The sequence below is a fragment of the Hydractinia symbiolongicarpus genome, chromosome 2 (genome assembly GCF_029227915.1).
Source record: "Hydractinia symbiolongicarpus strain clone_291-10 chromosome 2, HSymV2.1, whole genome shotgun sequence".
Lineage (NCBI taxonomy): Eukaryota > Metazoa > Cnidaria > Hydrozoa > Anthoathecata > Hydractiniidae > Hydractinia > Hydractinia symbiolongicarpus.
Window position 1 is genome coordinate 13,958,052 of NC_079876.1, and position 56,143 is coordinate 14,014,194.

The following is a 56,143-nucleotide window of genomic DNA, read 5'->3' on the forward strand; positions in this document are numbered from 1 at the left end:
TAACAAAAGTTGATAACAAAATGTTGAACCACAAACTCCAATCATTTATATCTCTTATCCAAAAATCTACTTACCCTAAAGGTATAAATTTTAGCGGGTATTTAATTTCGCCCTTTGGAAAATTTCATGTTAATATGATTATTAGATCAGAATTTTAACACTTTACTTTTTGAACGTTGGTGGCTTTGAGCAGTCTTGTGGCATTTGACATCATTAGCAGGTGAAGTCAAAATTTTGGAAAAATTACGTAAGAAAATTAATAGTCACAAAGTTTTGTAACATTGAGCAAGTAATTCAGAAAATATTAAAATGTATTCTAGTAGGACAAACTTGTTCATGACATGTAATATTTATAATTCTTCAATGACAATGACTGAACAGATAAGTGGTAATATTTTTTAAGATAAAAACTCTACTAAAGGCGCTAAGCTTTACCCTTTAAAACATATCCTGTTCCGTTAAGTTTTCACATTTTGTTTCAAAATTAACGTTCAGGACACGAATCAAAAGTCATACAATACTGTTTTCTGTAAGTTTTATCCCATTGAGCGGAAAATATACATAATTAGATAAATATTTCACAATTAAACTTATCTAAACTAAAACATTGGATAACATTTAAAATATAAAATAATTTGTGTAATATAGACGAGAATTTAAAAGTATATTAAAAGGTTGACAACAGTTGATTCGTCACATGATTTTTCATTTATGGTATATTAAAAGGTTGACAACAGTTGATTCGTCACATGATTTTTCATTTATGGTATATTAAAAGGTTGACAACAGTTGATACGTCACATGATTTTTCATTTATGGAGTAAAAGCAAAACAAACTTCAGAAATTCTAAAGAATAAAATCACAACATGGAAATATGAAGTTTATTTTTATATGTTATTTTTTATGTAATCCGTTAGTGTTTGATCGGGTGGTTTCATATCCTCACTTGGTAATTCGATTTCCACCAGCACGGTATCTTGTAGCTTGATGGCTGTAAAATCAAGACAGCATAAGATTTATTTTAATAAACTCGACTACGTTACATTTGTCATGGAAACACCCTTGGTGAACAAAAGTCATAACTTACTATTCCATGACAATTTCATGTATTGACAGAGCGCATATACAAGCATACGATCATACCTGAAGATAAGGATAGATAGAATGTTAAGCCTAGTTAACTAACCTTTCTTCGATGATATCAAAGTTGGTTTCTCTCAAATGAAAGCTCAAATTTCAAAGGAAATCCCTAAAATTCGAATCCACCCTAAAGCAAACCCCGAATTAAAATCAACCAATAAGCACAATGTAGGCGTGGTCACATCTTACCCTTTGAAATAATACAAGAATTAATTATATTTTTCGGGTGAGTGTGGTCATTCACGCTTAAAAGAAAAGATTTCTCGATATTGACCACGTGAGCAAAGAACAATAAGGTTAACCAATCAAAAAGTATTCTGACTGCAGAAAAATCGTTTGCGACTTAGCGTAATTTTTCCCACCACCAACTATTCTGATTTCGGTGTAGAACACAGAGTTACAAGATATTTAGAAAGGATCAAAACTACAATATATGTAAGTATAGGACCAAATATAAGCCCATGTAAAGTGTCCAGAATAACGAAATACTTAGTGGGTAAAAAAAATCCATAGTTTTATTCCGTCTTACATATGTCAAACTGAGATATTTCGTGCATCGTAGCACAAGGTAGGAAATTGTTTACCATTTTCAATTTGATACGAGAGACTTACGCTGTTTCCAATTCCAATACAACAATGGATGGAAACCAGTCTTCCATGCATGAAATGACGTCATCTTCATAGTATTTTAGCAACCCCTGTTAATATAGTAACACGAAACTGAACTAGACAAATAAAAGCAGTTACTCAAATGTGAGTATTAATAAGATTTTCAGGAAATTTTTTTAAGATTTTAGTGATCTGAATAGACCTGAAACAGAAATATTAGGATTAATTTCTTATTTTAAAGGAGGCTGATAAAAGGTTGACAAACATGAAAGTCAACCCGATAATCATTGAAATTGACTGATTCATATATATATTTTTCATTGTCCTTTTGTTGTTTTTATTGAAAGAAGCACAACATTTAAAATACATTTAAAACTTGTATAAACTTAAAAATATTAAATATAAGGAATCCAAATAGAATTAAAGAGAGCTTTAAAATGGACCCTAGTCAGTTTTAACATTATATCGCTATATTTTGACTGGGTGAGGGGGGTAATAAAAACAAACAGACGAAAGCAGAAGACAGACAGACATCATCAGAAGGCAGACCACAGCAGAAGACAGACCACAGTAGAAGACAGACAACAGCAAAAGACAGACCACAGCGGAAGACAGACAGACACAGCAGAAGACAGACAGACACAGCAGAAGACAGACAGACACAGCAGAAGACAAAGAACAAAGCAGAAGACAGAGAACAAACAGAAGACAGAGAAGACAGAGAACAAAGCAGACAGGCGGACAGATAGTACTAGACTAATATAATATACATGGTAGAAACATAACACTCCTTTTTTACATTTGACTTTAAGCTTGCTTGACCATAATGGATGTTAACAGCAGGAAATTAAAACTTCTTGCTTACATGTTGTTGATTTTCTCTGGTTGCACCACCATTATGAGTCTGTCTTTACAACCTGGGTATAATCCTGAGTTCTTAGTACCCAATGAGCAGAGCTATTTCCTAATTGATATTTTTCTTGAACTTTCAAATTCATTAGATAAGCTACCTATATATTTGCTGCAAAATATCGGACTTTTAACCCATTTAATACAAGTTATAAAGAAATAAGATTTCACTAATATTTCAAACCACCTTCATTAACAATTTAACGTCTTCTATTCTAGATTACTGGAAAACACCTTGACATTTTGTAGTGCCCAAACTTCCTCTTATAAAAGTCAGCTTTGACAGATTTCTTGTTTTAACAACAGATTGGGAAAGTCTCCAAAGGACAAGACAGAAGAATGGACAGGTGTTAAACTGAAAAAAATACTTACATCATATGCTAACTTTTTGCTTCTCAGCATGTCTCGAATTTTTTTGTCAATCAGGAGGTAATTGATTTCATCTTTTTCTACATCATCATTGCAAGTGTCCTCTAGTAAATTTGTTTAAATTAAATGCATGTAAGTCGTTAAAAATAAAATTCAAAAAGTAATGTTATTTGTACATAATGCTGTATATTCACTTTAAACAAATGAAGCTAATAGGGCAAATTCAAGGGAGAATTTAGAAATAATAATTTTTCACATGTAGTGTAATATTGCAATATCTTGATATTTCGAGTATACTATTTCGAGTAAGCACGTTAATTCGTACCGTATAATATTATGATATGACATTTGCTCTTGTGACCCCATTCTTTTCTTCGTTTTGGCATACCAGATTTAAAAAAAGGACTATGGAATCAACTTTGCCCTTGTTCCCTAAAAGGCAGTATGCCTTTCCAATCATGTCTTTTGGTAAAAAAGTCATCATTGTTTTTTTCTTTAATCATTTGCTGCATATTTTATTTCAAACGGAATTAGTTTAAAAATCTCGATTTTAGACGTACAATTTTCTGTGCAATAACATCAATAGAATTATATATCTTAAATGTGGTTATAAATGTATGTGAATCAATTCATGTTAACACTTCCTTGATTTAACTAAATCTACCATATTTGAGGTTGGAAGGGAATTGAGTAAATTCCACCACCAATTCACTTTTTTCATTACCACAACCAAAGTGTGATTTCAGTAGGGCCATAACTTGGCCATAAATTTTGCATTTTTTCAATTATAAAGGAAAATTACGTAATGCAAACAAAATTCACTAATAAACCAAAGTAATCCACTCATCAAAGGTCAGCAGTAAACACACAGACGTTAACATTTTTTATGCAAATTATTCTTTCTTTTTAATGCTATATCATATTCCCACCAATTTTCATCATCAGAGCTGAAACCAATAAAAAGTTATTTGAGGTGTTTATATCCATCCTATTCCCTGCACTCCGAAAATTTGATGGCCAAAAATAAATACATTTTAGTCAATAAATAAATAAAAAAATTGATGTATATACCTGGGGTTGTTTGCACAAGTAGTTTCTTGTTATGAAAACTGGCTAAATAATCTTCTTGTCTGTCTTCTGGTAAGTTAATAAAACATTCCCATACCTAATCAAAATTAAAAGTTAAAATTAAAGTTGTTGAAAAAAATTCAATAAAAACCTTCCCATACCTAAGAAAAATTCAAGTTGTTGCAATGTGTAAGAAAATTAATTCTTTGCAGAAGAAAAAAATTGAAGAATCTGATAAGTTTACACATAGAACTCCAATAATCATGCAAAATGACAATGGGTACATATGTTTTTGATTGGGTGTCCCTACTCTCCAGTGGAGGATTCGTATCGTATCTAGAGAAAGGATGTTGTGTGGGTAAAGGGATGACCTAAAAAAACAAGGGCTTCATCAGACACACAGGCCTTGTTTGTTATACCACTTTCTGCTTGAGTAGTGAAATTGATCCATGATAGAATCAAAGCCACCTGACCTGGAATTGTGGAATATAAGGTGCCAATAAGTATTCTAAAGAAGGGTCTAAAATGTGCACAACCTTGTGTGTAAAGTAAAGTAGTAAAGTAAAATGAAAATAAAAAGGGTGCAAATATTGATTTTTGGATAAAAAGAGAAAGAATTTAAGATTGTGAACAGAAAGCAAATTTACAAATATTAATTCCATATTTCTTTCTTATGCATTAATTATTTTGCTTAAATTATACATAATATTAAAATGTTCTGTCTTTTAAACTACCTTCATTTTTCCTTCATCAATAAAAAGCTCTGCAAAAGCGGTCATGTGATCATCAGATAGCCAATCATCAGTATTGAAATGTTCTTCTTCATTTACCATTTGTAGCAATTCACAAACTGAATCACAAAATAATTAGCATGTAATAATGCATCAATATAAATATTAGTATTGTTTGAACAGAGTTTGTAACAAAATTAAAAAACACAGGGTTTAAAAATATATACTATATATATATATATATACTTTTCACCTAACTTTTTTAAAAACATGTTTTTTTTACAAACAAAATAGTTTAAAGCCTTCTTGCAGACCTTCAAAGCCATGGATATTTCAAAGTTCCTTTCACACATTTTGTTGCTGCAACCACTAATTTGGGATGCAGTAAATATGTGATATGTGATTTTTTACAGGGCTTACAGTTTTGCTTTCTTCTTTGATGCTTTGATCCTCGTCTTCTTGCATCTAATCCAAACTCCCGAAAATCATAGCATCTGGGTTTTAATCTTTTTCTTTTGCATCTTGCTTGATGCTGAACAGCAGTATTTCCCACATCATCATAGTGGTTTAATTGGTTTTCATCTTGAGTTTCAAGTGACCTATATATAATTATAAAAATTAGAGTAAACTGGCTGCTCTTAGGTAGATTTATCTCTGTAACTCCCATCTTTTAAATTTCTAAGATGAAGCATTTTAACTTGAACACTGGAGGAAGAGTTGCTAAAAAATCCTTCCATTTGAAATCAGGGCAAAAAGAGAAAATTCTAGTAAAGGTTTACTCCAGGCTTTTTCATTTGTTAATATTCATGGCCAGCCTTTCTGCATGACTAGCTGTCTTAAAAAAGAAAAACCATCAAAAAGTATAATAATGCAACAACCAAGTCGAACTTGTCCTTGAAAACAACACAAGAGGTCTTTCGAGCTAGCTAGCTAGAAAAATTACCTACAAAATGTCAAAATTAACATCATCTGCATTTCCTAAATGCCCAGAGTAATCAATCACTCCCATCGTTACATTCAACGGTTCACTAGCACAAATTATACTGTCACTAACCACCAACACTTTTATCCTTTTATCAAAATATAATTTTTTTTGCAAAAAAAATTTATTTTACGGCTGCCATTTTGCAACGAACTGATGTAATTTTGCTTCGACCCTCCACCCAACTCCACGCCCCTCAACGGTATTGAATTCCTAAAATATATGTCACTGTCAGAGCCCCCGCCGTACGGCACATTGTGGGTGAACTACAGGTTTGTGGAACATTGGGACCAGAATTTCTTTACATTTCCCAAAAAGCGAAAACGTTAAGGGCTACAGGATTTTTATCATCGCAGTTTAAAAAACATTGCAACTTATCTGTTTACTTAATTTTGATCCTCTAAATACCAGCTTTAATCAAAGATGATTTCGATTATTTCCTACCGGGCTGCCAAAAACATTTGTAGAACAACTGATATCGCAAACTAAAAATAAGGCGTATTGATGGAGTCGTCTCAAGCAGGCATCAAGGGCAATCTTTTCAAGCAGCAATGCTTGATACATGAGGAAGGCTTTGGAAGAAGCAGTCGTCGACAAGCGCATATAAATGAAAAGGAAATCTTCATCAGCTAACTTTTGCAAAATTATCAACAAAATCTTTGAATGAGTACAGAAAAAAGACTTAGAATCCGTCAACAGGGGAACAAATTAGCTTCTGAGGACAGCATAGAAAAGCTAAAAATCTCTATGTTTGAAGACAGGGCAAACAATCATTACCATCAATCTTAAGCAGAAGATGCATTCCTCGTACTCGTAAAACTGCAAAATTCGTTTCTTGCGATGCCAGCTACAGCGGATATGGGGAATATGTTCTCCATTGAGTAAGTAATGTTTTACACCTGAAGAAAAATACACGAATGCTCTAGCATTCAAATTCGTTTTGAAATCTGTAGGCTCTCATCTTGATATAAAACGTTCTAATCGTTTCAGATAATGCCAACGTGCCGAAAGTATGTAGTAGGAGACCTCATTTGCAATTAAAATATTTTAAATTTGTTTAAACTTTAACACGTTACGACCCTGCAAGACAGCAAAATAAAACAGCTGATTTATTGTCGAACTTGTCAACTGAAGCGTTGATAATAAAACTTTGAAGTACATTAAGCTAAAAAAAATTGGTAATTTAACAATTGATCAATTCTCTAATGATTTGAATAAGAAAGTACCATAGCTAAGTGGATGACATGATACGCTACTAGCCACGCCCTTTCTATCTTTAGAGAGATAATTAGTCATGCTTGCCAAGTTACAGGAATGTTATTTGTCTGCATGTGGACTTTTATTTTATTTTTGGCCTTTGTTGTGTTAGAGACATTTTATTGTTAGGGGCTTATCTTTTCAGCTACAGCTCATGTAAATGTGTTTTTCCAGGGCTTCGCGTTACTGATAGATTATTGTGAAGACATAACTGAACACAACTCGTGTCTTTTTATTACTTTAGTCACAATTTTTTTATTTTATCATTTGTTCTACAAGCCTAAAGAAATACTTTTTTTCTAGTTTTTTTTTGCCATACAGGCATGAAAAAATTTATTCGCTGCACTGGTATAAAAGGTTGTTGAATGTACGGGCGTTACTTTGCCGTAAAATACCTGGCGCAATACGAGTTTTTCATGTGTCATATTGTGAAAAAGCGTCGTTTACGGTTTACGATGTTAACAGAGGAGTCGGAGACATAGTATCTATTAAAATTTTGCACCACAGTAAAGTCGGATTGTCAATTATACGCATACGTTCTGCCGAAAAATTAATACACAGTAAAAGTAACTTTAATATTTTTTGTCATGACTACCGCAATAACGACAGCGCAACGAATGTTGAAGAATGGTTTAAAAGATATTTAAAAGATGTCGATCATATGTTTGAAGAAGACAATATCGTTTATAATCTATCAGTTCCAATAGTCAAAAATGGACACTCTTTTTTTAGCTCGGAAGAGTGAGAGTTGTAAACCAGGGGGGTGGATAGAGCAGTCCGTGTATGCAATGCAAAATCCGGTAAAATATTAATTTCATTAACAAATATATCTTCGTGCTACAATTTTAAAAAGTTTTTAAAAAAATTACGCCACATTCACACGGTTTCTTTTAATTGCATATCGTTGCATCATATCCATAATGCATCTCGTTGCATCATACCCATAATGCATCTCGTTGCATCATACCCATAATGCATCTCGTTGCATCATACCCATAATGCAACGTTTGCATGGGTTTTATCTTTTTGAAACAGAAGTCGGGGATCACATAAAACATAAAAAGTCTGGAAACAAAGTTGTCAACTCAACCTTTTCTACTGCATAGTTTTGACGGTTTCTAAACTCAACATCGGATTCTTTGACAAAATAGTCAAAAAGACAAAAAAATCAAAAGATTATGCAAATATATAATGTATTTTTCACATTTTGTGTAACTAAACTTACATCGGTTGCATATAATATGACAAAACGATTTTTATTTAACATGTAATAATTGTAGCTTAAGTGCACAAATTTTTGATGTTCTAGATGTTCTGACCCAAATGTTTTTGTTTATGACATTTCGTGTTATTTAAAAAAAGTTTAAACTTTTTTGAGGAAGTAATATATGCATATTAACACCGAAAAAAGAGGAAAAGAATGAAAGAATGAATATATAGTGATAAACATGATATATATAGAAATAAATAGTTTTTGACCCAACTGAATTTTTGCACTCACATTCTTATGCAACCCATCTAAAATTGCTAGTCGCCTAAATTTTTACGCAAAAGTGTTAGTGCTTTTACCAAAAAGATGTATTAGTCGTGATGTATAAAATAACTATGGAAGTAAATATCAAACCCAATTGAACAACGCCCCACCCCGTGCTTCCCCCACAAAGACTAAGGAATGTTTAGCAGAAACAGTGGGGTGATTGCCACCAGAGGGGAGGGTGGCAGTGCTAATTGCTATTTTGTAAAAAAAAAAAACACCAGTTACGCTGTAGTATTTTATTAAACGCGACAGTACAAAAATACATTTGGCAAGTTTTTATTTTAAATATCATGTCCGCTGGTGGACATACTGATAAATTCCGACTAATAACAGAACTTTTAAAAATTTATTCCTACACAAAGAAGTAATTTAACGGGCAGAAAATTTCGCGATTTTGGACTGTTTTCGTGAAAGTTTATGTTTGGGAACATTCTAAATAAAAAAATAAAAAATCTAAATAAATCTAAAATAAAAAATCAATCTTACGAAGTTCATTGAATACCTGCGGCCTTCTCTCTCCTGAATGCTATGGGAACGCAACCTATTCTAAGTCACAGAATGGCGTTGGGTCTTATTTTCTAGATTTATATAATAGGGAATGTTTTTTTAACGTGAAAATAAAGAAATATGTTCGTTCGCAAAGGAATATTCCACGAAATATGGGCAAAATATGACCTCTAAGTTTATGTCCTAAAAATCGCAAAATACACCTTTCCCGAATTAGTTTTCTTTAACGTACCACTGCTATTTCTCGAGTTTTTTCAACAAAGTGTTTTTTGAAATTCTCACCTGAAACTTTATAAAATGTGAAATCTTCGGAATATGACCTTTAAGTCGAAACATTTATTTATAAAATTATAAGAACACGTTATTCAGAAAACGTGTATTTTGCGGGGGTTTCCAACCTCGTTCCCAGGGCATTTTGCCTTGTTGATGAAGTTGATCCCCTAATAACGGCTCAGGGCTACAAGACCCTGGGGACAAGGTTGTTTTTTTTTCGTCACCGCATATTTTGGCTGCGAAAGTATCTGTCTGCAACAATAGATGTAAGACAGTAGGGTATTATGCTATCTCTCCATTTTTTACAAACTGCTTCACTAAAGGACGAATACTACTGACATTGTCAAACGCTTTTAGCAATAGTACAGCTATTTTTATAAATCAGAATTTTGAATTTTGAAACGTTACGATATAAATCATAATACAAAAATCTAATGTTGAAAATCTAAATACAAGCGTCACTGTTTGTTTACATAGAAATGCAATTGTCAGCATCTCCTTTTTTTCATCTGTCGCCTCCAAAATGGGTTTTCCGGTCATCATAATCATCAAAGATTGTTGTTTTGTTCAAAAGAAGTTTCAATTCTATCCAATCCTTCGAATTTTTTTTCTGTCCTTGAAATTTGTTACTGGATTATCTTCTACCAATCACAGGAGATGGGGATCTTCGACCCAATCCCAATAATGATTGTTTCTACAAAAATATTACAAAAGCACTTTTTAAATGTGAATAACAATAAAAACGTTTATTGAATCTACATTATACTTATATCTTTTCACCCGAATCTTTATTTCTTTTAATTTTAGATTAAAAGGTCCATATAGTCACATGGCTTAAATAAAGTGACACCGCTTTGTATAGTTAAAAAAAATTTCAGAACGTAAACTTTAAACGAGTTTACGCACTTTAGCTTACGTAAAGCTGTGGGCTAATATTTTAGGAAAACGCAGGAAACCAAAAGTGTGGTAAAAAAAGTAACCCTACTTGAAGTTCATACTTGCTTAAACGTTCGAGCCGTTTAGCTGCTATTATACCCTGTATCCTGGCTTCTACCCGGCCCTGTAACTAAAAGACTCAGGGTTCCATTAAACGTAGCCCTGTTTCCAAAATATCTAGGGATCAATGATACGTGGTCCTGCATCTAAGAGACAAAGGGCTTTATAATACACGGCCCTGTATCCATGAGACGCATGGTTTGATAATATGTCACCCTGTATCTAGGAGACATAGGGTTTCAGAATACGGGGCCCTGTTTCCAAGAGAGGTAGGGTTTAATAATACGCGATACGTGCCTGCATCTTTTACTTTTGTTATAAATTTTGTTATAAATTTGAAAAAAATAATCAAAAGAAAAAACAGTGAAAGCATAAATTTTAGTTTGTTTTTTATCAAAAGATAATTTGAAAAATTTAGTCTCCCGGAATTGTACTAATTTATACTAGTAAGTTCAATTTTTCTTACCGATGGACTCAACTTAATTCTTCCACGAGCATCGAAATTAAGACTTCCATAAATCAGTAGGGCCAAATCTTTTCGGCGTGCGTCCATAGCTATGCTTAACGCTGTACTACCCTCCTAAAACAAAATATAAATTTGACAATTAATCTCTAAAACGACATAAATAGCTCTTATCATTCTTAGTTACACTTACATTGTCTTCTATAGTTGCATCACAACCAGGATGCGCCAACAACGCTTTTACAATGTTTATGTTTCCGTGTTCACACGAGCACATCAATGCAGTAGAACCTTCCTGTAAGTAAAATAAATTTTGAACGCAACAACTTAAACCAGTAGTATTATCAGGACTGAAGAACAGTCTATTATAGTATTTAGGGCCAACTAAAAAACTATCTGTTGAAATATAAAATAATACTAAGCTTGCACAGAACATATAAGCACTGTTTATTGGTAAGTATCTCCATTCTTTGCTGACAAACTACAGAGAAATATGTGAAAATCTTACGTCATCGATAGCATTGACATCACAACCAGCATCTAACAAAAGATCGACTGTACCAAGATTACCTCTGGAAACAGCCAACATAAGAGGTGTTTGTCCAGTCTAAAAAAAGATTATACAAAATTTGCAATCATAAACGTTTTTCTTCTATTCCGCGCGGTCTTTAAATTAGACAATACTCCTTAAATAAGTTTTTCACGGTCTGTTAAATAGTAACATTGTTCTGCGCAGACTGTAACATAGTAAATACTGTTTTGTGCGGTCTGTGAAATAGTAAATATAATTCTGCGTGGTCTGCAAAATAGCAAATATTGTTCTGCGCAGAATGTAAAATAATATTTTGCGTGGTCTGCAACATAGTAAACACTGATTTAAGCGCTATATCAAATAACAAATATAGTTTTGCGCTCTTTGTAAAATAATAAACATAGCTTTGCAAACTCTTTAAATTAATAATAAATACTGATTTCAGTGGTCTGTAAAATAATAGTTATTGTTTTGGGCAGTCTGTGATATTTGTATCAGCTGGTGATCAGCTACACTGACCAAAAACTTCACTAAACCGAGCGTATTTATCCGAAAGCGTGATAACTAAAAATGCGAAAAAATAAAGAAATAATAAAAACGCCTACGTCAGCAGATTCTTTGTTGATGTCACCCATACGAAGTAGCCGCTGCATGACGTATTTATCGTTCTTTTTCTCAAAACCAGCTAACGCAGCAAGCATAATGGGCGAATAGCCAGCCTGTTTAAAAGGATTATAAAAACATTATTATTAAACAATATTATTAAAAATATTGCAATTATTTCAGCCAATATAGCCTCTTCAGTTCCTATTGGTACCGCTGTCAACAAGGGTCGTGCAAAGGGAATCCTGGTGTATTTAAAGTTTCCAGTTGAGATACCAAGGTTGTGCAAGCACAGCAATCGCTTAACTAGCCAACCACCTCAATTCTTTTCTAACATTTTTTAGTCTCTAGCACGACTCAGTCAGAATTTGAACACCTTTATCGTACACTCTATCGTTAGGTTATTCATTAAGGATAAGTTTAGACAAAACTCGGATATAATGTTTATCGGATTTATTTCATACATTTTATCAGAAGCCTGAGTTACAGCTAGAGAAAATATTAAGAAGGATTTCATTTTGGCAATCTTACACATTTTTGGACATGTAAAACATAGCTTAAAGTGACGCTTCCGGGACGTTGCATAATCTTAAATATATACAGCTTTCTCTATGTGAATACCATAATAGTAAAAAAAATCGAAACAGTGTCGTAACGATAGTTGTTACCTGATTCACAAGATCAACTGCGCATTCACCAGAATCCAATAATATGCTGACCACAGCATAATTTTTGTACGTCAACGCGTAGTGAAGAGCAGTATTGCCCTAAAATAATATTAATTTTCATAATCCTCGTAACATATTATTTGCGAATTTCCGCGCAAAAAAGTTTTTGCGTGAAATGTCACATATTATATCGAGGGGATTTTTTCAAAACGTGTAGTATCAGAGATTTTTTGTCATATATATATGGAAAGAGAATTCCAAGCATGCCACCGACCCATAAATAACATTTTTGTTTGGATAACATTACGTCAAGTTCAATAGCTGACAAACATGCTGTTCCCTTTTTTTTTACTGAAAATATTTTGATATAAAAACCACAAAACTGCGCAACCACAACACAACAGCATTTTGTTTTATAACGTTTTATAACGTTTGTCTGTGAAAACAATATAAAGACTTCTCGTTTCCTGTTTGATGTAAACAAAAAAATCACTGGCAAAACAAATGATCACTTGAAATAGCAATATCATATAGTTTGTTTTACCGAGAAAGAAAGATTCAGGACACGTTGCAAAATCGTAGGTTTTTTACACAATCAAAGATTTCCTTGCAAAATCTTGTTTCTGGAGAAACAAGTTTTACTTTGAAGGAATATTAAAAGTAAAAAGCAGTAATAAAAAGAGTTTATATGTTGCTACGAAATAAACCCCTAAACAAAACGTTTATGATACAGAAGTTTCAGGACACACTATTTTTATACTACTAATTATATAGTCACATACCAAGGTTAGTCCTAAAAGAACAAAAACACAGCTACCTACCTCATCATCAGTAAGATTAATGATGGTTTCCATCAGCTCAGGAATTCTTTGATGAAACAGATCAATGTAACTTTTCACCACTGAAGCATTTGCTCTTCGTCTTTTTACTGTTTTGAACCATAATGTCTGGATGATACCCATGTATTTCAACTAAAGAGAAGATGGTTAATTTCTTATTACCACATTAAAACTTGCAATTAACAATAAAAACTGGCAATCCAATGTAGTAATGACTGGAAATAATCTTAAGGTTTCATATATATTACTTCCAACGCAAAAGTGTTTTTTCATTCCCTAGAATCAATATTGTAGAGAATGGAAAAACACTTTCTTGTCTGATGAAATAAAAAATTGTCACAAAACTTGAATGACAAGGCTCTAACAGAAGGGAGGGGGAGGGGTGTAGGGGTGAGGTCCAAAAATTTTTGCTAAAGTAAAAGTTCTGTTTGTTCATACATTGACGAAAAAAGCTGAGAAAGCCATTTTTCAGGAAGCTAGAGAAAATTTAAAATACGTCAAGGCGTCAAGAATTGTACCGCCTCATGCAGATAATAGAAGCATAAGGAATTTTTTAATTTTTCCTCTGAATTCGGAAGTGTCGGAACACTAAATATGCAAGCCAAGATATATAATATATTTATGCATCCGTTGAAAGATTGTTTTAATTTTCTTGGAGAAAAAATAATATTCGCAAGACAAAATTTTGCCAATTTACAGAAAATTATATTGTATCAGAAAATCCCTGCAATTAATAATAACTATTTTTTTCGTCGTTTGCAGTGACATCCATCATATTGAATTCACACTGTTGTTTGCAACATCTGCTTTGGCTTAACATTCAGGCGATTTTTAAAAGTGTCCACACTCATAGCAATGATGCAAACAAGAAACTGACCAAACGTACTCACCATTTGTTGTTGCTTCAAAGGTTTCTCACCACTGAAATGCTGATGTAACATCTGACAAGCTTCAATGACATCATTACGGCCACTAAAAACAGTAAACTACAAACATCATTTTTCTCTTCACTCAGTACCTTACTTATTTGCTAATTCCATTTACTGACCTTCCACTTGTATCTTCATCATCATCTGAGACAACAGCATGATATTCATCACTTATCGGGCTATCCAAGCTACTATCTTTGTGCGAGTATATTCCAGAATCCTCAGTATCAAGATCAAAGTGTAAATTTTTGGATGCTGTGGAACGCTTCATACCACAAGAGACGCTTTGCATGCTTTCTCTCATTGCTTGTAAACTTTCCTCTAAGTTTGAATCATTCAAGTCCACTTTGTTTCCACAATAATGACACAAAACTGCTTGTTGTTGCACTTGCGGCTTTTGGTTTAAAATATTTAAATCAAAGTTAAACATGGTTTCATTCTTTGACTCTTTACAGTTTTCGCATGACGCATCGTTAACGTCTTCATCACCACAGCCAACTGAAACAGCATTATTTATCAAAAAATCTCCAACGCTTTTGTCAAGCAAGTCACCTTTGTTTGTGCATGTGTCACAAAGTAAATCATCTACTCTAGAATCACCACTGGCAACATCCACTATTTTTAGGTGCATACATTTGTCACACAAAAGATCATCGATCTTATGGTCACTCACACCAACTGATACCTGCTTTAAATTCTCACATTTATCACAACAGACATCTAAAATAGAATGTTCACCTACACCTATGGAATTACATTGTGGTTTGATACAGTTACAAAGTTTGTCAGAGACACAACATGGCTCGTTGTTTTCATATAAACCAACTCCAACAGAACGAACTTGTTTGTTTACACATTTATCACAAAGTACGTCATATATGCTCTTATCACCAACTCCAATTGATATAGTTTCGTTTACAATGTAGCACGAAGTACCAATGTCAGCAGTTGTAATAGGTTCAGTATCTGTTGAAACGTCTTGAACAATAGGAACATTATTTATTGATTTGTCAGAAGTTATACACTCTGCATTATTCTCCCCACATGCAAAATCGCAATAAATTGGAGCACATTGAACTGTGCGTGATTTCATACGAGACAATGAACAACCAGCCGAAGTTGATTCATCAGAGTATTCTAGCAACACTTGTGTATCTTTTTCTAATGTTTCCTTTACAGTAATTTGTGTTTCTTGGTCTGAACATTTCACTTCCACCATGTTATCACCTACACCAGTGTCTACAACATCTTTATATGCAATCCCAACCATTACCTCTTGTGAAAACATGTCCGGCTGCATAGATTGAGTGGAACTGGAAACTTGAGTTGGTGAAAACTGTGTAAATGCAGTCATTGAAACCACATCAGCAATACTATCTCCAGTTGCAGCATCAAGATATCTTGGTGTATAAGTTTCAGTGGAGCAGTCTCTGCGAGGATACTGTATATCGTACTGACATGAAAATTCACTGCTTTTTACTGCATCTTGTGTGGCGCATTCAACATGCTTTAAATGAGCAATTCCATCACCAACACCTATGGATCTTTGCTTCATGACATTTGTTGATGTTCCTTGATGAACTATTTCGGTGAAAATTTCCAGATGCTTCTGCACACTCGCGTCTTTCATCTTTTTATTGGAGCAAGTTTCTCCAGCTTCATAAGATTTATAAATATTGTTATCAGGTGGAGCAGATTGAACCACTATTATCTCTTCTGCATTACATATCTCATCGCTTATTTGTGTTGAATTAATTTTTTGTTCTGAAATTAAACATTCATTTGTGTGACGCTTTTGTTCCAACATGGCAGCCAATTGACGTTTTTCTTCCTGGAGAACAGCAAGTTTTACATGCAAAGACGACATCCTCTTTGAATCTTCTTCTACCTGTTTCAACTTATGCAGCAAAGGAGATATCTTCATGTGAAGTTCATTTATAATGTTCTCAGAATTTGTTGATAGAATAGGTTGAAGGAACTGACTTGTAGGTGAATCAGGTCTTCTATCACAAAGCTTTTGTATATCAGAAGATCTAATTTCAATTCCATTTGGGGGTGTTTTAGTTGACTCTCTTAGTGTTTCTTCGAATTCATGTAAAGGACTATCGTACCCAGGTGAACAGTTTAAATCTGATAAAACAGCTTGTGCAATTACATCTTCAGGTATGTGGAGAAAACTACCATCGCTTGTTATGCTACCATCGATGTCACTATTTAGGGATGAAAGACTCTCCGTTCGACGAATTTCTAAATAATCTTTATAATGGCGATGATCTGATATTTTTATTTCTGGTCGTTTTGGACGTTTTTTTACACAAGGCGTACTCCGTCCTGATGATGCAGAAGACGTGTTTACTGGTGTACTATCTGTTGATGAATATGCAATATTAGATGGCAAAGTTATACTATCAAATGAACTCTGACTTTGAGATACTCCATCTTCACTGGTGCTGTCGTTTCCCAAGTGACTATCATTCTCCTTAAAAAAGAATTAAGAAATTTGTAGCAACTAATTAGAGATTTGGACAAACATGTCACAATTAGAAATGTGTCCATATTTTGTTGCAAAATACTTCGGGAAGTTTCAATTAAATTTCAACTTGCCATAGTGCATTTTTTACAGCAGTGACAGTTATGCCCCAAATCAAGATGGCAGCAAGGTGAGTGGACATGTTGTTTATCGTATATTTATATGGCTTCTCAAGTTTTACGGTTAGAAAAAAGTGGCGTATGTTACATCAGATGGATTTAGCATTACCCTTTAAAAAACGAAATGGCAAAGGCAAGTTGTTTATACATCCAAGTTTTCATCCATTTTTACAAACCAAAAGTGTTACATGAGATTGTTGAAGAAAAGTTTGTTACTGTTGTTATTGTTAGCTAGTGGTGATATTGAGACATGTCCCAGATGGCAAAAATTGGCTAACTTAATGCGAGAAAGAGGTTTTGGAGGTTTGTTTCACAACATAGCAAATTTTACAACTCTGTTTTTAGGAAGAATCTACAGCGAACTCCTCATTGAACTTCGTCAAACTGAACACATAGTTCTCCTTCAGGTAGTTAGTAACTGATTATTTTAAATTGTGATTTTTGTGTAATTGTTAACTTGTGGTTAACAGGACACATGTTACTGAAGGTTTTATCCTGTGTAAAATTTGTAATAATAATAATAATAATTATTGAAATATCCATGATAGTTTTTTTAAAAATGCTGCATAGTGATCACCAAAAAAATCTTTAAAAATTCTATGATCTCAGATGCCTAGAAACAGGTCTCCCAATGTTCATTTATCATAGCATCGATGACAGATTTTGACTCAATATTACTGTTTTTTAAACTCACCTACGTGTGAGCATACCTAATCTTCTTAATTCTATTAACATATGCTTTATTGTTGCATGCTTGACAAATAAAATAAAAAATACATACGCAATGAATCAATTTTAACCTGATTTTGTCTGGTAAGTTTCAAGAAATGAATATAACAGCTAGATAAGGGATAATTAAAAAGTCATAAAAAATCAATGCTTTATTGGAAAGTCAACCTGTGTTAATAATTGGGAGTTGTTTGTCCAAAATAAAATAAAAAAAGTGATGTGCCTTGGATGTGCCTAAGAACATCATATTTTGGGGTTCAAAATTATGTTTATTGTGTGCTTATATCATCATAATCAATGCATCATAATCAACTAGGAAAGACAACTAGATAGTATGTTCATTGAAAATTGTCTGTTGGGTCCGAAATTAAGTTTACGATGCTACAAATATAACACAAACATTCAGAATTTTTTTTAATGTAGATTTTTATTTCCCACAAAGGATAATGGCTTTTTGCCATAGTTAAAATTTAAAATTTATCCCCGCAATATTGAATTTTTCAATATATACAATAAAACTATAGAATTAAACGTGATGTGTCAAAATGCCAAAGTTTAAAGATTCCAAAGTACTTGAGTATATATATATACTTTTTAGTATATATACTTCTACTTAATTCTTATTTTTTTTATGAAAGTAAAGATTTAAAAATATTTAATATAAAGATATAACAAACCTTGTGGTTTCCATCAACATTTATGTGATCATAGCTTACATAAAATAGTTTGGATTTTCTGTTTTTTTTCTTACGCTCTCGTACAGCTTTTTCTGAATTTTGATCAACATTTATATTCAAAGGATCAGAATGAACGTTGAGTACATATCCACTTTGAATGGAACCATCATCATTGTTAACATCCAAGTAATCACAACTGACGTAAAATAATTTGGATTTTCGATTTAATTTTTTACGTTCAGAATTTTCTCTTCTTTTGACAACATGTGAAGTACTCATTGCAGAATACTCTGACGAAATGTTAAAGTCTTTTTTCTACTTAATAAAATATGTAATTGAATGTAATAGCTAATTAATTTTTAAAATGATATCTTTAAAAATTGACAATAAAGTTAATTAACTAATTACAACACCATACTTTTTTTTTACAATCCAAATATTTTATTAAGTCAATTTGTCCTTGGATACAGCACTTATATAATTAAATAAATCTGTATTTTCATTATGTTTTCGCCATAAATGAACAACAAACTTACGGCCAATATATCATTCTCATTTTTATCTTTGACTTTAATAAAACATAGCTAAGAATATCTTTGTGAGTCACAACGTTAAGAAAACATTAATTCATTTTTCTTCTGTACGAGAAAAATGACAATCCCTCTTTTTATCCTTTATATGTGATAAAAAAATGAGAATATTAAGGAGTTACAAAGCTAAACAAAAAACTGTGAAAGACGGTGTTATTTATTTCCTAGTTATTGACATTAGAAAGGCTTACAGTCTCTGTAAATTGTTTACAAGAAAAACAAATCTTTAAAAGAAGTGTTTGTTAAGCTATGTAACAGGAGAACACCTAGATTCTTTAAGCTTCTCTGTTAGTGACAATAACAAAAAAAAAACATAAACAAACAGAGACAAGTCAGAACAATTATTGTTTAATTCTTTTTTATATATAGGTCGCTTTCTACAAGATTGAAGCCACTACTACGCAGGAACTATATGGCAAAAAAATGAAATTAATTGTACATATTAACCAATCTTGTAAACTACGACGAAGTGTTTATATTTATAACTAAACTAGCAAGCAACAGTAAGAAGTGTATGAGTAGACGAGAACGGAGCCATTTTATTTTGGCTATATAGCTACCTACTACCATACAAGATCCAACATGCATCAAAAATTTTACATGGCAAATGTTTACCTGCAACTGTTGCGATCTTGTTGAAGTTATTAATATTGAATATCAAAACAAAAGATGACACTGATAAACACACGTGGATATCTCGTCAGCCATATTTGTTTACATTTTGCCCAGCCTTTAATTTCGGAAACTTTTAATCCGAAGGGAGGAAAGGTGCGCCTTAAGTTAACGACTGCGTACCCAGATTTCCCTGTCTGATCGGGACAGACGCAAACAAAAGGTGCCTGGTGTTTAGTTGCACCAAAAAAAAATTTAATAATCTCTTAAATTACACAAGACAAGAAACATCAGACAGGCATCTTCACCTTCGCTTGCGAAATTATAAGCTATGAAAGGAACAAATCACCCTCGTCTCCAGGGTTTTTTATCAAAGTCAAAAACCCTGGGGACGAGGGTGGATACAAATCTACTTATTACTAACCGTCAAAGAGTAAAAGCCCTAGGATTAAAGTTGCGTGATAATATAATTGAAATTGAAACCTTATTCATTAACACAAGAAAGCTATAATCAAGGTCGTTGAAGAAAAAAAGCGACAGTCACTACCTTTATATTTTTATCTTTATTTTGAAGGAACCCTCGACGATGGGCGTTCCTTAGAAGATAAATTGCTTCCAATAAACTTCCATCAAGTTGACCAGCTTTCTCTAGATCTCGTAAACTTTGCTCCCAGTCCTCTTGAAGCGTATCATTATCGGCTTGCTTGCGTAACTCATAGCAACCTTCTGATAAATTATTCTCTGAATAAACCTTCTGCTGTTGATTGTAGCGTTTTAATTTTGCCTGTATAAGTTCATACAAGTTTTCGTAGGTTCCTGTTTTTGATTCGTTTTTAGATTTTAATTTCTCAGAAAATACAGCTTTCAAATTTTGCGCCGACGATGAACGTGGCTGGCTGTTATACTGTAACCGTTTCTTATTGTGACGCTGATTCATATTCGACGACGACATGCTCGTTAAAGTCGAGGAATTGTATCGCCGACATTGCGACGGTGTGTAATAGGTGTCCAACTCGGTTTGTTCTGTGTTGGGGATGGTCGGCTGACTATGTGTACGTCTTAGCTTTTTCTGATCCCTGTTCTCATACTGAATGCTAAATAATTTGCTTGCAGAAATTTTTCTGACATGTTGCACTTTCGACGTGTCGTCACTTTCTGACGGTTTTCGAAGGTTTGTAAAATCTTGGACTCGACCAGCGCTCAAAACATTCATATTAATTTCACAACTTCGTCAGAACATCTAGAAAAATAGTAAGAATTGCTCACTAAATACATGTACTCATTTTCTTCTTCAATTACACTAGAAAGAACTGAAGTGTGTTAACATCGCCCTTCCACACAAAGTTACAACTAAGACATATGCGCTTGTTCCAGTAAGAAAAAAATTAACCCGTGAAGGAGTGTGCAGTTTTTTTTGTCAACTCTTTTTATTTGTTTCTTCACAAGAAAGAGAATAAAGTTATGTTTACATTAAAAAATCGTTGTGTAAACTAGCCCTTATTTTTTCATACAAAATAATCAACACAAAAACACCATAGTTTGTTTTCAAAAAACTTAAAATCTCGTTACTTTCTTCTGCAAAGCCTGTATCAACCTGATTTTGTGGCCACTCGCTGATCCACCAACGTTGGTAGAAGTGGAAAGATAATTTTATTCTTGTTTGTATGCCTATTTAAATCCTCGTCCCAAGGGTCTTTTCAACCCCTCAGCCGTTACGGAGCAGCAAACAATGAAATTGATCAAAAAGGCAAAATGCCCTGCGAAAGAGGTTGGGGTGTCGTGTGATTGATTTCGGTTTTTTCTGATTTTGAAATAAATGTGCATTATTCGAAATTTTTAAATACGAGAATAAGACTTCTCGTCTCAGAGCTCTTTTTAAAATAAACCTGCTCAAAAATAAGTTTATTTTGAGGTTTTATATCTCCGGGGACGAAAATGAAAATGAGACACATACGCAACCTCGTCCCCAGGGCATCTTGTATCTTTTCTGACCGCGGGACGACGATACGAGGTTGACGCATACGATATATATTTAAAACAGCTACAGGACCTGCGTTCGAAGTTGATATCGTGATTCCGGGAAAAAAGTCCTGGGAACGAGATTAGTACTTCGCCGTCTTTGGCAACGGTATGCAGGTATAACGATAACCTTAAAAACGAGGCAGGCGTTGCTAAAAATGTTAAAACCAAACTACTTTAAAAATAGCTTATCCGACAAAATAAAAATTTTGCTCAATGAATAAATTTTGTCCAACGAAAATTTTAATAAGGCAGAAGTTAATAAGGCAAGTCTAATTAAAAATATGATCAAAGAAGAAAAGTAGTTGCAATTCCAGACGCAATACAGAGAGTAAAATTTTAAAATTCGTTCAATAAGCAATTATAGACAGTTACTGCAACCTCGTCCCCAGGGGCTTTTGTCTTTTTGTCATAGCCGTCAAGTAAGCGCTAGGAGCTTTGACATAGGCAACAAACCCTGGGAACGAGGTTGCAGTTTCTGTGAAAGCCATACACCACGAACTTGTTAATAGTCGCAAACAGACTTAGGACTTTGGCTGTTAGAATGTTTGGTTAGTTTAAATTCTTAACCATATCAATTTTTGCTGACATCGGCATGCCCTTTTTTACCATTTTGCGGACCTTAACAAGCCGTCGCATGGATTGTTCCGTATTAAGGACATGAACCAGTAGCGCATTTTCAACGTTTCTTACTTCGCCTATACATCTACAAGCATGCTGTCTTTAGCTTAAAGACAAATTAATTTTTTATTCTGCAGCTGCCACTTTTAGCAAGGCAATTCTGATGGGCTACTTCGATAACTAGCAAAAATTGGCTTTACCATAGATTATGTCCAGAACCCTAGATTGCAGCTTTCACAAAATATATCATTTTCATCTAATTTTTGCATGCAGAAAAGGAAACCGTTTTAAATTTCTAAATTTATTTCGAAATTGATAACTTTAAGAACTAAGGTTGTGGTGCGAAAACTTAAAATTTCAAGAACGATGCACGTATTTGTTGAGATAATACTGTGCACGTTATTTGCTTTTCTTCGACGTAGGGAGGAAATCTAAAATCCTTTAAAACATGAAATTGTTAAGCTAAGAGGCCTGAGTAATTTTTTAACATTTAATTTTTATTAACCAAAGTAAACTAATATTTAATAGCGTAGTTATCGTTTACTCTGCCCCGACCCCCAAGTGCCAGGATTAAGTCATGTTTTGGCTTAGAACCCTAGTGGATGTGGAAGGGGGAGGGGGTAACCGACAAGTACAGTCTAAGAATTTGCAAAATGGATCTAAGAGCACTCAATACACCTAAATTATTGCAAATAAGAGCGATTCATCTATTTTGATCTCACGACACGTAATGGTGGTTTGTATAACCGCCTTACGCGTTCCATCCTCATATCAATAATTGCTATAGGTCCTGGGATCGAGGTTGGAGACTCATAATTTAAGAAATTTTTGGTGCTGGCTCTTTCTGGATTTGGAATAAAAAAATCTGATGTTGCTCGCATTGATATAATACAGATGACGTTTTCCTGATCGGTACTAGTATAGACTTGAAAAAGTTTTAAAAACATAGCAAGAGATATACACATTAAAGCTGCATCTAAAAACTACAACGACTTACAAAATCTACGGCAGCCAACAACATTGTGAAATAAAGTTCTACCAAGCGACTTTATCATTCAGAATTAAAAAAATCATACTCATTCAGATAAAAATCATAACCCACATTTTTTTTATCTTTCTTCATCGCTCTAACATATCCTTCACGGATGTCATTATAACAAAATTTTATCTGTTAACAGTAATTAAAATAAATTACCCCCTGATACATATTAAAACAATTCTAACAAAACAGCTATTAAAAATGATGTAAGGTAGAAGTTGTATTGTTGGTGTTTTTTACAACAGTGTATTCACATGGTTATAACTCTCATGTGTGCAGTTTTATTCTTTGAACGGTTTAAATTTTTTCACACTCGTCTAATATCTTCGAATACAAGGTTACTGTACCTTAGAGTACGGGGGTGCTGTAAATAAAGCTGATAGTACATTCTATTAAATCTTTCTTATTATGTTTTTGAATAGAACATAATTACAATGCTTGACTCTTAATTAATGTTTACTTTAAACCGACCATGCCTAGAGATAATAACACGTACCCATATTGAGAACTTTAGCAAAGACGTCTGTATTGAGAATGAACCATTTTGCGTTTATTACTGCTTGCATCTTCACATTGCAAATATGACATCTGTGAGACAAATCGTCACCCTTTTCGCCGCGTTTCATAAAGGCTCGTTGTCAAAAAAGATCAAAGGGCAATATGTCAACTACATTAAGTCAAAGCGATACCATGTGTCACAACAAAGCTTGTATAAGGATGTCAAATTCGAGAAAAAAATAAAGTAGTTAACCGTAGTTATTAGAATATCGAAATTTTAACCAGGCTAGTTTCTTATTATTATTTCTCTATTGTTTTAAACAATAGATCTATTGTTTAAAACAATAGATCTATTGTTTAAAACAATAGATCTATTGTTTAAAACAAAAGATCTATTGTCTTCAGCCTGAAGTCTCAGCTTGATATTTGTTAGCATAAGACAAAGCGCGAAATGTATTTGACTTTCACTCTGGTCCATCCAACTAATCAAATTTGTGGGTAAGGAAAAATTACGGAGTACTGGAGACAAAGTAGCCACATAGTCTGGTTAACAATTTTAAAAGTAGAGAATTTAAAGCGAAAACGTCTAAGTTAAGGTTCGTTCCTTTTTCTAAATAAATACCGTCTTTCCTGCTTTCTTTACATAAGAAAAGCATTTTTATTTTATGTGACACAACCTCGATTCCAAGGCCCGTTGTCTCTTTTTATATATCTAAGACCTCTGAGGAAGAAATAAGACAGTGAATCGACTTGTCAATAAGCTCAGCGCTGGTAATAGACAAGGAGCATTGGTTACGAGGTTAGTTGCGACATAATCGACCTCATAAATCAAACATTTCAGAGCAGAGGATTAGATTCTACGATCTTTCTGACATGAAGCACGAACACTATTTTACAAAGCAAACAGTCAATTAGGAGGGGGGAAAGAGTAACAGCCGCCACCCCCAAAAAAATCGAACACACAAAAAGGTCCACTTTAGACTAAAAGCGGTTGTTTCATCGACAATTTATTGATGCAATTTCGTCTTTCAATGCAATCTCTTACTAGAGTGCAACATTTGGAGTGAATTTTAGTCAACCTAGAGTGTTTAAATTTCAAAATGTTCCCCTCAGTAGTTAATATGAAAAATGGCTCATAAATTGAAAATCTCATCCTTCCAAATGAAAAACTGGTAGCTGCGCTACTGCTTTAGAAAACAGATGATCCTAGCCTTCATAAACAGGTTAAGAACAAGCAGTACATAGCAAACAATAATGGGTAATGTTTGATGTTAAGAAGTCTCCTCTCAACACTCAATTACAAGTAAAGACAGGATTTGCTTGCGTCAGGAAGACATATTTTTTGAGATTTTTGGTGTCACCATTCTTGAGTAAGACATTAAAAGCTGCATTAAATAGAAAGTGCTAATAGTCGATGTCCTTACTGGGAGTAGAGAATGTTGCAGGATAATATAATGAAAGTGTACATACTGATTTTAAGACCTGGTTATCTAAATTGAAGCGCTTGCGCTGTATGATGAGGTGGAAAGCATTGCACACCATCATTATGACATCATGTTGAGTAAAAACTGTCAAATTTGGTGAATTTTAAGAGCAGTGACTAAATCAAGCAGGAGCGTTCAATCCCAAACAAAATGAGGAAAACGAATAGAAATAATTCTGTCTTTGTTAAAAAGTGATGTGTCGAGAGAAAACAGTGTCATATTGATATGGTCTTTGGGAACAAACTTACAGATGATGTACTTTAAAAGATGTTACTCCCATATGCAGCAAGTTGTGCGTTTTTAGTACACCCCCTGGTGATCAAGACTCTTAGAAAGAGGGGTACAAAATGAAATCCAATATTGTGGCGAGATAAGAAGACCTTTCCATGTTTAACTTAGTTTTGCTTTGTGATACGAAATCAATCTTGTAGAGAAACTCATAAAATAATCGTTAAAAGGGAATTTTTCCTCTTCGATAAATGAATAATAAAGGCTTGGGCGTCACACGATTGGCGACAAGGTTGGCAACAATTGTGATTGATAATCAGTAGTAAGCGACGTGTTAATGGTGATAAACGCTTTTGTGTGTACGTGATGGACACAAAAATTACTTTTTTGCTTCTACAAGCTGTTCGTAACGAAATATTTGCTCAGGTGTTTTATGGCGTTTTAGTGCTTAAAGGGCGTAAAAGGGCGTTGGCTGGACCCGTTGGGGGGCTCACAACGCCCCCCAAACCCCCAGTTGCCTAATTTTTAAATTAACATAATACAAAATAAATAAAGAAATAAATAAAAAAATTTGACTTTAAACTGAATTTTGCCGAGCACAAAAATTACTCATCAATCACTTCCCAAAATATATGCTTCCATTAAAATGTAACGATTAACGTTAGGTCCAAATTTAGGCCCCTGCATTACGACTGTATCTTTTTCTGCGTCTTTTTTATTTAAAAGGGTTGCTCATTAAACGAAAGCAGATTTTATGATAAATCCGGGATAGCGAGACGGGATAGCTTCTCACTGTCCAACAGAGGGCCTAGTAACGAAGAGGGACAAAGAAAGTTTATTCTCACAAAGTTGATAAGCTGATGCCTATAAAATGGGGCGCTAATTGAACAAAAATTACTCTTAGAAGGCTCGTTTTTATTCGAATACATTGTTAAGACAAGAATGATTGTTAAGACGCATATCAATTTTATCAAGTGTTATGGCTTCAACGACACACGAGGGAAGTTACGTAGGGTAATTTTCCCCTCCTTCACGGTACTACACTTGTCCCTATACCTCGGCATAGGGTTTACTAAAGTTGTCTACTTAGCCGAAACGTCTACGGTGGAGTGTTTGAATTCTTCAGTGGCAAATGACATTTAAAAATTCAGTTCTTTGTAAAAACAAATTTGACAAGTGTTAAATAAAATTTATATTTAAGAGACTTCTTTCGAAAGTTTACAAAACAAATTTTTATACAATCTTTTTAAGCCAGAAAAAAGTTAAATATCTTTGTATAAAATAATTTTCTATATATGTTTCGTTCCCAACCTCTGATTGTTAAACTCGTTCCCAGGCTTCCACTATCCATTCACCTATGGTTAGGTTTAGTCGTTCATTGTTGTAAAAATTAGGAAATTCTATTTAAAAATGAAATGAAACCCTTGAAACTGAGATTGATATAATATTCTGTGTTGGGCGTAAGATGTAACAAAACACGATTTAAAAATGGCGGAATTACGTTGATAAAAAAATAATGATATTCAGGTTTTTAAATCCAACTCGTCACTGAAAGGTTTATATCATTAATTGTATTTATTTATTTATTTATCTACAGCGAAGAAAATTCCCATGAAAAAATAAAACAATAAAAAAGTTAAATATTATACAAAAATAACAAGTTTCAAAAAAATATCGTTACGTCTTGTTTCTACGCTAAGAATGGTTTCTACACGCTCACAATGCTTTCCACGTATACTATTTCTTCAAAATTGGAAAAAATACTTCGTAGAAACCACCTCAATATATCAAAAATGAAATTCCATAGGTTGTGTGAACGAATACGAAAACCATATTATGCTGGCTCAAACCATGTAATGTTGGCTTGTGGAGATATGCAATGTTGGTCCAAACCATGTAATCTTGGTTTAAACCATGTAATTTTGGCTCGTGGAGATATGTATGCTTTCGATTTTTTACAATGAGTTTTTTTTAAAAAACTGGTATTTTTTCGACCAGTGACGTCACCACTGCTAGCACGTGACAAAATGGTAGAGTTTACTAGCATTGAGGATCATTCACAAAAGGTTTCGTGTACAGATCAAATGAATCCAGGTAGTCTTTTAATGCTTGATAACAAAATAAATATTGATCCTAAAAAAAAAATGTATGTCTTAATTACGTAAATCAAGCAACCTATATAAAAAACAACTCAATGTATATATAAAACAACAAGTTGCATATATAACAACTTCTAAGCATATATTAAATAACATAATTGACAAGTGAACATTGACAAGTGAACATTGACAAGTGAACAATGACAAATGAACATTGACAAGTGAACAATGAAAGTAAAAAATGACAAGCGAACATTGTCAAATAAACACTGACAAATGAACTTTGTCATGTTCAAGTCGGTCTAGTATGAAAAGACGGTAAATCATTGTTTGTGGGAATGATTTTCGAAATTAAGCATTATTTTTAGAACCGAATTGTACTGCAATGATAAAAAAAGCCGATAACATAGCAAATGAAAAAAGTTCGATCAAAACAGCAGCAAAAGTTCTTACCATGGTCTGCACCATAGCACACCGTTGAAGACGTAATGCACGCGTTGTTTGGAAAATATCAACAACATCTTTCGCTTTCAGTTTCTCAATTGAATTAAAGACAGACATGAAAACCCCTGTTCTACCGACACCACCACTAAAAAAGAATAAAAAACTTTAGTAACAATATGTATCTAGTGCGCTCTGTTAGATAAATACAAAATATACATAAATGTTAAGGTAGCTTTCCACTTGCACGAAAGAGGTCAAGTCGAATCCAAAGTAACGCTGATGGTTTTGACTAATTTCGTTAAGTGTAAACCAGCCTTTACTCGACAACACGATTGTGCTTTAAAAACAACTTTTACAAAAGGGACAGTTAAGAAAGGCTTTCCATGGAAACAAATTAAAGGCTGAGTTGAGATCATAACGGGTATACAGCTAGTCACTTGCATGAATTTACCTGCAGTGCACTAAGATAGGACCAGTGTTTTTTATAGACCGATGAGCAGATTGCACTGAACCTATTAACTGGATGAGCTCGGTACCACTAGACGGGGAGCCATATTCTGGCCAACCCATGTACATGAAATGAGTTATAGCCCAGGAACGTCCAGTCTAAACACAAATAAAAGTCTGTCATCGTCTGTCAAAACTTAGAAAACAATGTCTTTTTTCAACAATCACGCATTCATTTGTGAAACTTTCTACTTTGATAATGCTAATTTAATGACACTGTTAGCAAAAGAAACCACGTGATCTATACGCACCTCCCTGTTTGTTAATCGTAATTCGTGCACGATCAGGTTGTCGTCAGCATTTTGAATATTCACAACTTCAACATGAACAGAACCATACGACACTGTATCAGCTTGTGGCCAATATAAATAACATTTTTCCTGAACAAAGAATGTGAAGAAAATAAGTGAGTAAAATATAAAAATAAGTATAAAAACATGGATAATAAAAACAACAACACACAAATAAATACAAACAGACAGACGGACGGAGATACAGACAAAAAACAGACAGACGGACATACAGACAGATAAAGAAACAGACAGATAGACATACAGACAGATGGAGAAACAAACAGACAGAAAAAAAGACAGACAGACAGACAGAAAAGTAGACAGGCAAACAAACATGCAAACAGACAGACAGATATACAACAAACCTGGCCTCTTTCCTCAAGCTTGGTCAGCATTACAATAATATGCACATTCTGTTCTAAAATCATCCGCCAAAAATCATTGACCGTATTCTCAATCGGAGCCTGCGTCGCAATAAAAGCGTTCTTCTGTTGGAAACCATCAATGATGCTTGCATTAATATAATCTGATTGTCGGCTACCGGCAATTGGTAAAAGCTTTACTCGATTTTTGTCATAGGGAAGAATATTTAGAAATCTGTTTTTTTGTTTATTGTCTGGATGACCGGCATCAATGGATTGATTTTTATCGTTCAATGACACACCACTTTCTAATCGCTATAAAAAATGGAAGCGAAAAGTACTAATACAATTTTATTCCGCATTTTGTGAGAAAATCTTTAAAAAAGTCATTTTATTCTGTACATAAAGGATTGTAACCTTTCCATAAGATTATCTAAACACATAGCACTAAGTTTCAGTAGAGGTTTAAATATACGTTCAAATACGAGAATAAACGAAGCAAAGACTATAGAATATCAATTGGAAATAAAGCAAAGGAAACCATAGATAAAATAGTGATTATGGTTCATTTTAATAAATGTTATTTTTCTTAGTGTCGATAGTAATACTGGATAGAGGTAAAGATTACCCCTGGGCGAAGTTTGGGTTGCGGGAAAAAGTAGGAACGTTGAACTTCAAATAAACACCTTACGATTCATCAACTATTAAAGATAAGCTGTAATATGCATAGATATATTTAAAGGGAACAAAAAAAAGATGTTTCGAGAAAAATCATTTTACCTTGAATTCAGCAGCCAAATTCGTTTCACCTGTTTTCGGATCTTTAGAGTTCAGAAATTGTATTTTAGAAATTAGAGCTGCTGGCTCGACCTCCGTGTTACCACACACAACGTTGTCCAAAAGTGCATCGTATATAAATGTGTATTGTGGCTAAAAACAAATTTAATCGACAAGAAATAATTGACACACCTAAACATAACTCTCACTCTCTTCCCCTTTTGAATTGTGTTTTTTTTACATTCCCAACGAGCGACTGGCCAATCACAAGATTCATTTAGAAGGGAAAACCAAATTTAATGGTAATTTAATATCCCAAATTGTGGCACAAGAATCGAAATAAATAAACAAGCTGATCTCTGGGTTTTAATTACATCAGTTTGTTTGTTAATTTATTCAAAGTACTAAAGTTTGAGGTCTAATTCAAATACAGTAAAATCAGGTGTTTTTACTTCAAACTAGACCGGCATCATTGCTACTCATAAAAAAGATTTTGTGTTCCCTAAAAGTCCACAATTTGCCATAACCACCACAGCCACACCTCACCTTTATGAGGGGGGGATGCCTATGGTAGCTTTAGCAGCAAGTAAAAAATCTCTATATTTGTATTTTGTATAATATATTACCCGACTGCTTGCGTCAGTAGAAATTAACTAAAAGCCTGTGTTATTTACATTTTTTGTTTTAAGGCTAAATACACTGCACATAACAGAAAATGTAAATAACACAGGCTTATAGTTGATCTGAACTGACACGTGAAGTCAGGTAATATTATAGAAAAATTACATGAATATAAAAATGTTTATTTATACCTCCACTTGTACCATGTAATTTCTCTGCATTCGCATACCAAACACGATACCGTACACATCAACTTCGTTCCTAACCTCCATTTGTCTTAAGCATCCTTCAATAGCAATAAATGTTCCCGTACGCCCAACACCAGCACTGAAATTTAAAGTTTTTACATTTCATGACATATGATAATCGAACAGGGAAAAAGAGAAGGTTGGATAACAATGGATAAGAAATACTGTGTAAGAACTGAGCTCGATAACGATGATGATGAAGATGAGAAGGAGGAGGAGGATGATGACGATGTTAATAGTGTACATTTGTTAACAAAAGATGATTCTGCAAACACCCCTTATCGCGCTTGAGTAAAAAGCTTCGTCTTTTTCTCATAATTTAGACAAATTTTTGCTTAAGTGATCTTTGACTATATCTTTTTTGTGTTAAATTCTGCAATTTAAACGGGCGATAGAAATGCAATAAAGAAGATTCACTTACGAGCAATGTACAACATAAGGTCCTTTTTGTTCTGATTTTCCCATAAAACTCATCACATGACGTACAAAGGAGAGAACAGATGATGGATGGGACGGAACTCCATGATCAGGCCAACTCGTGAAATGAAACTGTCGAACTTCACGTTCTTCTGATTTCGGTTGGTTGACCTAAAGTTTGCAAACAGCAGAATTTTAAAGTTATACACCGAGAATGATGATGATGATGATGACAGTCAAGATACATAGGATGAAGCAAGTTGATACGCTAAGAGTTGAAAATATACCTTGTGTAGTTTAAAAACTCTGACTGTGTAATCAGTAAGTTCACTAACAGACTGCACTGTGACAACAATGTCGCCATATTGAAGACCTTTACCTTCTGGCCAATATTGCTCACATTTTACCTAAAATATAACCCAGGGATAAATCATCAGGTTGTAATAGTTGCAAAGAACAACAAAAACTTGTTGCGACAAAAAAAGATATTTTTAGACAAGTTCGGGTTCACTAAACGAGTTTAAAGCTGAACTTTTGAGATTTAAGTATTATATTTAGCAACCTTAAACGTAAACTCAAAATTGTAAGAATACAATTCTTAACACCTAAATAACAATGGTATATAACATTGACCATATGTTATATAACATTGACTATATGGTATATACCATTGACCATATCGTATATAACATTGACCATATGGTATATAACATTGACCATATGGTATATAACAATGACCATATGGTATATACCATTGACCATATGGTATATACCATTGACCATATGGTATATAACATTGACCATATGGTATATAACATTGACCATATGGTATATAACATTGACCATATGGTATATAACATTGACCATATGGTATATAACAATGATACAACCAGATCATCACACACACAAAATTTACTTTCATAAAATCTGTCAGTGAAAGATGTTTTGAATTTACTTACTCTGCTATCTTCAACAAGCTTGGCTAACATTACAATCATTGGACATTGCTGTTCCCATATCATGCGCCAAAAATCAAGAACTGTTTCTGGCAGTGGACCTTAAAAAAATGAAGAACTCAAGGTAAAAATTTGGAAAAAACATGGGATTTCATTGTTTATGTGACAAGAGTGTTGTTATCTGACCAACGTTTTTCTTTAGTAGCAAAACAAACTCGCAAAGAAGACATTTCAGACATAAACATTCATATTTTACAGCATCAGTTCAAAGTACTATTTTCACAGTCCTCAACTACACTATTTTGTGCATATTGTTTAAACAACATTACAAGGTTAAAAATAAAGATAAAAAGTACCTTGAGTTGCAATATATTTTTTCGGTGTTTCAAAACCCTAAATGTGACGATAATCATATGACAGACACAACATACTCTGAACGCACAGTCTAATGACTAAAGAAACTAAATCACTTTATCTAAACTTTGTATACATAGATGTGAAAACTGCAATAATGATATTCTTGTAAAATTTATTATTGGTGTAATCTGGTATATGTCTCGTTGATTTGAAGGCGAAATTAGAACTGATTTTTTGTTGATTTAAGTAAAATAATATTGGACTAGTTTAGGTTAATCTGTAAATAAAAATACAACGTGTTAAGAGATATGCAATCGTGGCATCTCTTAAGATTAATTAATGATTAATTCTCAGACCGAAATCATACAGAACCGCAAAATATCCCATATGAAGAAGATAATAAACCTACATCGATGTAGCTTGCATTTATGTAGGTAGAACTAGGGTCGTTTTCAATTGGTGATAATATCACTCTGGAGTGATCATCTATTGAAAGAATTTTAAGAATTAGCTTTCAAACATAAACAATCAAAGTTATACCACTCACTTTCATCAAACTAAGTAAGTTACTCACACGCTACTATGTTGCTATAACGATTTTTAACTTGGTTATATGGCATCTGACTGTGCTCATAAGTGAATGTGCTGACAGGTATGCGAATTGACTGAAAAAGAAAAAAATGGTTTACCTAAGAAAAATTTAAAACAACAAAGTATTGTTTAGCTAATAGGTCCCAATCAAACGAGAAAGAAAAGCAGGAAGGCAGAAAAGAGAGACATACAAACAAACAGAAAGACACTCACTTCATACTCTTGATTGAAGCCATGGTCACTATTGGCATGCTGTTGTGCACTGTATTGCTTTAAATCGGCCACAGCTATAGGTTTTGATCGTGTATAATTCGACATTGAAATATCTTCTGCTGTTTCAACTTCTTTGTATTGCTGTCGACGTCTATAAAGTAAATCGACGATTAGGATCGAATAATTGATGCGCAAAGTAATCTAGCTTAGTCTAATTACGACAATGCAGATACATAACTAGCTCCCTAGCTTTAAACTGGCACTAACCCCTATAACATTATATTTCTTTTTTTATATTTAGTTGCTAAATATTCCGTTACAACAATTAATCTTTAATCTAAAAACATTGTTAAAAACTAGCGTACTCTTCGGCAGGTAATTGTAGGGGGGGGGGGGGGGGGGGGATGAGGGGGCTGAGGCTTAAAAAAATCACGACCCATTTCCATTTATTAACACCCTTCCCATTTAGCAGTTTTGTCAATATACCAACCCCCTCCCTCCCCTACAAATTGTCAGAAGAATATAAATAAACAAAAACTTCACACACACTTTTAACACAAACTTCAGTTTCAAATAGAACCTGATGAAAAATCATGAAGATGTAAAAAGTCGGAGCTCACAAATTAATTATATTTCTTGCTTAATACACATTTTTAATTTAAATTTATTGCTGACTCAGCAATTTATATAATCAGTTAAAATCATTTTCATACTTCTTAAGAGAAATTGTATATACACTAAGCACATAATGCAGGTGTTTGGAAAAGGGTTACTACCACCCTAATGTGTCTAACAATGTTTTTCTTTTTAATTACATCCTCAAAAATATTTTCAGTTAGTTTTTGAATTTAAGCAATTTGAAACAGTGTGAATAAATCCTTGCTTTTGAAATTGGAACGCGTCATAGTTAAATTTTGTAGGAAAAAAAGGTAGATAATAATGGGATTTTGTTACAGGAAAAAAGAATGAAAAGTGATAAATAAAAGTATCATGCTCATACTTTTATTTGGATATTTTATGTGAAATAGCATCACGAACAATAACAGATAACCAGTAGAATTATAGTGTAGCTACCTTGACAATAATAAGAGTATTGTGATAATCAAGGCAAGCAACAACACTGTTACTAAGCAACCAACCAAAACAAACAACCATGGGAATTCTAAAAAAAATATGCAAGTGATTTTCAGACATAAATTGCTATCATGTTTTCAAGTATAAAGTATAAATATCATTTTTGTCATATTTTTAGTTTTGGCACAATGAAAATCTCCCTATTGATATTCTAACCCTTGATCTCAGGTTGTTAAACTATAGAAATATAAAATGAAACTTTTTGGGTTACAATATTATTTTCCCAAACGAAGACAAAATGTAATTCACATAAACGTCAGTTAAATTGATAAATAGAAGAATACCGTAGGTACTTTTTACATCAGAAAAGGAGTCCAATGCTTATTTTGGAACCTAGGGACACTGCTGCCTGTACAAACACTTAACTGTCTTTTCCATAAGGTGATGTATTAAGTAAGAAGCCAAAAAGAAGTGCTTGAAATGGAATTATCAGTAGTATCAATCTACTATGTTGTAATATAAATACAAACAAATTCACACAATTATAAATGCATACTTGTCGGAGTAGCTGAGGTGGTGACGTCTAACGGTTCACTTCTTTCACCATCAAATTTGTTTACTGCTTTTACCTAAAGAGAAAAAATTATTCAATTTAATAAATCACTATTTCACTTTAACACTTTGTATATTTTTTTAATTCTTTAAAATAATAAGTATCAAGATTTGACAAGGGAAGGGTTATCCTATTTACACGTAATACCAACTTTTACAGAGGTTTATGGAAAAATATTGTATTCAAAGTCAGCAGTAACCAACTTAACAAGTAGCTGCAATGTCACAAATCAAAATAGTCACAGACGTAAAACTAACACATACATAAATACGGTAGGTCGTTTCAGCTTCCAAATGATTGTTTATCTGCAATTGCAGAATTCTCTTCTTAGTAGTTACAAATACTGAATAGTGGTTCAGTAGATTAGATCCTTTGAAAATTGTTGCTATGTATCGTTTGATGACACCATTAGGAAAGGCTGGAGCAAACCATTTTAACGTAAGTGATGTGTCAGAAACGTCAAAAGCAGATACATTCCAAGGCTTGGTTGGTTCTAAAATAAACAGCAGTAGCCAAGAAATAAAAGTGTGTTGTATTATCCAGAACAAAATGGAAGTTTCTGTAAATAAAGGTTTGGTCCAAACCTTTATTTACAGTGCATCATTTACTGTGCTTTCGAAACCAAAGGACGGGATAATGGTGTTAACCGTACAATGAAAGTTCTATTAAAAATGGAATGGTAACAATCTGTGTAATTTGTGTTGTTACATAAGAGAAAAGAAATAGTAATTTTTTTTAGCCATATTGTGTTATTAATTTTAGCCCGTAAAAATTAATTAAATTTTTTTTTCATGTAGTTATTTGATTCAGGGATGTTTTTAGAATAAAAATAATATGTGTTTGTAGTGTAACCAAAATTTCATTTTCTAACCTTTTTTGCTCTTTCTTTCAATAAACCTTTAAAGACTTAAAGACCTTTAAAAACTGAATTGAGTACAAAGTTTTACATATTATAACATGGGTTTTTAGAAAAACTAATATTTTTGTTCACCTCTTGCTTAATAAAATCAAAGCCAAAGTTTGGACAATTCAACAACTTGAATATATACATACACTTTGGCAGAGAGTAAGATTGTATTCATGGCAAATTGTTTCTCCTGTACGATCAGTACCCAACTTTATGATCTACAACTACTGCTTCATTACTTAGTTATTACAAAAGATAACATTATTATTAAATTGCTGAGTGTTGCTTAAGAAAAGAAATTATACGATGTGCACAAACAAAACATTAGCATACTTCCTTCGTCAGTCTTGACTTCTATGACATCTGAATAATTTCCCCATCCAGCATTTGTTGCCTCGCGTATTTTAACTGAAAACTTGCTAAAAGGATCCAGAGCTCTGGAAATAGTATGCAAACGTTCTCCATCACTCCTGGTATAATTCTCTGTATCGAAAAACCATTTATACATTTCCATTTCTCTTTTGCATCTGTTTCTCAAGCAAACTAATATTTTCGAGTAAGCAACTTGATACTGTGTTATTTTTCCGTTTGTTACAACTGGTGACTGCCATGACAAACGTATCGACTGTTTTTCACCACGAGGAAAATAAATAGGGCCACCTAACAAATTACGTGGCATAGATGGTACTAAAAAAGAAAAAAAAACTATTAAAGGCCAATAGAGAAACAATTTTGCAGATCAATTTTCAAAATAAAACATTGAACTAAAATTGTAAATGTCATTAAAAAAATAGAACGGTAAAACTCAAATGACGTAAAAACACAAATCAATATTGAAAAATTGATCTAATAAATCAAACTGGTTTAATTTTATTAGAGCAATTTTTCATCAGAGCGATATTATTTCAACGAAAACTGTCATGTGCTCACTTCCTTTCGAAACTCACGCTCAGCTTTTCATTTATTTTAAATGTTTTCATGCACAGAAAAAGAGAGTTAATAATAGCTAATGAAGAGAAACGTGACTGAAAATTATGTCAGATAATTTTTTATTACCAAGTACGTTTAGATTGTATCAAAATCCGCCAATTTTAATTCGTTTAGAATTGTATTATATGCTCCCCTTTCATTTCTGTGATGGAGTTAATTCTTTTTTTCTTACTCTTCTTTTATGTGAAAAATAAAACTGCTTGGAAAGATTAAGGTGCACAAAACTGTTTCTTCTTTGTTGTCGCTCATGCCTGGTGTTAGATTAACTAAATTTAAATTGTTCTTTATATTGTATCGTGTATGTATACAAAATTATTAATCAATTTAAGAATTTAAGAACATTTTTGCATGTATTTTTTTCAACAATATCCCAACAAATAAAATTTTTCGAAAATTGATCTACGAAATTCTTTCGTCTATTCAGGCCTTAAAAATATTACTTGTATAAAATCCAAAAATAATATACACTTGACATGATATCAGGTCTAATAACATCATCTCAGCCTGTGCTTTAAAACATGTCATCATAAAATTGCTGCTGCCGAAATGGTCTGTAGCAGAAATCAGCCAACAGAAAAAGTTTTTAGTGACAATTAGCTGACACAAAGTAAAGTCTGCAGTTATCAAGTAGTTAGGTTGATGACAACATTGAGGTGTGTTACTTTGCTTTTGAATCACAAAATGTTTAGTACAACTAAGAAGTTGCAAAAACACAAGCCTAGCATTGTTAGTTATAAAATACCAACAGCATTCGGGTTAACTGGCAGTCATTTAAGAAAAACATATTACAAATAGACTACTATAGCATTATTCACACATTCATTTCCAACACTTAAATGTCCAGTTTAACTTACATCCTTCTAATGTTCTAAATGTTTTTTCAGCAGGAACACCTTCACCAGAATCAGTGAAAGCTACAATACTGACATAATATTCCATAAATGGTAAAAGTCCATCAATCAGGTGAGAGGTATTTGAAACATCTATGAACAATTTCTCCGGCTTTTCTCCATCTGTTTTAGATTTTATATCAATATAATAGATGTGATATCCTCTCAATGTACCTCCTCGTAGATACTCAGGTATTGGACTCCAAGTAACATTCACAGTATTTGAATCAATATTTTTTATCTGAAGATCGCCAGGTGCTACTTGTGGAACTAAAATATAATTCGGAAGTATTCAAATATATTCTGATAACAAATAACAAATATTGAAACGAAAACCAAAAAAAATCATCATACTTCCTTCTTGTGTTGTCACTGTGAGGTTACCAGGTGAACCAAAATTAACTGTGTATGCTGAAACCATGATGGTGTATTCCAATGCTGGGTACAAACCACTAAGTTGAGCTTTTCTTTCAGAAGAATGGAGATTTCTCTCTGTTCGGTAAGTCATATTGGTGGTATAAAATGCATACTTAACACGATATTTTGTTATATCTCCATTTGGAAATTCTGGTTCGTCCCACACAATATTAATAGCAGTAGAATTAGATGTGGTTACCCTCACGTTTCTTGGTGCAGATGGAGCTGAAATGACAAGATGGTAATGACTGACAACATTTTAAACTAACTAGAATTTATAAATAAAAATTGAAATAAACAATGGCATAGAAAGTAATAACTTATTTTAGAAATATATATTCATTATTCGTTTTTTGTTAACACAAAACATTTTAATAATCACATGCGTGTTGTAAGATGAGCTACTTTATTCTCCTACCTTCTGCTTTTGTTGTTGCTAAAAAAACATTCTCAACACTTCCATTGCGACCATCAATGCTTTCCCAAACCTTAAACTTGTATGTAGTATAAGGTGTCAAGTTATGAAATACAAAATAACCGCTAGTTCCATTTTTAGCTACAACATTTGTCAAGTTAAAAAAACTATTTTCTCTGTGCGTCAAAATGTGAACAAAACGTGTTGCTCTTGTAAATACTAGTTTTTCCGTACGATACCAATTAAGTCGTAAGGATCTCGAAGTGATTAGTGGCGCGGTAAGAGTTAAATTTCCTGGTTTGTCTAAAAAGGAAATATAGGAGAAATGTTACTTGACTTTAAACTTTCTGTTAAAGGTACACCATGTAATTAACCATTGCATTTGAATTATTTATAGATTCTTTCATAAAAACTTAACTGGCTTCTATATAATCCACTGTATTGAGATGTCTGCACTATACAGTAAACATTTAACATAAGAAACTATCCTGGCTGTATGTGAATTAAAAACATGAACATTTGAAAAAAATTGTAAAGGGCTATCCCGATAGGGCTATAGTGTTTTATCATCTGTTTTTTTGTTTCTGATGCAAAGGATTCGATCATTTTGTTGATATTTTATTTTTCCTAACAACAAAAAAAGGCATTACATTGAAGATCTTTTGTTCCTGTGAAGGTAAATTTCCATAAAACAAATTGGATGTTGCAATATTTTTGCAATTCAACAGACTGGTAATGGTTATAAATAAAAAAAAATCCCTTGAATTAAAAGCAGTATAAAGTCATCTATAGATATAGGTCATCAATTGTCTCATAAAGATAAAAACAAAAACAAGTATGTATCTTCAAGACATTTTTTCCACATATACATATATCCACCAACAATCCCATTCTACAGACACTTACCGTAAACACTTATAAATGCATAGTTTTTATCACTGCCTTTAAGATTGGTGGCTAGACAACTGTAGTTTCCTTGCTGACTCAATTTTATATTTTTAATTTCTAAAATATAACTTGTAATATTGTTTACACCAATATTTAGTGTGGTTGTTACGCGGGCATCATTCGTAATGTCGTTACCATTCCTGTACCATGCTATATCAAGTGATTGTGTAAAAGAACAATTCAGCAACAATGTTTCATTGATAAATAATGTCTGAGAAGAAAGTCCCGTTATCAATTGTGGTGTGTTGGCTAAATAAAAATAATAATAGAAGTTTGATAAACATGCTGCTGCACTAAAAAAATTGAAAAAAATTTGGCCATCAGGAAACTGACCTAACCTTCCTTTTAGCAATAAAATAAAAAATAGCAATAATAAAAAGATATATATATATATATATATATATATATATATATATATATATATATATATATATATATATATATATATATATATATATATATATATATATATATATATATATATATATATATATATATATATATATATATATATATATATATATATATATATATATATATATATATATATATATATATATATATATATATATATATATATATATATATATATATATATATATATATATATATATATATATATATATATATATATATATATATAGAAGAACTATATATAATATAATATAAAGTAACTGATATAGAGAACTTCTGCATAGAATTTCAACAATCATGGGTATACTGCTTAGGGTAAGTAAACAACACTAACTTACCATGACAAAAACCAATGATTAAAAAAATGCAAGGTAGTGTAATCACCCACTCAAAAAAACTTCTTTTTATCATCTTTGTTTTAGTTAATTTTTCTATGTATATTAGTTAACTACTTTAAAGTTCATATTATTGTTTCTACACAAGAAGAAAATAATTATATAAAACATAAAATATATAAAAGAAAAGAAACTGTAAGTATATATGGAATATTTTAAAGGTAATTTCAATTTGCTTATCTGATCGAAAGTATATGGACAACCTTTCTAACTCAATTTAATTAGGAACAGCGAATATTGGCAAAGTAAAATGCCATTTGCCTATGCAACGTAACTTTGTTTTGTGACCACTGTATGCTAACAATAGTTGAAAGAGCAAAACGTTTGTAAGTTTAATTGAAATCTTAATTAAAATAAAATTGCGTTGGCGACGTGAATAAAAAATTTTGGACGTTAATCAAGAATTTTGGTGAACATTTTCACCTCTGCAAATGCCGAGCATCAATATGAATTAAAATAGCTGATAGACACAGGTTTAAATACAGACCAAATCTTATGGGTTTCTTTAAACAGATATACTTTTCTTCATTTCACAAATTCAATAGTTCATTTCATAGAAAAACCAAACTTTATTTCAAGACACAACAAAATAAAGAATGAATAAACAGGTGGTTTGTAAAGAATATAGCTACAAACGCACCAACTCAATTAACATGATATAACAGGCAAATATTAAAAGTAAACATATTAACCTATTAGATGGTTTATATCTAGTAGCGGATTCCTTGTAATTATATCTTTATCTTGAGCTTATCTTAAGTTCAAACTGCACCATTTTGAAGAGGATATAATTAACAAATAGAAATTATTTCAAATTTATACAATTTTGTTTGTTTTGAATTTATTTTAGAAAATCCATCTTCGAAAAAAAAAATACTTCTATATAATTTCAATTTTATAAGTATTAAAAAAATAACAGAAGAAAACAGTTACGATCAGCAGTGTACATAATTCAAAACATTTAATTTTCCAACACAAAATAACAAACTTATTTCTTCAGGATAAAAATTCAATTTTCTGAACAACTTTTTAAGTCAATAGGCTCGTGATCAACTTAAAAAAGAAACAAGTTCACACACAGACATAATTACAAAATCATTGTTATTTTATAAACTTTGTAAACATAGACAAATAGCTTTCATTTTTCTACATTTCTAAAAATACATTTTAAAAATGGTGCATGACACACCCTATTAGAAATAACTATACTAAATAATATCCCGATATAAATAAGAAAAAAAAATCTTGAATAAACCCTAATTTTTAATAAAAAGAACATGGAATACTCTTAAAAATGACATTACTTGTAACACTCCTAACATATTATTATTCAATTGTTGTTTTTAGCAAAAAAAAAGCTTTCCAACAATTTATGCACCAATTAAACTCAAAATTATACATCAACAACAACAACAGCAAAAACAACAATAAAAACTACAGATATATAAAATTATAACAACCTTATGAAGAGACAAAGACGAAAGACATTGCAAAAATTATCTTAAAGATAAATTAACCAATTCAAAAGAAAACGCCAGACGTTAGCAATGCAAATTTCAAGCCTCCTTTCAATACGATGGTTCACCATTAAACAAGCTTCAAGCCTCATTTCCAGCACCATACGATTGTGCACCATTATCATCAGCTGTTTTTAAAGAAACGTTTTCTTCTGTTCCCTTCTTATTAGCATTACCAATTAAATGCTTTCCGCTATCTCTACGGCGATAAATGATAACAATAGCCACAACCGCAATGATGACAATGATAGCAACAATGACAACGCCGATAATGATGTTTGTATGGTTGCTTTTAGAGCCTGTAAAAATAGGTAAAGCATTAAAAAAATGAGACAAAATAATAGAAAGAACAAAATAGCTTATCCCCTCCCTTTCTTGAATAATGCCGAATCAATATGCTGTATGAAAATGAATTTATACTACAGTGTGGAAAGCAAAACCACCTTCCACAAATATTTGTTATCCTGTGTAAAAAAAAAATCATGTTGACTTGTTAGCAAAAGAAATTTTTGGTAACTTAGTAAAACAACATCATTTCCATTTTTGTACAATTTTTGTAAACAAAGTATTAAAATTAAAAAAAAAAAGGTTTTAAGTCAGCGATGGCCTTTAGTCAAAGGCCTCAGCATTGATAAGTTTCATTGAAGATGGAAAAATGTATTATTTTATGATTTATTTTTGACAAAACTACTATAAATATGCTGAAAAGTTTTCTATTAATGTTAAATAAATTATGCAAGTAATTAAGATATATCGTAAAAAAAACTTAAACTGTTTGTATACATGGTCAAATGTACAACCAAAGCAGACATACCTTTTTCTTCTTCAGTTACAATTGTTAATACCTCACTCGCTTCACCATCCATGTTATTGTTAGCAACAATCTTTAATAAGAAACTCAATATCAACACAAAAAGATTATACAAATAATTATACAAATAATAATTTTAAAAATTGATAATAATGAAATAAGTCTGTATCAAACAATATGCAAGATTTTGTTTGGACTTTTTTTGTTTATGGACTTCAAGATTTTACGGTATGGAGCTTTTTATAACAGAGTGCCAAGTCTGGTGCCTGCCCCTGAGCTCACCTCAAACATGATAAAGCAATGTTTTTGTTTAAAGTTAACAGAACATGCAAAATACGCATATTTATATGAAATTTTATAACTGATTTACCAGTAATTACAATCTGAGTTGATAGAATTATTTTTTAATCATCACACTTTGAAAAGTACCATTTTAAAAATTTGTTTGACAGCACACAATATATTGCATTGCTTTTTTGTTGAGCAAAATTTTGGTTTAGCCAGATGTACTGCAGGTACACAACGGTACACTGAATTCTTAAAACTCCGTATATGTTGCAGTAACATATAGAATACAGCATAATGAATCTCTTATGAAAGCATATTTTTCATACTTTTTATTTCTTTTTTAATTTATATTTTGTTGCAATTTCGTATTTTTATTTATAATTTTGATTTAAAACCATTGATATATAAATTTGCAATAATAACCCCACTGTTCACTTTTTTACATAATTATTTCAAAATTGTTTCAGATTACCTTATTTCACCATCAATACCAGACTTTTTCAGAAAAGTACATCTTCACAGACTATGGGTGTTATTGATAGTCCCTGCAGGATTTCAAGCCTTAAGTTTGCCAGCACAGCAGACCCAAAAACACATCTGAAATATCTGTGTGCGTTTTGTCACACACCTACTATAACTTTTCTGAAAAAGCCTGTAATGCCCTTGATTTGTCAGTTTATACAAGCAGTATTCGCTGGTGAAATTCTACTCTTAGATTTTTGATCAATTAATTTTAATCCCTTTTAATAATCTCCATACCTTACCATGTTCTGTCATTAGGTAGTAAAAATTACCATTTTACTTTGTACCAGTGACGTCACATTTTTTCACTCTCTCTCCACAAATGGAAACTATCCTAGACTAAATTTGTTCAGCTTACATAATTAAAACCTTACCTTGACTTCATAAGTAGTTTTTGGTTCTAAATTTGTTATTTTAAATTCCAATTTTTTCTCTTCTTCTACATTTACTTTATACTTGCGCACAAATGTATCATCCTTGTACAAGTAAATCAAGTAAAACTTGATCACTCCAAATGTGTTGAGAGGTTTTGACCACGATATGGTAACTGAATCAGCTTCTGCATCTTGCTTAGTCACATTGTAAGGTTGAGATGGACCTAACAAATCACAAGGTTTGAGCAATTGCTAATGATAAATAACATCAAGGACTGAAGAAGGAGAATTGCACAGAATGTAATGAGCGAAACAAAAACAAAAATGTTTACACATACCATTTTGAGCTGTTAGGAAGGTTTTTGAAGCATGAGGCCCATCGTTACCATACGAAGTTAGACCAAATATGAACAAAGTATAAGAAGAATTTGGTTTCAGATTCATCAAAGCCACACTACTTTCATTGCCCATCACGCTTGTCTTATTACTGGGTGCATCAATTCCATACATTAATATGTAACTTATCGAATTACTACCCTGCAAATACTTCGGAATAGGCTTCCAAGTCACATTTACGGAGGTTGATGTGACATTTGTGATGCTAAGGATAGTAGGAGCAGCTTGTGGTACTAACAAATAAAGAATATATTTGAATAAAACAAACAAACAAACAAACATGCAAACAGATAATCAAGCAAACAAAATGAACATTTAAAAATGATAAACACTTTCAAAGTCAACTATCACTTTCACTATTACAATGAAATGAATCTTTTTCTTTCTACACCAAAGTAATACTCAGTTCTCAGTTGATAGGGAGCAACACAGTAAGGAATAAAACCTATATATTTTACAACTATAGTTAATCTTATGATGATACTTGGCTTACCTAATAAAAAATATAAATAGCCTACACTAAATAAACTATAAACAGAAATTACTGATATTATACCTTAATATTACTACCTTTTTAATATAATTTTCTTAATGAGTCAGTATTAAAAAAATAGCATATGGATACATCCACCATCCACATTCTCTCCAGTCCTTCAGCCTAATTAAGCTTGCTTGCTTTTTCGTGTAGACAAAATAATTTCTGTTCTTTTTTCCTCTAGCTTATGCTGAATACTTTTATATATTTAGAAGAAAAAGATGTTGTCCATTTAAAATGAAGTTTTTTTTTCAATCGTCTGGTTATATTTGTCATTACATAAGAAACAAAACATAAACAAGAAATTAAAAATAACGCATAACAAACCTCCCACTTTTGTTAAAACAGTTATACTGGCTGGTGGACCATACTCATCGGTTTTTTCAGAAACTTCGATTTTATATTGAATATTTGGCAACAATCCATCTAGAGAGTAACTACGTGTAGATGTGTCTGTTATCTTCTTTATAGTTACATTAACCACATCACCCATTTGATAGGAATACTTGACTTGAAATTCAGTAATGTTACCCCTGGTTGAATTGGAAGCTTGCCAGGATAAATCCATTGATTTTGACAGCACATTGCTGGCTGTTAAATTGATAACAGCAGATGGAGCTAAAACAATAAACATATAAAAACTTAGATACATGCATTTGCATTTATTTAAGAAAATTAAAAATACCTTACAAAGCAACAAGCCATACCTATTGCTGACACTTTACATATGGTCGCACAGAAATACCAACATACAATTGTTAGGAGTAAATCTCCTTTATTCATAACTGTCTCAAGCTTCTATAATTAATTCAAATATATTATAATTGCTCAATAAAGAAACACCATACTTCATCATTTAAACTAATTTAAAATGTTATTATGAATTTAGTTATTTTAAGAAACTGAAATTTTCCAATGCGGTTGTTCTACTGCAACAGAGTTACCTTGAATGCAATGAATACATATTCTCTGATGTTAAACAGAAAAAAAAACAATGCTAATTTTCCTTGGAATAGTAATGAAAAAATACCTAAAAAATTTATAATAAAATCAACAGAAACCAGGGTTCGAATTAGAAATAGAAAGTCAGTTTGCAAAAATTTGCTGACTGCAGAAAAGAAAACCTCTATGTAATTGCCTGAGAGCACTGTAAGTCACTTGACATTGATCCTTTGATAATTATTTTGTTGCAGCCACCATTTTAGAAATAGCTGAAACAAATGATTGATAAAGAAATAGGATTTGCAATTTTATTATTACCCTTGTAAAGTAATTCGCAATTGCGGCATTTCGATTTGCAAATCGTGACTTGCAAATTGTGACCTGCTAATTCTAACCCTAAAAACATGAATCATCCTTTTAAACAAACATTTTAAGCTTTACAAATTACTGTGAACACCATTTCTTTAACATATTTTTACTTTCCCACACAGGTCCAAACTTGCCTAATTATTATTAGGAATTGTTTCTTTTTTATTGTAAACTGTGAGGTATTACAAATGATTATATATTTAGAAATGTTTGTTGAAAATCAACAACAACAACAAAAATGTAGATAATGTCACTCATACCTGAGAAATTTAACATTATTGGAATGCAGTATTTTTAAAAAGGAATACAGTATACCACAATACATCCATTAAGGATACCCATGCACCCACTACTTGGGATACTATATAACTTAATAGCTTTTACACATTTCCTGAATTAAATGATATTTTTTAAAAAACTATTAAATTAAGTAGCTGTTTCAATTAACTGAACTATTACAAATTCAAGCAAAATATTAAAACATCTAAAAGTTTGAAAGTGAAAGTTATATAAAATGATGTAAAAATCAAGAATTATACTTACGAGTTAAAGATTTAAAAAAGAGTTAAAATTTAAATTGCAACTTTTTTTTGTTACTGTGAATTCTAACCCTTCTTAAATAAATTATTCAAATTTTTATTTAAATATCATTTCCATTGCATTTCTTTTTTTACTAGAAAAACTTTATAGCTGCAGTATGACATCTGTTTGTGTTTCTGTTCCTGTGGCATAACCCCTAATGAACTTTAATAATCTCACAAGCTCAGACTTTCGATTCAATCATTATCTAAGTACCTAATCACACTTGCCTTTTAATAATGTTTACATTTTAAACTGTAGCTGAGTTTTGCTTTCAAACATGGTTTTTACATGAAAATTAAAGTCAATGAAAATGTATGTTTGATGTGTAACATCATGTAGAAACCACAGGGTGTGTTTAAAAGCACTTCTTTTTTAAAAAAACAGTGTCTATGATGTCAAAAAATCAGGACATCTGAAAGTAAAACTACAAATTTTATTTTATTTATTTATTTATTTATTTATTTATTTATTCAAATTAAACAAGTATGACAACAAAGACTAGGCAACAATTTCACAAATTATAGAATTCATTAAACCCATTTGTATGCAAAGATTTTTATTTCAAATTGTAGTTCAAGCATCTCTAAAATAACAACAGACAAGTGTCAGCTTACAAAATTGTTCTGACGTTTTAAGCGTCAACCACAAAAGATAACTGATGTTTGTTTGACAAGTAATTTCCTTTGCGTAATAGTCATTTCAAGTTTCATAAATGACGATGTTCAGAACAATGCTTAGAAAATTGGCAAAACACATAAATTAATATGGCTTCAACACGTTTGAAATGATAACACAATAAAATTTTGGAATTAGAACTGCTACTATAAATACATCACTGTTTGATAAACTTGGCACTCACTTCCATGCATATGCAAATCTTACAGCTGACATTTCAAGTTAAAAACCTGATTTATCTTGTTGTTGTGTGTTTACAACAAAAAATCACATACCTGTGAGAGAATTAAGTCAAACAAGGCAATCTTAATTCTGTTTCTACACTGTAAAATTAAAAAAGGGTTGGTAGTTCAGAGAAATATCCAAAACATAAAATTTAGCTGGAAGTATAGGGAAAAATGTACAATGTTAAATGTAAAATGTTAAAAAATCCACCTAGAATTTACAATCGGCATTATTATAATTTATGCATTGATAAAAAGTGCTAAAATATATTTTAATTTAATTAAATGATGTTTTTTTCTACTGTGGTTAAATTAAAGTATTATAAAAAATAATTATATATTTTTTACATTTGAATTTATATTTTTACTCCATATTATTGGATATTATTTTATATTTTGTGTTCGTTTTAAATATAATTCCGTGCTTAGCTCTCGTTGAGGTCGGACGTGTCTAAAACGCTCCGGTCTTGGCGCGCTAAGTCGAAGAAAGAAAAAAGAAGACTAAAGCTTGAAGAGCTCCTGCTTTGACAGCTAAGTCCTTTTTGATTTATTATATACTGTACTGCCTTCTTTACTTCATTTATATCTTTTCATTTCTTTAATTTGTTGTTTTGTAAGTTTTTTTAAATTATTGTTTTTGTTAATAAATTGTTTTTATCCCAGTCAGTTTTTTATCCATCTATCATCTAATATGGTAGCTTTGCTGTGTTGTGGGTTCCTGCTGCTCCTTCTGTGTAACATCGTAAGGAAATGGGCTTGCCTCAGATCCTTCAAACATAGTTTTGGAAGAGCACATAACCGTAGAATGATCTCTCTACGACTTAAAAATAACTTTACTCAGGTAGGAAACCCCACATTTACGCTAAAAATGATTTTTGTGTTCGTTGTATTTTTGAGCAATACAAAACCTTCGTTCAAAAGTAGCTCACCCAACAACAACGAAATGAGTCGACTAGATAGGAGTTTCTTTTCTATCTCTTCACTTGATGCCTGCAATAGAGTTTCTGAAAGCCAGCTCACTCTTCAATTAAAATTAATGGCTTTATCAAAACTTAAGCCAAGCAGGCACAAGTATTTCTATTTTTTAATCCTCTTGTCAGGGGACATCTGCCTCAACCCAGGTCCTGTTAAGTATCCCTGTTCTTCATGCTTAAAACCTGTGGCAAAAACACACAAAGCACTTTCTTGTGACAAGTGTGGATTATGGGCTCATAAAAAATGTGAGCGTATTTCTGATAAAAAATATCAACAATTTATGAAGACTCCTGAAGATAAACTGTTTTTCGTTTGCAGTCCCTGTCTTTCTCGTAATTTGCCCTTTGCTAATGAGGAGTCATTTGGTGACGAAATTCCGGACAACATCAATATTACTATTGATGAAAACTTTGATTTTGAGACAATCAGAAATGGGAAGGGCTTAAAAATGGCCCATCTCAACATTAATGGTCTGTCATCCAAACTAGACTATGTTAAACTTCTGCTACATCAAACAAAACTTGATGTATTCTCCATCTGTGAAACCAAAATTGATGACACCATCACTGACAATGACGTTAAAATTGATGGCTATGTTTGTTATAGGAATGATCGGAATAGACGAGGTGGGGGTGTTCTAATTTTTGTTAATGAAAACTTGGATAGCCACCTTTTGAAACACCTTTACTTCGAAAATGTTGAATCACTATGGGTGAAAGTGTGCCTGAAAAAAACTAAACCTATTTACGTGTGTGGGGTTTACAGGCCACCTGGAGGTAGTGATTTGCAGAGTACCGAAAACCTGTGTACTCATTTTAAACAGTGTTTTAACAAGCTCCCAGAAGAGAAAGAAGTTTTTATCTTGGGAGATTTTAACTGTAACATGCTTTCAAAATATGCTCTTTCCTCCAAAATAGAGGAATTATGCTCCACTCTTTTCCTAAAACAACATATTACGGAGCCAACTCGTGTTACTGAAAATAGTAGCACTCTTATAGACTTGATACTTTCTAACAGTTCTTGTATTTCTAAAACTGGTGTCATGGATTTAGGCATCAGTGATCACAATTTAGTTTATGTGATCAGAAAATTCAAAAGGCCAAAATTTGAACCTAAAACATGCAAGGTTCGTAGCTACAAGAACTTCAGTGAAGAGGCTTTTCTGAAGGACCTCAGGAATTTAGACTGGTCATATTTTAATAATTATGATGACCTTGATAAAGCATGTGAGAAACTGAATAAAAATGTTAAAACAGTGGCTGACAAACATGCCCCTTTCAAAACACATAGATTTTCTGGCCGTGTTGAGGCATGGGTCACTGATGAATTAATAATAGCCATCAAAGAAAAAGACTTCTTGAAACGGAAAGCATCAAAAACAAAATCCATCATAGACTGGGAAGCTTTCAAACAAAAAAGGAACCAGGTAATAGGTCTCAAAAATCGACTCAAAAACGAGTACTATAATGACGTTTTGCAGGACTTTCAAAAACGGCCAAAACAACTTTGGAAAACCCTAAAAAAACTGGTTCCTGATAAGTCAGGCAATACTACCTCGATAAAACGAGTAGTCCAAAACGATGGTACAGAAACTTCTCACCCAAAAGAAATTTCCAACACATTCAATTCATTTTTTGTCAGTGTTGGTGCCAAACTAGCCTCTAAATTTTCTTCTGACACTACTAATGTTAATCCACCTGTTAGCGGACACGATTTTCGGTGGGCTCGTATTGAGACCAAAAGTGTCGAAAAAATAATTAGATCACTAAAACTTAATAAAGCTACAGGCTTGGACGGAATTGGTTCACGACTGCTAAAAGCAGGTTCGTCAGTTTTAAGTATTTATTTATCAAGTCTTTTCAACAAATCTTTATTTACTGGTTATGTACCTAAATGTTGGAAGACTAAAAGGGTCTCGCCTATTTTTAAAAGTGGCAATAAAACAGATCCTACTAATTATCGGCCTATCTCCATTTTGCCAATTCCTATGAAAATTTTTGAAAAGTTAGTGCATGAGCAAATGTCTCATTTTATTTCTGAGCACAACTTCCTGAATGACAGACAGTCCGGATTTCGAAAACTCTTTTCCACAGAAACTGCAGTAGTCGATGTCTCTGATTTTATTCTTACTGAGCTCGACCAACATAACTTTGTTTGTGCTGTGCTCATTGACCTTAAAAAAGCTTTTGACACTGTTGATCATAAAATTTTGTTAAAAAAACTATGGTGTTTTGGCATCAGAGATGCTGCCTTTGACTGGTTCGAGTCCTACTTAACGGACCGAATGCAGCTGACTCTTGTAAACGACACAGGATCAGATCTGCTTCATGAAGACGCTTTTGGGGTGCCGCAGGGATCTGTGTTGGGGCCCCTGCTCTTTCTTTTGTATATTGATGACTTAAAATCTGTCATCAATTCAAACTACCACCATCTATATGCGGATGATACAATAATTATTTCGTCTCATAAAAACTTGGATACCCTTGTCTCCCAGGTCGAGTTAGAACTTTCGCAAGTCGACCTCTGGCTGAATAATAACAAAATGACTATTAATACGGACAAAACTGAAACAATCTTTTTCGGCAACCACAGCCAGTTAAAAAAAGTTGAGAACAAAACTATCAACTATATGGGTATTCCTTTGAAGAGGAGCGAAAAAGTTAAATATCTTGGGGTAACATTTGATCAAAAAATGCAATGGGAAAAGCACATTAATGACATAAATAGAAAAATACTAATTAAATATTCTAAAATTAGAACCATTGCATCCTGTTTAACACCTCACACCAAAAACCTTTTAATTAATGCACTTGTCATGCCATATTTCAACTACTGCTCCTCGGCATGGGCTTGTGCCACCCAAGGTAGATTGGGAAAACTAGAAAAACGATTAAAATGTGTCCGTACCTTTCTTGGGAAAGAGAGGGAATATTCAATGAATAATTTACTCATCAAAAACGATGCCATATTAGTTTTCAAAGCCATGAATCACATTGCTCCTGATTACATGCGCTCAAAATTCCTTTTGACAAAAAACTGTCATAATCATCAAGCAAGAGGAGCTTCAAAAAACAGGTTCACACTTCCCTTGGTCAACACGGAATTTGGCAAAAAAGCCTTCCCATTTAGAGCTGCAAAAGTGTGGAATAATCTTCCAGACCAAGTGACCTGTGATGGAAGTCTGCTTTCGTTTAAGACTTCCATCTCGAATGTATTTGGCAAATTCTAATGGAGATCACTTTTGAATTTTTTAATTTTTGTTTTTTATTCTTTTTCTTTTCAATTTTCACAGATTATAAATGTTACTATGTTTGATTGAGCTGAGGCAGTCTAAGGTTTATCATTTTTTTTTTTTTTTTTGTTTCTTTTTTGTTCTAGTGGCCCCCAGTGGAAACAATCCACTAACTATAGGTTTTTGTGATTTTCTGGGCTAGCCACTTTAAATATTTATTATTATTATTATTATTATAATCTTTGTAGATAAGGCGACTCTTAATTAGTTGTTCTAGGTTTTATTCTAATTTTCATGAAAAAAATAATAATATGAAGCAAAAAATTCTAATCACAAAAATAACAAAAAGAGACCATGGAAAGCAAAAAATCGCTGTAGATTGTTTAAAACAATCAAAAAGCAATTGTTGAAAACGAAAAGATCATGGTAGAATCATCAAGAAACATCAACCTTTTCAAGAAACGAGAAACTCAATTTGTTTGTATGAAACAGTTAGTATTTTAAAGTGAAGACAAGATCTAGAACTGCTACCACCACATTTTTCCTATCCATCATTACAAGAAGTAACACAGTTTTCATCTCTCTATTTTGGCCCCCAAATCAAATGTCCCCAAAATCCGTATGCAAATGTCTAAATTGACCTGTATTAGCCCCTGTTTGTATCCACATTGTTTCAAATTGCTTCACGATAGTTTCAGGAACGATCTGTAAATGATTTTAAAAAATGATGATATGATCGTATAAAATGTAAAACAATGGTGGAGACAGTCCCTTACTGACGTGAAGTAGGAAAATGACATTTCATTACAGTAAATTTTTGCTGACACTATTATTGGGTTGTGCAATGAATTAATCATCATATTAACACATTGTAAAACTTTCTTTTAAGTACTCTAAGTTATGATAATGTTATTAATGTTATCTATCAACTAGAAGATATATCAGTTATCTCAGGCCACCTACAGTTAGTGAAACTAAAATAACCTGAAAACCCACAAATTTTACCATTGTATATCGCATCAAAAAGTGGGCCAGGATGAAAGTTCCTTCTCACAAGACATAGCAGCCATCAAGAAGAAGTTCTGTTGAGAACTCTATTATCGAGTCTTTTGTACAGTTTTGATTTTGTGGAACTGTGTCTGTGTTAGGCATTTTTAAAACTTAAGTCTGATTTCTTACCAAGGAACTTTTTTAAAAATTTTTAGTCAGGTGTCCACTTATGGCCTTTAGTTTGATTTGGCTTATTTTGGTTTGGCTTAGCTCTTTATCCTATTTTGTTGCGCCGTAGATTAGTGGTTATAACTCTCGTACTCTGTGCGGGAGACCGGGTTTCGACTTCTCCTCTTGACCGTGATTCAACATGGGCGAGTGAATGTTACCTTAGCCCCGGGTTAACCCAAGCCATGTGAGGGAAATTGGGGAGATGGCACACACTGTGTGGGCTGTTGGATGTTGTCTAGTAGAGCACGGGTCATAATTGGGTCTGCGTAGCTCAAAATGAGCATTAAATACTCTAGGACTTTCCATCTAAGCCATGGCCCCTCCTGGAAATAATAGACAGGTATATCCCTAGATATTTGTGAGGCTAGCCATGTAAAATATGCACATCTATCTATTTATCTGTCTGTCTGTCTGTCTGTCTGTAGCGTATACCGTCTTAATTCCGTAATTTCACCTTTCTCAGTAATGATGACTTTGCTATGACATAATATCCTGAGCCTTACGTCCATGGTGTACCATATTACCAATTTCACCAGCACCGAAACTTGTGCACTTTACAGAAGAGACGGCCTAAACATCGCTGGGGTAGATCACACATGAGTAAATTTTTGAGCCGTTGGGTATGACATTTTAATCTATTGTTATCTTTGTAATCATTCATTACATCACGGAACATGACGCACATCACCATGGTAATAGGACGTTTTTGACGGTTCCTTTTTCGCTCGACCCTGATCAAACGCCCACCTTGTTCACTGGCATTTTGGCAAGGTTGTTTTAAGGGATGGCTTATAGTCAAAACCATGAAGTTATTTGGTGAGCGGATTTGGTGAGCGGAGTTGCCAGATCGTTGCTAGAGCTGTTTGTTTAGATACAGTACTGAAAAAAGGTTGTTTAACATCGCGCTTCGCGTATCGCGACGGTATTCTCGAATCACGATAGATGTTTTTTTACTTTAAAATTGTATCGAAAGGGCTTCACGATGCATCCGTCTCAATGTCATTCTCGAAGCTATCGAAGCCATTAACACTTTTTCATAATAGAACTATTTTAAAAATAAGAATTATTCAACAATGATCGCGGATGTTTAAATATAACTATACTTCCTTTGTGTTATATTTTTTGTTTAACTTATGCATAACACTCTAGGGTATACAGCTAGCGTTAATCTTTCTTTTTTAGATCACATTTTAAAAATTTAAGAACTAAGAACGGCGATAGAAAAGCAGCGATAGAAAAGTTTTTTGAGATCGCATTTTAAAAGTTCAAGATCGAGGAACGGCGATAGAAAAGTTTTTTTAGATCGCTTTTTTAAAGTTTAAGGACAAAAAGCGGCGATAGAAAAGTTTTTTGAGATCGCATTTCAAAAACTTAAAAACGAAGAACGGTGATAGAAAAGTTTTTTTATATCGTATTTTAAAAGTTTAAGAACGAGGAATGGCGATAGAAAAGCTTTTTTAGATCGCATTTTAAAAGTTTAAGAACAAAAAGCGATGATAGAAATGATTTTTTAGATCGCGTTTTAAAAACTTAAAAACGAAGAACGGCTATAGAAAAGTTTTTTTAGATCGCCTTTTAAAAAATTAAGAACGAAATGCGGTGATAAAAATGCTTTTTTAAATCGCATTTTAAAAATTTAAGAATGAAGAACGGCGATAGAAAAGTTTTTTGTATCGCATTTTAAAAGTTTAAGAACGAAATGCAGCAACAGAAAAGTTTTTTGATATAGCATTTTAAAAGTTTAAGAAGGAAGAACGGTGATAGAAAAGCTTCGTTAGATCGCATTTCAAAAGTTTAATAACGAAAAGCGGCGTTAGAAAAGTTTGTTTAGATTGCATTTAAAAAATTTGAAAACGAAAAGCAGCGATAGAAAAAAACATTAAAAAAGTAATGCGCTAGAATTTAATGCATACGAAAGTTAAAAATTTTCTTATAATATACACTTATTTGAAATAAAAAAAGATAAAGCAGAGATGTGTTTGAAATAAAAAAAAAAATTTCTCTTTATTCCCATTAAAAAAACTTTCTCTTTATTCTCATTATCACCTACCGTCGCGACACATAGAGACGGATTTTGTTACGATACTAGATTCTCGATAGATCGTGACAATTTATTTTAATTGTTTCTTATTATTATAAATGTGGTACATCGCGTATCGAGGGAGTCCGTTCACGTTACGCGCTCGATATGTTAAACAACGTTTTTCCAGTACTGTAATCACTTAATTAGGACGGTATATACGCTATAAAGATTCATAAATAATAATAATTGTCTCCAAAACCAAAGATATTTTGCTATTTTCTAAAAACAGAGACAGAAACCTTCCCAGAAATAGACAACAATAATAATCAAGATTTAACATTATGAACTCACTTATGCCAATATAAGGGGAGAGAGGGGGGGGCAAAATTCTCTTTCTGACAAGATAATATCCTGCTTCTAGAGACAATACTAAACTGTAAAGCAAAATAAAAATATTAAACATCAGGTTGTTCACAGAAATGTATCATAAACCTAGATCTTGATTTGAAAGGCAAAGAGCTGGGTACAGAGACTACGTGATGAGTACTATACTATTGTGGCTCGCTTTTGCTCTGCCCACTTTCGGATTTCAACTTATTAATCAACGGTCTAACTTTGTTTAATAAATTCAAATGCTACCTTTTTGTAAATACAAGGTAAAGCTGACCACGTTATATTCGATTCTAAGAATGTTACGGCGCCGGTGTTAAACATTGGTGGCGCGAAAAAAAAATCAGAAAGCAATAACAAACACACGTTCGTCACGTTTGGATACTGTCCCACTGTCTGTGTAAATGTTCTTATAGTGTTTTCGTTTATTTTTTGTATTTTATTACTACTACTATTTTGCTAATTAATAATAAGTTAGATACAATGGCCAAAACTCTAGAGCTTGTTCAAGTGTCTCAAAGATATAATTATAAATGCAATTTCTGAAAATAAGACTTCTG

General features: G+C 32.6%; 3 protein-coding genes across 7 annotated transcripts; all 3 read right to left on the bottom strand.

Moving 5' to 3' along the window:
- Positions 1–518: 518 nt before the first annotated feature.
- LOC130629551 (uncharacterized) lies at positions 519–6,419 on the bottom strand. 3 transcript variants are annotated; one of them, XM_057442805.1, is made up of 8 exons: positions 5,771–6,417; positions 5,248–5,426; positions 4,831–4,946; positions 4,100–4,193; positions 3,032–3,132; positions 1,754–1,839; positions 1,089–1,144; positions 519–992 (listed from the first exon to the last, which is right to left on the bottom strand). In XM_057442805.1, exons 1-8 carry the CDS (start codon positions 5,800–5,802, stop codon positions 889–891), a joined length of 768 nt encoding a protein of 255 aa, XP_057298788.1. In that variant the 5' UTR covers positions 5,803–6,417; the 3' UTR covers positions 519–888. The 3 variants fall into 3 exon arrangements, with proteins under 3 accessions (XP_057298788.1, XP_057298787.1, XP_057298786.1); XM_057442804.1 differs by having other exon boundaries at positions 5,775–6,388; XM_057442803.1 differs by having other exon boundaries at positions 5,248–6,419.
- A 2,405-nt stretch (positions 6,420–8,824) lies between these two features.
- Positions 8,825–23,468, bottom strand: LOC130629553 (uncharacterized). Of its 3 annotated transcripts, none has more exons than XM_057442807.1 (11): positions 23,387–23,468; positions 20,218–20,910; positions 14,533–16,892; positions 14,375–14,456; positions 13,467–13,616; positions 12,646–12,744; positions 11,980–12,093; positions 11,351–11,449; positions 11,036–11,137; positions 10,846–10,959; positions 8,825–10,077 (listed from the first exon to the last, which is right to left on the bottom strand). In XM_057442807.1, exons 2-11 carry the CDS (start codon positions 20,881–20,883, stop codon positions 10,018–10,020), a joined length of 3,846 nt encoding a protein of 1,281 aa, XP_057298790.1. In that variant the 5' UTR covers positions 20,884–20,910; positions 23,387–23,468; the 3' UTR covers positions 8,825–10,017. The 3 variants fall into 3 exon arrangements, with proteins under 3 accessions (XP_057298790.1, XP_057298789.1, XP_057298791.1); XM_057442806.1 differs by having other exon boundaries at positions 23,308–23,468; XM_057442808.1 differs by lacking the exons at positions 20,218–20,910; positions 23,387–23,468 and adding an exon at positions 18,469–19,146.
- Positions 23,469–26,738: 3,270 nt separating this feature from the next.
- On the bottom strand, positions 26,739–47,798 carry LOC130629820 (receptor-type tyrosine-protein phosphatase delta-like). The gene is made up of 31 exons (XM_057443182.1): positions 46,805–47,798; positions 45,658–45,748; positions 45,278–45,568; positions 44,358–44,648; positions 44,020–44,243; positions 42,839–42,908; positions 42,112–42,323; positions 40,769–40,850; positions 40,451–40,543; positions 39,657–39,947; positions 38,754–39,053; positions 38,273–38,560; positions 37,883–38,188; positions 36,372–36,725; positions 35,395–35,624; positions 35,075–35,147; positions 34,519–34,606; positions 33,445–33,595; positions 33,215–33,305; positions 33,050–33,126; positions 32,640–32,676; positions 32,287–32,384; positions 31,615–31,734; positions 31,332–31,498; positions 30,854–30,989; positions 30,045–30,194; positions 29,268–29,579; positions 28,861–28,989; positions 28,554–28,708; positions 28,112–28,247; positions 26,739–27,692 (listed from the first exon to the last, which is right to left on the bottom strand). Exons 2-31 carry the CDS (start codon positions 45,731–45,733, stop codon positions 27,600–27,602), a joined length of 5,121 nt encoding a protein of 1,706 aa, XP_057299165.1. The 5' UTR covers positions 45,734–45,748; positions 46,805–47,798; the 3' UTR covers positions 26,739–27,599.
- Positions 47,799–56,143: the final 8,345 nt, after the last annotated feature.

Excerpts from the sequence above, each read along its gene's own strand:
- LOC130629551 (XM_057442803.1), bottom strand. The coding sequence starts at position 5,494 with ATGGGAGTTACAGAGATAAATCTACCTAAGAGCAGCCAGTTTACTCTA. Across the intron at positions 4,947-5,247 it reads TCAAAGAAGAAAGCAAAACT|TTTGTGAATTGCTACAAATG; the intron begins GTAAGCCCTGTA and ends TTTGTGATTCAG. Across the intron at positions 3,133-4,099 it reads ACTTGTGCAAACAACCCCAG|AGGACACTTGCAATGATGAT; the intron begins GTATATACATCA and ends CAAATTTACTAG.
- LOC130629553 (XM_057442807.1), bottom strand. The coding sequence starts at position 20,883 with ATGAATGTTTTGAGCGCTGGTCGAGTCCAAGATTTTACAAACCTTCGA. Across the intron at positions 12,094-12,645 it reads CAGTTGATCTTGTGAATCAG|GCTGGCTATTCGCCCATTAT; the intron begins GTAACAACTATC and ends CCTTTTAAACAG. Across the intron at positions 11,450-11,979 it reads TCAACAAAGAATCTGCTGAC|ACTGGACAAACACCTCTTAT; the intron begins GTAGGCGTTTTT and ends ATCTTTTTTTAG.
- LOC130629820 (XM_057443182.1), bottom strand. The coding sequence starts at position 45,733 with ATGAATAAAGGAGATTTACTCCTAACAATTGTATGTTGGTATTTCTGT. Across the intron at positions 38,189-38,272 it reads AGTGACAACACAAGAAGGAA|TTCCACAAGTAGCACCTGGC; the intron begins GTATGATGATTT and ends ATTATATTTTAG. Across the intron at positions 31,735-32,286 it reads AGCTTGTTGAAGATAGCAGA|GTAAAATGTGAGCAATATTG; the intron begins GTAAGTAAATTC and ends GTTATATTTTAG.